At 50.4% G+C, this 65,483-nt stretch overlaps 3 protein-coding genes across 9 annotated transcripts in view; 2 read left to right on the top strand and 1 right to left on the bottom strand.

Moving 5' to 3' along the window:
* Nucleotides 1-11,248: 11,248 nt before the first annotated feature.
* HIC2 (HIC ZBTB transcriptional repressor 2) lies at nt 11,249-43,943 on the top strand. Of its 2 annotated transcripts, none has more exons than XM_060194423.1 (3): nt 11,249-11,423; nt 34,480-34,577; nt 37,480-43,943. In XM_060194423.1, exons 2-3 carry the CDS (start codon nt 34,552-34,554, stop codon nt 39,302-39,304), a joined length of 1,851 nt encoding a protein of 616 aa, XP_060050406.1. In that variant the 5' UTR covers nt 11,249-11,423; nt 34,480-34,551; the 3' UTR covers nt 39,305-43,943. The 2 variants fall into 2 exon arrangements, with proteins under 2 accessions (XP_060050406.1, XP_060050409.1); XM_060194426.1 differs by lacking the exon at nt 11,249-11,423 and adding an exon at nt 19,184-19,440.
* A 4,686-nt stretch (nt 43,944-48,629) lies between these two features.
* TMEM191C (transmembrane protein 191C) lies at nt 48,630-52,495 on the top strand. 6 transcript variants are annotated; one of them, XM_060194473.1, is made up of 10 exons: nt 48,636-48,904; nt 48,990-49,113; nt 49,201-49,251; nt 49,345-49,422; nt 49,550-49,606; nt 49,682-49,741; nt 49,810-49,824; nt 49,955-50,027; nt 50,184-50,224; nt 50,313-52,495. In XM_060194473.1, exons 1-10 carry the CDS (start codon nt 48,750-48,752, stop codon nt 50,658-50,660), a joined length of 1,002 nt encoding a protein of 333 aa, XP_060050456.1. In that variant the 5' UTR covers nt 48,636-48,749; the 3' UTR covers nt 50,661-52,495. The 6 variants fall into 6 exon arrangements, with proteins under 6 accessions (XP_060050447.1, XP_060050463.1, XP_060050473.1 ...); XM_007538393.3 differs by having other exon boundaries at nt 48,640-48,904; nt 49,810-49,874; nt 50,313-50,545; XM_060194464.1 differs by lacking the exon at nt 50,184-50,224 and having other exon boundaries at nt 48,630-48,904; nt 49,810-49,874.
* Nucleotides 52,496-53,730: 1,235 nt separating this feature from the next.
* Nucleotides 53,731-65,483, bottom strand: part of PI4KA (phosphatidylinositol 4-kinase alpha) — a 153,322-nt gene continuing 141,569 nt past the window's right edge. Inside the window, 13 exon segments of the mRNA XM_060194530.1 lie at nt 53,731-54,132; nt 54,554-54,637; nt 54,961-55,050; nt 55,583-55,742; nt 56,166-56,286; nt 56,667-56,792; nt 56,888-56,992; nt 57,365-57,474; nt 58,324-58,394; nt 58,478-58,550; nt 60,972-61,042; nt 62,527-62,656; nt 63,221-63,341. Coding sequence (XP_060050513.1) covers nt 54,081-54,132; nt 54,554-54,637; nt 54,961-55,050; nt 55,583-55,742; nt 56,166-56,286; nt 56,667-56,792; nt 56,888-56,992; nt 57,365-57,474; nt 58,324-58,394; nt 58,478-58,550; nt 60,972-61,042; nt 62,527-62,656; nt 63,221-63,341 — 1,314 coding nt within the window. The 3' untranslated portion in view covers nt 53,731-54,080.

Genomic DNA, 65,483 nt, shown 5'->3' with positions numbered 1-65,483 from the left:
TTGCCACTGGGTCTCCGTGCCTGCACTAGGAATCCACTGCTCCTGGAAGCTATTTTTCCCATTTTTTTTTGCCCTTGTTGTTATTGTTGGATAGGACAGAGAGAAATCAAGAGAGGAGAAGAAGACAGAGAGAGGGAGAGAAAGATAGACACCTGCAGACCTGCTTCACAGCTTGTGAAGTGACCCCACTGTAGGTGGGGAGTCAGGGACTCAAACTGGGATCCTTACAATAGTACTAGAGGTTAGTGCCATGTGCTCTTAACCCAGTGCACTACTGTCTGGCCCCCATAAAATGTTTTATAGAGACAGAGAAATTGGAAGGAAAAAAAGAAAGGACGAAGAGAAAGGAAAAGATGAGAAAAAAAAGAAATTGAGAAGGAAGGGAGAAATAGAGATGGGAGAGAAAGAGAGACAAGTGCAGCACTCAACTGCTTATGAAGCTTCCCCCCTATAGGGACCAGGGGCTTGAACCCAGGTCCTTGAGCATGATAAATGTGCGCTCTTTGTGGCGCACCACTGCCTGATTCCCTTTCCCCAAGTATAAGTACTTAATGGACTATGTGGGAGGGCAGCTCTGTTGATAGTGCACACTTTATTACTGAGGCCCTTGCCACCACCTAAAAGCTCCATGTAAAGAGGATATTGACAAGCAGTGAAGTAGTACTTTGGTCCTCATCCTCAGAGAGAGAGAGAGAGAGAGAGAGAGACACCAGAGCAGAGCTGTGCTCTGGCTTATGGTGGCTAGGGATGGAACCTCAGAGCCTTTTGCATTATGCTGTGTCCCCAGCCCCTCTCCCTTTGTCTCTTTTCTGCCTTTCTTTTTTTTTTTTTTAATTTTTATTTATTTATTTATTTCCCCTTTTGTTGCCCTTGTTTTTTATTGTTGTTATAGTTATTACTGTTGTTGTTGTTATTGATGTCGTCGTTGTTATATAGGACAGAGAGAAATGGAGAGAGGAGGGGAAGACAGAGGGGGAGAGAAAGACAGACACCTGCAGACCTGCTTCACCGCCTGTGAAGTGACTCCCCTGCAGGTGGGGAGCCAGGGGCTAGAACTGGGATCTTTACACCCGTCATTGAGCTTTGTGCCACGTGCACAACCACCTGACTCCCTCTTTTCTGCCTTTCACCCTCTAATTGGGAAGAAGAAAGAGAGAGAAAGGAGGGAAGAAAGGAAGTGGAAAAGAGAGAAAGAGTCTGCTGGGAACAGTGGAACTATGCAGACAAAAAGTTATAGTGAAGCAAGGTGGCAAGGAAGTGGCTAGAAGCCTCAGGCACGAAAATCCTATATTTTACTAGCTGAATCACCTCCTACTCTAGTTGTTTCTAATTTTAAAAGGATTATGTATTATGTATGGAAAACCTGGAATGTTTTTAAGCTAAAGAGGCAGGAAAAATATCTCACCCACAGGATATGAGTTGTTTCACCATCTTGGTAGAGGTATATCTGGCAGGACCTATTAAAACTGAAAATACAATAACTAAATAAAACTGAAAATATATCAGGGGCTGGGAAGATAGTATAATGGTTGTGCAAAGAGACTCTCAAACCTGAGGCTCAAAGTCCCAGGTTCAATCCCCTGCACCACCATATGCCAGAGCTGAGCAGTGCTCTGGCAGAAAAAAAAAAAAAAAAAAAGGAGGGGGGAGGAGGAAGAGGAGGAGGAGGAAGAGAAAGGGAAAGAAACTGGGGCCGGGTAGTGGCTCACCTGGTTGAGTGCACATGTTACAGTGTAAAAGGACCCAGGTTCGAGCCCATGGTCCCTACCTGCATGGGAAGTGCTTCACTAGTGGTGAAGCAGGGCTGCAGGTGTCTCTCTGTCCCTCTATCTCCCCTTCCCTCTCCATTTCTTGCTGTCTCTATCCAATAAATAAATAAAGGTAGTAAAAAGAAACCAAGTCCTATATTCAATCCACCCCCCCACCCCCACCACCATTATAAGCCAGACCTCAGCAGTGCTCTGGTAAATAAAGGAAATTTATTTTTATTTTTAACCCTAGCACTGCTCAGCTCTGGTGTAGGGGATTGAACCTGGGACTTTGGAGCCTCAGGCATGAGAGTCTCTTTGCATAACCATCATGCTATTTACCCCTGCCCAATAAAGGAAAATTTTTATAAAAAAAATAAAAGAAATGGGAGTTAGGCTGTGGGTTAAGCTCATGTGGCACAAAGCGCAAGAACCGGCATAAAGATCCTGGTTCGAGCCCCCGGCTCCCACCTGCAGGGAAGTCGCTTCACAGGCAGTGAAGCCGCTTCACAGGCAGTGAAGCAGCTGGGTTAAGTGCAAGGACCAGACCCGCCATAAGGATCCCGTTTGAGCACCCCCCCTACCCCCGCAGGGGAGTCACTTCACAGGTGGTGAAGCAGGTCTGCAGGTATCTATCTTTCTCTCCCCCTCTCTGTCTTCCCCTCTTCTCTCCATTTCTCTCTGTCCTATCCAACAACAACGACATCAATAATAACTACAACAACAAAACAAGGACAACAAAAGGGAATAAATAAATATAAAATAAAGAAAGAAAGAAAAGAAAAAGAAAAAATATCGGAAGCCTCACAGATCCACTGTAAGCCATAGCTAAGCAGTACTCTGGCCTCTTGATTTCTCTGTCACAAAAATAAGGACTGGGGAGACAGCATAGTGGCTATGCAGCAAGACTTTCATACCTGAGGCACCAAATGTTCCAAGTTTAATCCTCAGTACTACTAGAAGCCAGAGCTGAGCAGTGCTCTGTTCTCTTTTATTAAAAGAAAAAATAAGATGTGGTCCGGGAGGTGGCGCAGTGATAAAGCTTTGGACTCTCAAGCATGAGGTCCCGAGTTCGATCCCTGGCAGCACATGTGCCAGAGTGATGCCTGATTTTTTCTCTCTCCTCCTATCTTTCTCATAAGTAAATAAAATCTTTTTTTTTTTAAAAGAAATACTAGAAATAAGTTAATTGAAATACTTTTTAAAAATATATATTTATTTTTCCCTTTTTGTTGCCCTTGTTGTTTTCTATTGTTGTTGATGTCTTCGTTGTTATATAGGACAGAGAGAAATGGAGAGAGGAGGGCAAGACAGAGGGGGAGAGAAAGAGAGACACCTGCAGACCTGCTTCACCGCCTGTGAAGCGACTCCCCTGCAGGTGGTCCTTGTGCTTTGCTCCACATATGCTTAACCTGCTGCACTACCGCTGACTCCCTAAAATACTTTTTTACTCTTGATTTATATTGTCAAATTCATGCTCAGAAATTTCTAGACAATTTGTATGCTTCCAACACCTTTTGAGTGATTACTATCATGCCCCTGACTATGTTTGAAGGCTATCATTTTTGTAAGATTTATTTTTAGGAGCTGGGGAAACAGCATGATTATGCAAATGACTTTCAAGCCTGAGGCTCTGAGCTCAACCCCCAACAACACCATTAAATATTAGTCAGAGTTGAGCAGTGGAGGGAATGAAAAAGAACCAGAGCATCACTCTGGCACGGGGCAATATCAGATAGAACTTCTGACTCCATGCTTTCAAGTGAAATGTTTTTTTTTTTTTTTTTTTTTTTTTCCCCAGAGCATTGCTCAACTCTGGCTAATGGTGATGCAGGGGATTGAACCTGGGACTTTAGAGAGTCTCTACCCCCATCCCTGTGAAATGCTTTATACATTGCACCACTTCCTGAACCTAGTTATATCCCTTTCTCTTCCCTTCCCTTCCCTTCCCTTCCCTTCCCTTCCCTTCCCTTCCCTTCCCTTCCCTTCCCTTCCCTTCCCTTCCTTTTCCCTTCCTTTTCCCTTCCCCTTCCCTCCCCACTCCTCTCCTCCCCTCCCCTTCCCCTCCCCCCTCCTCTCCCTCCCCTCCCCTCCCCTCCCTTCCCCTTCTTTCTTTACTTTCTCCTTTTCCTTCTCCCTCTCCTTCTCCTTTCTTTTTCTTTTACCTGAGCACTGCTTAGCTCTGGCCTATGGTAGTGCAGGGGATTGAACATGGGGGTTTGGAATCTGAGGCATGAGACTTTTTTTTTTTTTTGCATAACCATTATGTATCTCTCCTGCCCAAAACTAACCTTTTAAAAATGTGGTGCCAGGGGGCCAAGCAATAGCGCAGCAGTTAAGAGCAAATGGCTCAAAGCACAAAGACTGACCTAAGAATTCCAGTTTGAGCCCCTGGCTCCCCACCTGAAGGGGGGTTGCTTCACAAGTGGTGAAGTAGGTCTGCAAGTGTCTTGTCTTTCTCTCCTCCTCTCTGTCTTCCCCTCCTCTCTTGATTTCTCTCTGTCCTATCCAACAACAGCAACAATAACAATAATTACGGTAACAACAAGTGTAACAAAAATTGGGAAAATAGTCTCCAGGAGCAGTGGATTCATAGTGCAGGCACCAAGCAATAACCCTGGAGGCAAAAAAAAAAAAAAATGTGGTGCCAGGGTCAGACTAGGGCTTAATGTATGCAAGGCATGTTTACCAAATTCTGCCTTCCCAAAGGCCAACTCTTGAGGTTTTTTTTTTTTTTTTTTGTAATTCTAGCAAAAACAAAAGTTTTATTTTATATACTTATTTATTTTCTGGAGCTTCACTGCTCCAGGCTTACTTTTTTTTTTTTATTAGTAGTAGTAATTTAATAATGATTTATAAAATTGTAAGATAACAGGGATACAATTCTACACAGTTGCCACCACTAGAGTTCTGTGTCCCATACCCTCCATTGGAAACTTCCTTATTCTTTATCCTTCTGGGAGTATGGACCAAAATTCTTTATGGGGTGCAGAAGGTGGAAGGTCTGGTTTCTATAACTGCTTCTTCTCTGGGCATGAGTGTTGGTAGGTGGATCCATACCCCCAGCCTGTTTCTATCTTTCCCTAGTTCAATATGGCGCTGAGAAGGTGAGACTTCAGGACACATTAGTGAGGTTGTCTGCCCAAAGAAGTCAGATCGGAATTGTAGTAACATCTGCAACTTGGTGGCTTCAAGGCAGTAAGATATAGAGAAGGATACATTGTTTAATAAACAGGGACTCAAAGGTAGGACTAAAGCAGATGAAATTGGGGTCTTTGGGTGATAAACTAGGAGGTCTATTCTAGGTCTGGTCCAAGGGACCCATGACTTACTTTTTCATGAGAGATACGGGGTTGGTGAAATATCTCACCTGGGCAATGCATTGCTTTGCCTTGTGCTCCACCCAGGTTCAAGCCCAATTCCATTGCACTGAGGGACGTTTTAGTATTGTGGGATATCTCTCTCTCTAATTACCTTTTAAAAAAGTTTTTTATTATCTTTATTTATTTATTGGATAGAAACAGCCAGAAATTGAGAGGAAGGAGGAGATAGAGAGGGAGAGAGAGACACACATGCAGCTTTGTTTCACCACTTGTGAAGCTTTCCCCCTGCAGGTGGGGTCCAGAGGCTTGAACCCAAGTCCTTGTGCATTGTAACATGTGTTCTCAACCAGGTGAGCCACCATCTAGTCTGTGTGTGTGTGTGTGTCTTTGTTTCTGTGTGTGTGTGTGTGTGTGTGTGTGTGATTCTTCTTTTAGCGTTTGCCCTTCTTCCGTAGCCAGTCAACAGCGTCAGGTTGAGCCTGATGTAAAGTTTCGAGACTTCCTCTGAATCTGGAGAGGTGGCAGTCGTTGACTATGTGGGTCATAGTCTGTCTGTAGCCGCAGGGGCAGTTCGGGTCGTCTCTGGCTCCCCAGCGATGGAACATAGCGGCGCACCGGCCATGGCCTGTTCGATAGCGATTGAGGAGGGCCTAATCATAACGTGCTAGGTCAAAGCCGGGTTGACGCTTGCAGGGGTGTGTGATGAGGTGTTTGTTCTTTACCTCAGCTGACTGCCAACTCTGTTTCCAAGAGTCTGGAACAGAGAAGTTCAGTGTAGGCGTAAGGGACCAGATTGGGTGACGAGACGTCAAGCGTGTGTGTGTGTGATATGTTACTTTTTCTCTGCCTCTCTAGTAACTCTGTCAAAATTTTTAAGGGTTATTTATTGGATAGAGGCAGAGAGAAATCTAGAGGGGAGGGGAGATAGAGAAGGAGAAAGAATCACTTGTGAAGCTTCCCTGCTGCCGGTGGGGACCAGGAACTTTAACCCTGTTCCTTATGCATGGTAACATATGTGCTCCATCAGGTGCATCACCACTTGGCCCCTCTTCCTCCTTGTATCTAAGAGAAGAGAGAGGTTTATGGAGACAGTGAAGGAGACACCACACCATCCAAAGCTTCCCCAGTACTATGGTGACACCAGAATGGAAGCTGAGTCACTATCTGGGTGATATATCTGTGGACTCCATCTTGTATTTTTAATTTTAATACATTTGGATAGTAAGAACATTGGATTTTTTTTATCCCCAGTAGTTGATTTTATTTTATTGTCTTCATTAGACGGGGCAGAGTTGCACAGGAGACAGAGAAATGAGAGCCAGAGCAGACTCTGGTGCTTGTAGTGCTGAGAATTGAACCGGGAATGTCAGGCATGCAAGTCTAATGTTCTACCAGTTGAGTAATTTCTTATGTTGCTCCCGCAGTTTGTTATTATTATTATTATTTAAAAAATATTTATTCCCTTTTGTTGCCCTTGTTATTTTATTGTTGTTGTTATTGATGTTGTTGTTGTTGGATAGGACAGAGGGAAATGGAGAGAGGAGGGGAAGACAGAGAGGGGGAGAGAAAGATAGACACCTGCAGACCTGCTTCACCACCTGTGAAGCAACTCCCCTGCAGGTGGGGAGCCGGGGGCTCGAACAGGGATCTTTTCTCTGTTCCTGCACTTAGCGCCACCTGCGCTCCACAGGTGGTGAAGCAGGTCTGCAGGTGTCTATCTTTCTCTTCCCCCTCTGTCTTCCCCTCCTTCAGACCTGCTTCACCACCTGTGGAGCGACTCCCCTGCAGGTGGGGAGCCGGGGCTTGAACCAGGATCCTCATGCCAGTTCTTGTGTTTTGTGCCACGTGTGCTTAACCCGCTGGGCTATCGCCCAACTCCCTCCCTATTTCTTTATTTTTAAACATGGAGTTCTCTCCTGAGCTCGGTTCATGGAATGACTTTTTTTTTGGCCAGCCTCACCCATGCACATTTATTGCCCTGGGCCACTTTTCCACTTAGAGAGAAAAAAATATCTTACTGCACTGGAATTTTCTTTTTTCTTTTTTTAATTTATTTCTTTATTGGGGAATTAATGTTTTACATTCAACAGTAAATACAATAGTTTGTACATGCATAACATTCCCCAGTTTCCCATTTAACAATACAACCCCCACTATGTCATTTATCATCCTTCACGGATACACTGGAATTTTCATAGTACATATGCTGCTGTCCGGCACCTCAGAGTCTCAGGCATGAAAGTCTTTTTGTATAACCATCATGCAGGCTCCCCAGCCCCTTCCTATAATTATTTTTAAAAGACTTTATTTATTTATTTATTAATGAGAAGATAGGAAGAGAGAGAATAAAGAACCAGACATCACTGGTACATGTGCTGCTGGGGATTGAACTCAGAACCTCATGCTTGAGAGTCCAATACTTTATCCATTGCGCCACCTCCCAGACCACTAATTTAAAAAAATATTTATATTATTTGTTACATACAAAAAAGAGAATTTTACATCAGGTATAGAGAAGTGCTCTGAGAGAACTCAGAGCACCATTTTGGTACATGCAGTGTCTGGGGTGGTAGAACAGGGAACCTTAGATAATGAAAGTTTGGTGCACTGCTAACTATGCTATTTTCCCAGCAATTCCAATAATAATAAATAATAATAATATTAAAAGACTTATTTTATTATGAGAAAAAGAGATTCACATTGGGGATGAGAGTGGTCAGAGTACCCCAGCTCCCCTGCTATGTATGCAGGGCTGGGAATCAAGCTGTGAGCATCATACATGCGCATCCTGTGTTCTACTAAATGTAACCTTAATTTCTTTTTTTCTTCTTCTCTTTCTTCTTCTTCCTCTTCTCCTTCTCCTTCTTCTTCTTCTTTGCCTCCAGGGTTATTGCTGGGGCTCAGTGCCGCACTAAGAATCCACTGCTCCTGGAGGCTATTTTTCCCTTTTGTTGCCCTTGTTGTTTATCGTTGTTGGTCGTTGTTGTTGTTGTTATTACAGAGAGAGGAGGGGAAGGCAGAGGGGGCAAGAAAGATAGACACCTGCAGACCTGCTTCACCCCTTGGGAAGTGACCCCCCTGCAGGTGGGGGAGTGGGGTCACTGTTTCTTATGTTTTGTGCCATGTGCGCTTAACCCACTGTGCTACAGCTCAACCCTCATAACGTTAATTTCTGTCTTTAATATCTGTTAACGTGAGTCCACCCTCATTCTTTTTTTTTTTTTTAAGATTTTATTTATTTATGAGAAAGATAGGAGGAGAGAGAAAGAACCAGACACCACTCTGGCATATGTGCTGCCAGGGATTGAACTCGGGACCTCATGCTTGAGAGTCCAAAGCTTTATCTATTTGACTAGGTGAACTTAGAATTTCTAAGTCTAAAAAATGTCCTGTGGGGTCAGTCAGTGCCACACCTGGTTAAGTGAACATATTATAATATGTGAGGACCCAGGTTCAAGCCCCTGGTCCCCACCTGCAGGGGGGAAGTTTCATCAATGGTGAAGCAGGGCTGCAGGTGTCTCTCTCTCCCCATCTCTTTGTCTCTATCCAATCAATCAATCAATAATTAAATTAAATGTCCTGTTAAGATTTTAAGATTAGTAGTCCAGGAGGTAGTGCAGTGGATAAAGCATTGGACTCTCAAGCAGGAGGTCACAACTTCAGTCCCCAGCAGCGCATGTACCAGAGTGATGTCTAGTTCTTTATTTCTTTCCTCCCATCTATTTTAGTTAATAACTAAAGTCTTTAAAAATTTTTAAGATTTTAAGATGGGGGGAATAGCCTAGATTAGACCCAGGGAGATAGCACTATGGATATGGATTTGGAGGATACCCCCCAAAAAAAAAATAGCTAAGCAGTGCTCTGGTTAAAAACAAAATACATTAGTGGGCAGGGGGTAGATAGTATGATGGTTATGAAAAAAGATTCTAGTGCCTGAGGCTCCAAAGTCCCAGATTCAATCCCCGGTCACCACCATAAGCTAGAGCTGAAAATTGCTCTGGAAGAAGAAGAAAGAGAAGAAGGAGAAGGGGAAAGAGAAGGAGGAGAAGAAGGAGAAGAAGAGAAAGAAGAAGAAAACAAAAAGATTATATTATTATCCATGTACAAACTATTGTATTTACTGTTGAATGTAAAACATTAATTCCCCAATAAAGAAATACATTTAAAAAAGAGATTATATTAGAGCTCCTGGGAGGTGGCACAGTGATTGGAATTTAGGATTTAAAATCATGAGTCCTTGAGATTGATTTCTGGTATTGAAGTGTCAGAGTGAGAGTGACATTCAGATTCTCTCTCTGTTACCCAGAGGACTGCTCAGCTCTGGTTTATGGTGGTACAGGATGCAAGAGAGATTGAACCCGAGAGAGATTGAACCCGGGGCCTCAGAGCCTCAGGCATGAGAGTCTCTTTGCATAACCATTATGCTATCTACCCCTGACCCCATCTGGATTCTTTCTCTTCTCTCTCATGTAAATAAATTAAAGAGAGAGAGAGATTACATTAACCTTACCATTTCAAATAAACAGCTTATTTATTTATTTATTATAAAGGAGAGGGAGAGAGGAGGAGAGAACCTGAGCATTACTCTTGCACTTGTAATATAGGGATCAAATTGAGGACCTCATCCTTTTTAAAAATATATTTTATATATTTATTTATTATTAGATAGAGGCAGAGAGAAATTGAGAGGGGGCGGGGAGATAGACAGAGAGACAACTGCAGTCATGCTTTACAGTTAGTGAAGCCTTTCCCCTGTAGCTGGGGGACCAGGGGCTTGAACCACATCCTTGAGAGTTCAAATACATGAGTATTTTAACGGAATGGTGACATAATCAGCTTTTGTTAGCAGTTTTGGATTTTTTTTTTGGGGGGGGTAGGCAGCACTGGTGCATACACGTCCCCCCCCCCTTTTGTTGCCCTTGTTTTTTGTTGATGTCGTTGTTGGATAGGACAGAGAGAAATTGAGAGAGGAGAGGAAGACAGAGGGGGAGAGAAAGACAGACACCTGCAGACCTGCTTCACCGCCTGTGAAGCGACTCCCCTGCAGGTGGGGAGCTGGGGGCTTGAACCGGGATCCTTACGCCCGTCCTTGAGCTTTGCGCCACGTGCGCTTAACCCGCTGCGCTCTCACCCTACTGACTCCCTGCATTCCCGTTTTTAACACTCATATTCACACAGAGATAAGGAAGATAAGGAGACACACACAGAGAGAGAAACCACAGCACCGGTGTGTATCCTTTAGCACCAGGGCTCTAACTTGGTTGGGGTATGGCAAGGCACTTGTCCTGCCCAGTGAGCCAGTTCTCCTACCTGGAGTTTTGAATCTTGAGTGAAGGCACAACTTCTCTACACTGCAAATCTGAGTTGTGCTGAGATTTTTCACGGTGGCATGAAAAATCCTTTGCTTGGTGTTCAGAGAAAACACCCCGCCTTCAGTAGCTGCCCAGAGCCGGTGGGAGCCTGGAAGCCCCAGCCTTTCTGTAAGGCCATCTAAAGATGCAGCTGGGTCTCGGGGTCAGCTCTTAAGCTTCACCCCAGGGCTCTGGAGGGGCTGTGGGCTTGCAAGGGTCCACAGAGCAACCCTGACTTTTGGGGTTGCTGGGGACTCCCTTCCTCCTGAAACCCCCCACCCCCAAGTTTCTTGGGTAGCAGTAGCCCCAAGCCCGCAACCTGAAATCGTGGCTGAGTCTTTAGCCTAGGGGACCCCGCGGGGAGTATGCAACAGGTGTGCAAAGGCATCGAGAAGGTGGGGCCCAAGTCCTTAGAGGGTTTGCAAGAGGGACTTGGAGAGGTCAGGCTCAGGCCCAAAGGGGGTCAGCTGAGTGTGGGGAGATGGGCAGTACCCTCCGGGGTACCAGAGTCCAGTCACCCAGGTATTTGGGGAGGGGGAAATGGACGTCACCATTCCGCCCCTAGGCCTTGGGCTGACGTCCAGCCTGGACGCCCAGGGTCGGGGTCCAAGGCACCTCCTGCACGCCCCTCCCCCACGGCGCCGTCCACGGCCACCCGCCCCGCCCTGCCCCGCCCCGCCCCGCCCCTCCCAGGACTCAGACGGCTCCCGGCGCGGCCCGGCCCGGCCCCCTCAGGCCCCGCCCCCGACTAGGCCCCGCCCCTCGCCCATTCAGATGTGGGTCAGGGGTGAGCGGGCGGCGCCGACGTCACAAGCTTCCAAGATGGCGCCGGGCGGGCGGCTGTGAGCAGCGCTCGGGGCGCGCTGGGCGGGGAGCCGAGCCGAGCCGGCGGCGGGCGGACGGGGCGGGCGCGGGCGGCGCGAGCCGTGCGCCGAGGACGAAGGGGCTGCGAGTCGGGCCGGCCGGCCGGCGAGCTGGACGCCGCCGCCGACGCACACGAGGTGAGGGGCGGCCCGGGGCTGGTGGGCGAGCGCGGGCGGGCGGGCGGGCCGGGATCGTGGGCCGGGCGCGCCCCGGGGAGAGGGGCGTGGGTGCGCGCGCCCGGCCGACGTGCGGGCTGCGCACATGAAAGCGGGGCGCGCGGCCGTCGGACCGGGGCGCACGCGGGACCCCCGGCGCCCCCGGGGTCCGGGGCCCGCTTTGTGGCGGGCGGCGAGGCGGCGACCCCCCGGCACAAAGCCCCGGGGGCCTCGCCAGCCCTAGACGCGGGGCGAGGACCGAGGACCGAGTACCGGCGGGCGGCGGAGAGGAAGCCGCTTCTTTGTGCCTTTTCATTAGCAATCTAATCCGGACAGCGTCGGGCGAACGCCGCAGCCTGACAGGCAGGCGGGTCGGGGCGGCGGGCTCCCATTATGCAAACAGCTCTGCGGCCGCGGTCACCCCTCAGCCGGCGGCTTTGCAGCTCCCGCAGCGGGCACCCCGCACCGTCTCGGGCCTCCCTGCCCGCAGCAGGACCTGCGGGGCCGGGCAGCGCTGGGTGGGCCTGGAGCGGTCGCCCCCCGAGGGCCGGGCCTGCAGCTGGTGGGCTCGCTGCCCTGCCCCCAGACCCCTCCCGTCGCGGCCGCTGGGCAGGAAGAGAGATGGGCTTGGGGGAGGGGTCGGCTGGCACAGGGAAGGGGCTCCAGGGCCCCGGCTTGTCACTCTGTTTATCTACCGAGGTGCTTCATACTCGCACAGGCCGAGCTGGTGTGTGTGGAGGGGGAGGGGTGGGGGCCTCTCCCTGGGGGGCAGTGACTTCTGGTGAAAGGAAGGGTGTGGGGAGGGGGCAGGCCTGATAATGCTCCTGGCGGCCCCACCCAGAACTGCGTGGGACTGGCACGGATCTGGAGCTTCTGGAACGCTTTTGGAAGTTTTTTGATTCATGCCCCCTATTCCTTCACACGGCCTCCGTGTCTTTGCTAGTAGGAGTTGCAAACATCTGGAAAGCGAGGTTCATAGCCCCCCCAATACTAGTAGAGGTGTAACCCAGGGAAGCCACCCCTCTGACATATGTGGCGCTGGGGGGAGGGGCCTTGCCCATAGGAATCCTGCGGTGACTGATGTGGGGTGGGCTGAGCCTCCTGCTCTGGAGGGCTGCGTGGGGAGGGGGAGGCCTAGAAGGTATCAGTGTGCTCAGGAGCTCAGAGGCTGAACTTGGAGCTGTTCTCTAGCGACTCCCCTCACGCCAGGATAGATATGGGGACACCCAGACCCAGAACCCTTCTAGGACTATAGCATTGATTGCTTCCTGGCTCCTGGCTTTCCTTCTTACCCTCCATTCCCATCTGCCAGCATCTGTGCTCCCCGGGCCTTTGAGCAGACATTTTCAGGAGCATGGGCCATGTGGTTGGTCTGTAGCCCTGGCTCAAGGAGAGGGTCGGTCTATGCTCAATAGAGCAGGGTTGCTGGAGTGGTCTGGAGGAGAGAAACAAACAAAAAAAAGCAGATGGGCTGGCCTCAGGCTGGCCTCTAGAGACAAAGCTGTTTGGTGAGATTGCTGGTTTAGCGGGCTCCTAGTACCAAAGGAGGGGGTGGGTAGAAGTGAAGGTAGGGAGAGGAGGCTGATTCCTGGGGCCTGAACTCAGTCCTTTTGACTCAGGACTAGGTCATTCTGCCTGCAAGGGAACCTTTGCCCCTGTGCATTTGAACTTAAAATCTCTGGGTCCCAAGCACTGACTGCCACCTTGTTTGAGGGAGCTCCCCACCTGCTTACCTCCAGGCCAGTGCACCCAGGTTGGTTTTTCCTTTAGTTCTTGGCTCCTTGCAGGCCAGTTTTAGGGTGTTGCCCAGCTGCTCTGGTGGTGAAAATCCGGTAAGAATCCACTGATGGTGTGCTCTCAGAATTTCTCCCCGCAGTGTTTTCCAGCCAGTTGTTGGGGCTTGTACATTAGTCATTTAGCTTTTACAAGCAATTCCTGAAAAGAAAAATCTCCCTCTGGTTGCTGGCTCTGGGAAGAGAAGGAAACAGCCCGAGGGAGCCCGGCCTCTAATTAAAGCCAAACCAAAATGATTGCTGCAATTGTTGGAATTGAGGAGGCGCAGGTGGGGCAGAGGTGATGCTCCCTGTCCTGCTGAGCACTACCTGCCGTGGGGACCGGTAGGCTTGATTACACCCCTACCCTCTAGTCTTGGCTAGTAGCCCAGCCTTCTCCACAAGCTGTAGTCCTGGATGAATCCTCATCTAGTGTTTTCTTTCCATAGATCAGATTTCTCATTTTGTTAATAAGAACAGTCTCCAATCCACTTGAAGTCAGCTGTTGTGGACTCAGGGCAACAAGGTTTTGCATTATTGAGCTGACAGGCCTGTTGCCTTCTTGGAGTCCTTATTGTCAGCCAGGGTCAGATGGGGGGGGGTGATGGGGGTAGTGCCTTTTAATCAGCAGCTAGCCACTGAAGAAGGGCTGGTTGGGCAGTTCTGGAGAGTTAGAGGAGTAGGGAAGGAATAAAAGTTCAGTTGACCCATGGAACCTGTGGCTTTGCCCTTTAGCTTGTCTCAAACAGGCAGCCCCACCCCACAACTGTCCTTGCCCACTGGGGCTGAGGGCCACTGCTTCCAGGATCCATCAGGTGAGGGGGGGGCAGTTCCCCCACACCCAACTGCCCCGAGCAACTTTGACCATCAAGATAGAACAAATCTGGTTCTTCCCCTTCTGGCTTCTTGAGGCCTGGCTAAGAGGGGACTGCTGGAGGGCAGTGAGAGGGGCAACTGACTTAATCGGAAGTGCCACAGAGGCGCTGCTGTTCACTCTTCATGAGACCTTGGCCAGCAATTGAGTGTTTGTGTCGTTATTTCTAAAATGGGAAACTAATTTGAATTTACACTCACTTATTGCTGCTTTCCAGAGCTCAGCCTGGAGAAGTCATTTGAGCAAACGTGAACGTGAGATTGGGTGATACGCTTGGCCCTGTAAGAAGTGGCAGAAAGCACCTTGGGTATGGTAGCTGGGAGACCTGGTGGGAGGACTAAGTTCTGGCCTTAGGTCTTAGATGTCCTGCTGAGTTCCAATGGCTGTAGGAGTGGGCTTCTGTTTTTTTTAGGGTCTTTATTATGTGCAGTTCCCTTTGCTAGGGTTTCAGGCACGCAGATTTCACTGTTCCAGGCCACTTTTCATTTATTCAGAGAGAGAGGCAGGCAGGCAGGCGAACAGACATTGCAGCACAGAACAAATCCCCCTCACCCTAACCCCCAGAACCTCCCAAGTGCTGCCAGTACCTCCTGGTGAGCTTTCTGTATGTCTCAGATCTTTCTTCTCTTCCTTTTTCTTTTCTTTCCTCCTTGCTTTTTTTTTCTTTAACTAGTCATCTCTGGTTTGTAGTGGTGCTGGGACTGAACCTGCCTTAGGCAGGAGAGTCTTTTTGCATAACCATTATGCTGTCTCCCCCACCCTATTCTTTTTTTTATTTTTATTTTTAAAAAATATTCCTTTTTGTTGCCCTTGTTTTATTATTGTAGTTGTTATTGTTGTTATTGATGTCATTGTTGTTGGATAGGACAGAAAGAAATGGAGAGAGAAGGGGAAGACAGAGGGAGAGAAAGACACCTGCAGACCTGCATCACTGCCTGTGAAGCAACTCTCCTGCAGGGGGGGGAGTCTGGGGCTGGAACCAAGATCCTTAAGCAGGCCCTTGCACTTTGTGCCACGTGCGCTTGACCCACTTTGCTACCGCCCTACTCCCAATTTATTTTTTATTGTTGTTGTTGTTGATGTCATCATTGTTAGGACAGAGAAATGGAGAGAAAGGTAGACACCTGTAGACCTGCTTCACCACCTGTGAAGCGACTCCCCTGTGGGGGCGGTGTGGGGGGAGGTGCTCGACGGGATCTTTATGCCTTATGCCCCTCTGGTCCTTGCCTTAACCCAGTGCGCTACCGTCCGACCCCCTCCCCCACCCTATTCTTATTTTTTAAATATTTATTTTAATGAAAGAGGTTGCTCAGCTCTGGCTTATGGGTTGCCAGGGGTTGAATCGGGCTGTAGGCATGAATGTCTGGTACACAAATCATTGTCCTATCTATCTCCTTGGCTCAACTTGAGGTTTTTTTTTTTATTCCATTAATTTTAGACTGGCAGAGAGAGAGAGAGTAACACTGAAGCTTCATTTAATGAGTGGGGCACCAACTGGAACCTGAGTCAAGCACATGACAAAGCAGCACACTATCCAACTGAGCTATTGCACCAATTTTATTTTATTTTATTTTTTTATATATCAGAGAGGGAGAGACCTCAGCTCTGTTCCATTATTTGTAGAGCTTCCCTGGGCATGGTGTTCCCATGTGTTACTGGAGCTTGAGTCTGGGCCTTTTGTGTACTAATCCATGTGTTTACTGGGAGTGGCTACATCCAGTTTTGGAAAGGCAGTGGCAGTGTGGAGCACAACCCTGCAAATGCTGCCAGGCACAGGGGCTGCCAGTGCATGCTTGCACCTCTGAGGCTCTTTCGCAAGTTAGTTTTTATTCATTCAACGATTTTCTCAGGACCAGTGGATGGGATGCCTGACCCCTGTGACTGGACTGAATTAGTTGGTTTTTACCCTCTGACTGCTCACACTTTTGCCAATAAGTGGCCGACCTTAACACTGGGAGATGGAGGGAGACATTCTAGCGTTTTATCAGTCCTTCCAGTTAGGCACAGCATAATCCCCCCACCCCCAGGGTTATCGCTGGGGCTCAGTGCCTGCACTACAAATCCACTGTTTTGAAGGCCATTTCCCCTGTTTTTGTTGCTCTTGTTGTTGGATAAATAGAATAGAGAGAAATTTAGAAGAGGGGAAGACAGAAGTGACCCCCCTGAAGTTGGGGAGCTGAGGTCTCAAACTGATATCCTTACACCTGTCCTTGCACTTTGCCCCATGTATGCTTAACCCATTGCGCTATACTACCCGGTCCTTTTTTTTTTTCTCAAAGATTTTATTTATTAATGAGAAAGAGCCAGACATCATTCTGGTACATGTGCTGCCCAGGATTGAACTCAGGATCTCTTGCTTTATCCACTACGCCACCTCCTGGACCACCTGCATAGTCTTCTATGCATAGTGGTAAACAAAGTTAAATAACTTAGTGGAACTGAAAGCAAGCTGATCTGCTCTGGGGCTGGAGGGTAGAGATCTTTGACTCCAGAGCCTGTGAATGTGGTGTCTGGAGACACCAGCAGGGAGGGGCAAGACAGCGCCCCTCCCCAGGACAGTTCTGGCTTTTGGTTAGGGGCTTCCAAACAAGCCAGGCCAGTTTGACTCTGCCTGGCACCACCATGCTGTGCTTCCTGCTGGGAGGGGCCTTCCCCTAAGGGTTAGGGACCTGGACTGGGGGAGGGTTCCCTCCAAGCGGCTCTTGGAGCCCAGTTTTAGCCTGGAGTGGCAAAGCAGGAAAAGCCAGTGGGGGTGGGGGTTGCATCTGGGCCCCCAGTGAGCTTGATAAGGAAGGGAAAGCCAAGAACTGACTCTCAGCCCTGCCACAGTTCAAAAGGGCTGGTGTGGTGGGTGCCTCATACAAGGGAGTGTCACTTGGGAGAGTGATCCCAAGAACTGGTTTGGATCTTTGTTGAAACCCAGTTGTCTTATATGGGTAGAGTAAGTGTGGTTTGGGGTGGGGGGGTTAGAGCAGCTCTTACTGGTGACAGAAGCCAGCCTCCCACCTAGGCCAAATACTGCTGGTGTCTGCTTCTGACTGAAGGGTGCCCCACCCTGCTCTCCATGGCGTGTGTATGGGTAAGGGGAAGAGTGGGGCATAAAAAGGCAGATGAGACGAATCTCTAGAGATTGCTGGTCAACTCTCATCAGTCCACAAGCCAAGTGCATGGACCTCTGAGGACAGGTGGGGAGCTGGTCTGCTGGGATATAAGTGCTTTGGTTTGGGCACAGATGTGACTGCTATGCAGACTTGTCCCATGTGTTCCTGGCTGCCTTGAGGCCCTAGAACCCCCACCCCCAACCCCACCCCCACCCCCAGCAGCTCTTCTGGGTGGGTGGGTGGTTTCTCAGTTTGGGGAGGGCCTGCCCTACTGCCTCAAGCACAACTGGCCTCCCCCAACAGACATGGGTGGAGCTGCAGCTGTGAGCCCCCCCCCCCCAGCCTCTTTGGCTTTTCAGTGTGTGGCCTTTGCAGTTCTCTCACTGTGTTACTTTGGAAGTTGGTATATTCCTGGTGAAACTTGTTTACAAATGAAAGCCAAGCAAAGAGGGGAGAATGGGGCCTGGGACCTCAGTGGACTGTCACTGTGTGTACACAGTGGAGCTTTTCTTGGTTGTGAACATGGGCTACATATGGACCCCCTGAGTGTGTTGCCATCCACAATGCCTGGTGGTGACTGTCTGCTGGTGCTCTGGCTCTCAACTCTATCAGCTCTGGGTCTCCTGGGAGCTTGTAGAATCCCACTGCCATCCCATCTGGGGTGAGACTGGGTACCCACATTCTTAAAACTTTTATAGTGGTGTGGGATGGCCTGGTGGGGCTCTGGTTAGGAGATGCTGTTATGTAAGAGAAAAGTAACCTGCAAGTGGGGGTGGGTGGGAAATAGCCTTGAGTGGTACTGGCCGGGTGGCTTAGGAGGGAAACCTCACTTGGTGTAGGGTATCCTCCCTTAGCTCTCTCCATTGCTGCCCATCTTGGTAGATGGACCCCAGAGTAAGTGGTGTTGATGCCTCCTAACCCTTTTCCCTTTGCACTCATTTTCTTCCCAGAAGCTCATTGGTTTTGGTAGGACATTATTCAGCTTTGAAAACTAAGAAGGTTCCCAGAGAGTTCCTGCCAGCAAGTAGTGGTAGAAAAGGGCCAGACACTCATTTTTGGGCCCTTGTTGGAGGCTTTTACACTATTTTTGTGTGTGTTATCTTAGCACTGCTCAGCTCTGGATTATGGTGGTGTAGAGGATTGAACCTGGAACTTTGAGCCTCAGGCATGAACTTTTTTTTTTCTTTTTGCGCATAACCTCTATGCTATCTCTCCTCATCACATTCTGATAATTTTTAATCCATCCTCTACTGACTGTAACCAATGCCTTAAGAGGTTAAGTCACACAGCTTAGGTCCTGGGTAGAGGAAGCCCTAGGAGTAATAATATAAACACATAAATGGGTCAAGTTCTTCAGAGCAGTGTTTGGGCCAGTGATTTCATTTGAGTGGGGATGGCTGCCTTGTAGAAAGAAAGTTTCTTTCTACAAGGGAATTATGTTTCTGAAACTGGAGGGTCACCCCTTATCAGCTGAGCAGGTTGAGGGAAAATTCAGGACACAGAGGCTCTTGGAGAGTACATTTTGTTTCCCTAGGTTTGCACACAGGGAACTGGGATGCACACCAGCGTATATATATTTTTTAAAGATTTTATTTATTTATGAGAAAGACAGGAGGAGAGAGAAAGAACCAGATATAACTCTGGCACATGTGCTGCCGGAGATCGAACTCGGGACCTCATGTTTGAGAGTGCAAAGCTTTACCACTGCACCACCTCCCGGACCACAGCGTATTTTGTTTTCACTGAGTTTGCACACATGGAACAGAGACTCACTTGGTGAAGGGTTTTCCTTTTTTCTTTTTGCACTATATGAAGGGGGAGGAGTTGACTCCAACGGGCCAATGAAATGTGGGCCCCAGTGTGATGTAAGAAGGTATATAAAGGAAGAGATCTTGACAAAGGGGGTCTTGGGCCCTGGTCACTGGCCTTGGATTTTAGGGCCCAAAGACCCTCGGGAAATCTATCCCCCCAAGTCTTTTCCTTAGCTTTACTTTGCACGTGTAATAAAGAACTAATTTAGAAACTATACACCTGAACACATGTCCTTTGACATTCTTTACAGCAGTGAACCAAAAAGGGCATCCTCCTGATCCCGCAAATTCCCTCAACACCACCACCACCACCCTGATCGATCGGGTGGAGGCAGAGAGGACTCTGGGCTGGCATGTCCTTCTAGGTCTGATTCCCTTTCTGGTGTGTTGAAACCTCTGCCACTGGACAATTGAGCCTCAGGTACACAACTAGAAAGCCAGGTAGGTAGGCAATGGTCTACGGGATTCCTTGGAACTAAACGCTAAGCTCTTTTCCTCTCTGTTGTATTTTCTCAGTGTGGAAAAGTGAGAGCTGCTTGGGCCCTGCCCCAGATGGTGTGGGACAGACAGGGCAGCCTCTCTGACAATGAGAGGCTGTCTCTCATGCAGTGTCAGGGAATTCATCAGGATCTTGCATATGCAAGATGCCACTGAGCTCTGTCCGAATTCTCTTTTTGCCGCCAGGTTTATTTAGTACTTGTACAGTGTTACCATTCCTAGTGGTCATCATTTATTTATTTATTTATTTATTTATTTATTTACCAGAGCACTGCTCTTGTAAATATTGGTGCTGGGGATGGAAACTGGGACTCTGGTGCCTCAGTCTTTGTATAACCATTATGCTATCTTAACTCCCCTCCATATCCTAGTGGCCATTTTCTCTGTCTTTTTCTTTCCCTTCCTTTCTCTCCCCCCTCCCTCTCTCCCCCCTCCCTTTCTCCCTCCCCCTCCCTTTCTCCCTCCCCCTCCTTCCCTCCCTCCCTCCCTCCTCCAGGGTTATTGCTGAGGCTCGATGCCTGCACTTCGAATCCACTGCTCTTGGAGACCATTTTTCCCATTTTGTTGCCCTTGTTGTTGTTGTTATTGTTATTGTTATTGTTTCCCTGCTGCTGCTGTTGTTGGATAGGACAGAAAAATCGAGAGGGGAAGACAGAGGGAGAGAAAGATAGATACCTGCAGACCTGGTTAACCGTTTATGAGGCGACCCCCCCCCCCCACACACACACAGGTGGGGACCAGGACTCGAACCCAGGTCCTTGTGTATTGTAACATGTGCGCTCAACCTGGTGTGCCACCGCCTGCCCCCTATCTCTATCCTTTTTTTGACAAGAGTATGAGAGACTGGAGGAGAAAGATAGAAGACAGATACCTGTAGTACTGTTCCACCTCTCATGTAACTTCCTCCCCTGCAGGTAGGGGCTGGAGGCCTAAACCTGCATCCTAGGTCAAGTTAAGGTGTGAGCTCTACTGATGTGCCATGGCTCAATGCCAGCACTCGCCCTTTTCACTGCCAGGAGGCTTGAGGCACAGGTGGATTGAGCAATGGGCTTGGGTGACCCAAGTCACTGGTCTGTAAACCAGAGCCCCAGAGGAGGTACAGGCTTAGAGGAGAGAACTGTTGCCAAAGTCCCACATTCCTTGCCTGTACCCTTGCTGATAAGGGCTTGGCTGCTGTGGGCAGGAGGGGACTTTGACTTCATGCCCCCAGCAGGTAGCATGTTCATCTTACTTCCTCTCCCTCCTCCACTCACCTCCCATGCCAGAGGCAACACCCAAATCAGCCCTGCTCTCAAGTTAGCAGGCCTTTTGCCATCCTTCATCAGCTTCTACCCGCCTTGTCCCAGGGTAGTGTTGGACACCCCTGGATTGGGACCAACTTTTATTTGTTCCACATTGGTTGCTTTCATGCTTGGTGGGAGGACTGTTGCTCAGGGTTGAATCAGCATTAGGTGGATAACTGGTTTTCTGGCTAGAGGATTTTCTGGCTAGGTGGCTGACCCTGTTGCTCCAGATGGCAGGCTTTAATCTCTCTTGGCCTCACTTTCCTTCTCTATGGTGGATGGGTAGAAACACTGAAGGCAGTGTATGCCAATAGTTCTCAAAAGTAGCTTGAGACTGTTGGTGTCCTCAGTCCTTGTCGTGATACTTAGAAGTTGTTGGGCAGGAGGGAGTCGGTCGGTAGCACAGCGGGTTAAGCGCACGTGGCGCAAAGCTCAAGGACTGGTCAGGATCCCAGTTCAGGATCCCAGCTCCCTACCTGCAAGGGAGTCGCTTCACAGGTGGTGAAGCAGGTCTGCAGGTGTCTCTCCCCCTTATCTCTGTCTCTATCCAATAATAAATAAAGTTAAAAAATTAAAAAAAAAAGTTGTTGGGCCCTGTCCCCATACTGAGTGTCAGGTCCGTGTTGCATGGCTGAGGTGCTCTATCCATGCTCCAGACCCAGACGACTTTTTTTTTTTAATTAATATTTTAACAAGTAAGTTATATAAGGAAAGATACAGAGAGAGACCAGAGTACTGCTAAGCTTCTGGTTTACAGTGGTGCTGGGATTGAATCAGGGACCCTAGAGCCTCAAGCATTAAAGTCTTTTGCATAACTATTATACTGTCTCCCCAGCCCCTCCTTCAGAGAAGGACTCCAGATAAGGGTGAGCAAATCTAGACCCTGGGTGTATTTATCTTTCTAGTGTCTGTGCCATGAAAAGGAAGAATGTGGACTTTGGAAAATGTGGATCTATCACTGAGAGTCTGATTTAAAGATTCCCTATGATTCAGAGCTCCCAGGTTCAATCCCCAGCACTACCAACAAACTAGAGCTAGCTGAGCAGTGTTTGGTAAAATAAATATACAGAGAAACCCTACAAGCTCACTGGTGATAATGTAATACTGACATGTGAAGTTTAAAGACACTTTATTGTGGTTCAGTGAAGTAGCTCACTTGTATAATGCGCTGCTCTGCTGTCTGCATGACCCTGGCTTGAGCCCAGTCCCTGCCTGATTGAAGGAAGCTTTGGTGCTGTGATAGGATTCTCTCTGCCATTCTGTCTCAATTTAGAAGAGAGCAAGTCAGAGCAACATTTTGGCACGTGTGGTGCAGGGGGTTGAACCTCCTGTGTTCCAGCCCAACCACCACTCTACTAGGGGAGCCACCACCCTGGCCATGCAACATATGGCTTTTTTTTTTCTGTTTCTTTCGGGAGATCTGTTTAACTCAGTGAGCTGGTTTTCCAAGTAATTTTTTTTTTAAAGACTTTATTTATTTATGAGAAAGATAGGAGAGAGAAAGAATCAGACATCACTCTGCCACATGTGCTGCCAGGGATCAAACTCAGGACCTCATGCTTGAGAGTCCAAAGCTTTATCACTGTGCCACTTCCCAGACCACGTAATTTTTTTTTTTTTAAACCAGAGCACTGCTCAGCTGTCTTATATTGGGAATTGAGCCTGGGGTCTCCAGCCTCACTCATGAAAATGTTTTGCATAACCATTATGCAACCCCCAACTTGTTTTTTAATTATTTCTAAAAGATTTGTTTATTTATGGGGGTGGGGATCAGAGTATCACTCTAGCACATGTGATTCTAGCAATCGAACTTAAGATCTTATACTTGAGAGTCCAAGGTTTTATCACTGCAACCTGGTGTTTTTTGTTTGTTTTCTGTTTTGAGACACACCACAGCACTGCAGCTTCCTTCAGTGTGGTGGAGGCTGGACCTGAACCTAGATAGGTTATATACAGGGTAAAGCAGTGTACTCTTCAAGTGAGCTGTTACTATTCCAAGTGGCCCATTGGCCCATCATATATACATTCTTTTCTTTATTTAACTATTTGATTTCACTGCTCTGTTTTGTTTTCTTCATTAGGAGAGACCTGAAAGCTTCAGAGCTTCCTCCAGTGCTATAGCACCTCCCAGGTAGTGCTGGGGTTTAAACCTGGGATACATGCATGGTAAGATAGTCACTTTACCAGAGACTGTCTTCCTTTATTTTTATTTATTTTCCCAGCAGGATTATTGCTGAGGCTTGATGCCTGCACAGTAAATCCACCCCCCCCCCCAGTGGCCATTTTCTTTTGTTTTATTTGATAGGACAGATATTAAGAGGGTAGTAGGGGAACAGAAGGAGAGAGAAAGACAGCTGTAACATTGCTTCACCACTGAAAGAAGCTTCCCCTGCAGGTGGGGACCGGGGGCTTGAACCCAGGTCCTTGCCCATGGCAGAGTGCTTACTATGTGAGGCATCTCCCAGTACCCTCACCTGTCCCCCACATGACTTTTCAGGGGTGTAAACAACAGTTTGGAACTGTCTACAGACATGGGGGTATGTGGCTAGGGTGCCGGGTCCCATTCTGTTATTTTCTTGCTTCCCCACTGCCACTTTTTAATAATTTCTTCTGTCATTTCTGCTGTTTTCTGAACCCTATAATCTGATGGCATACTAAGTAGAGCAGCTTAGGGGTGTCTGGGATGCTTGGTCCATAAACTTGGGATCCACCTTGTAGGAGTTGGTGGCAGCAGCCGAGGAAAGTGCTTGGGCAGCTTGAGTAGAAGTTGGGTAGGTAGTGGGTCGGGTGAGAAGCAGGAGCACAGAGCTGACTTCACACAGGAGAGACACTGGGGGGGGTGGTCCTCCGTGGCCTGGGTCCCGTCTGGAGGTGCCGTGTACTCTCTGTTTAGCCAGAGTTTGGACTTTATTTGGGTATCAGGAATCCATTGAAAGCTCTAAAGCAGGGGAGTTAGTTGACAGGAGAGATCTAGTATTTGCAATAGATAACCCAGGATATGTTAGGCTGCAGAGTGGAAAAGTATTCTAGGTGTTGATAATTGCTTTTAGGTTACTTTGGGCTCTTGTTTCTTCCCCCTCTTGTCCTGTCCTGGGGAGGGTTCCTGGGATCTGCCTTGTTTTGGCTTGGGCATGCTCTCCTTTCTAGGTACAGAGACCCTGACCTCTGGTACCTTTTCTAGAACAGAGTGACAGTGACACTTCCTTACTTAGTCGTGTGGAACTGAACCTTTGAAGATCTCCCTCTGTCTTTAGTGCCATATTCATGTAACTGTGCCCCTGTTCTCATGGTTTTGGCGGGTTGGTGGAAAATGACATTGTCACTCAGCTTTCTGACCCTTCCTGGGTCTAGGCCTCTTTTCTCTTGGGGTCTTGTATGTAGCGCTCACTAGCTAACTCAGGAACCTTGGAGATTTCTATAAGTGTTCACTTAGAGGTTGTGAATCACACATGCAGATGTGTGTGCATATACAAACATGAATCATAGGAGAGAACTTCTCCCCCACCCCCGCCCTCGCCCTTTGTGCCACTCCTTGGCTTACCCCCTTCAGTCCAGAAGCCCAAATTCCTGCATTGGGTTAACCATTCCCTAGATTTTCTTTGTCATCTTCTTGCTGTCTGTCTAGATCCTAGAGCAGCAGGTGGCTGGGTTTACTCTTTGTGTACACAGAGCCTAATCTCTTGGACAATCATCACTCAGGAAGCACTGATCTCCATTCTTGTCCCCTCATATGGAGTGTTCCAAGGTGGCTTCATATACCCCTACTAGTGTTCCCCCTCCCCCCCTTCCCCCCCCCCCTTTAAATAAGATCACTGTTTAGCTTTGGCTACTGGTGGTGGTAGTGGAGGAGGAGGATTGAACCTAGGACCTGAGAGCCTTAGGCTTGTTTTTTGTACATAATCACTATGCTATCTCACGGATTTTTTTTTTTTTTTTTGCTGTCTTCTAAGTAATCTAATGTTGACCATCCTTCCACTAGTCACTGCCTACTTCTCTCTCTTTATCTCTTTCTCTTTTTTTTTTAAAGATTTTATTTATTTATTTTTGCCTCCAGGCTTATCTCTAGGGCTCGGTATCTGCACTATGAATCCACTGCTCCTGGAGGCTATTTTATTTTTTTCCCTTTTGTTGCCCTTGTTATTATTATTGTTGGATAGGCCAGAGAGAAATTGAGAGAGGAGGGGGGAGAGAAAGACAAACACCTGCAGATCTGCTTCACCGCTTATGAAGCGGAACCCCCATGCAGGTTGGGAACTGGGGCATCGAAATGGAATCCTTAAGCAGGTCCTTGCGCTTCGTACTATATGTTTTGTACTATATAATCTGTTGTGCCACTGCCTAGCCTAAGGGAGTTGGTTCTCTGTTGCAGTAGCAAGTGGGCCTTTTCCAGCCCAGAAGCTCCCATTCATTCACCTCAAATCCCAGAGGGTCCTTATCATTTCCTTCTTGGCTCTATGTTTGCATCCTCCTAACTGTCCTCTATGTATCCAATTCTATGTTGGACTTGAATGACCTTTCTTTTGGAAGGATCAGCTGGACACTAGAACAATTTAAAAAAAGTCCCCAACAAGGACAAAAGGGAATGAATGAATAAGTAAATGTGTTAAAAGTCCCTATATTATTGTTATCTTTGGTTGGTAGACATTGATCTGCCTCTAACAGTTTTTTTTAATTTATTAATATTTATTTATTCCCTTTTGTTGCATTATTGCTGTAGTTATTATTGTGCTTGTTACTGTCGTTGTTGGACAGGACAGAGAGAAATGGAGAGAGGAGGGGAAGACAGAGGGGAAGAGAAAGACACCTGCAGACCTGCTTTACCACCTGTGAAGCGACTCTCTTGTAGGTGGGGAGTCGGGGGCTCGAACCAGGATCCTTACGCTGGTCCTTGCACTTTGTACCATGTGCAGTTATCCTAACAGGTTTTTTAAAAAGAAAAGTGCATTATTCTTATGTCAGTGCTGTGGCCTCACCCATGCTTGTGGGCTGACTTTTTTCATTCTTTCCTCTTTTAAGACTGAGAAAGAGTGATGGACCATAGCACTGGAGCTCCCCTCATGGTGCCACCACACTGTCCCCTGTGGTGCTGGGGTTATAGCCAAGTCACACACCTGGGAAGGCATGTTTCCTCCTGTGTGAGCTACCTTCTGGCTCTATTAAATTTTTTCTGACTACTTTATCTCTTACCCCCTCTTAATTTTTTGTTCTCAAAACGGGTTTTTTTTTTTTTTCAAGAACCAGACATCACTCTGGTACATGTGCTGCCAGGGGTTGAACTCAGTACCACATGGTTGAGAATCCAATGCTTTATCCACTGTGCCACCTCCCAGACCACTCAAAACATATTTCAATTAACAGGTTGTTTATTTAAATTTTTAAAATTATTTATTTTCCCTTTTGTTGCCTTTGTTGTTTTATTGTTGTTGTAGTTGTTGATGTCTTCATTGTTGGATAGGACAGAGAAATGGAGAGAGGAGGGGAAGACGGGGAGAGAGAGACACTTGAAAACCGCTTTACGGCCTGTGAAGCGACTTCCCTGCAGGTGAGGAGCTGGGGGCTCGAACCGGGATCCTTACACCGGTTGTTTGGCTTCACACTATGTGTGCTTAACCCACTGCACTACTGCCTGACCCCCTACAGATTAATTTTAATTTTTTAAAATATTTTTTATTTATTCCCTCTTGTTACCTTTGTTTTTTTATTGTTGTAGTTATTGTTGTTATTGATGTCGTTGTTGTTGGATAGGACAGAGAGAAATGGAGAGAGGGGGAGAGAAAGATAGACACCTGCAGACCTGCTTCACCACCTGTGAAACGACTCGAACTGCGGTCCTTACTGCAGTCCTTGCACTTTGCGTCATGTGCGCTTAACCTGCTGTGCTACCACCCAACTCCCTGTTTATTTTTTTATATTACTACTAGGATTATCGCTGGTGCCTCCACTGTTCCTGGTGGCCAATTTTTCCTTCCTCCTTACCCACCCTTTGATAGAACAGAAATTGGGGCATGGGGAATAGAGATGAAGAGAGATACTCAGCAATACTTGAACCACTGCCTGAGAAGTGGGGGTGGTGGTGGCTTGAACCCAGATCCTTGCACATAGTAATGTATGCCACTGCCCCACCCTGTGGGTGTTTTTTTTTTTGGTCTTTAATGAGATCTTAAGGTCATCCCTCAGATTCCTGTGGGTTCCATCATCTGTGAGGGTCAGCCTTTCCTGTCCTGTCAATATCCCACTTTGTGTCTCGTTGAAGGCTCAGGAAGCTAGCACCTAGTTCTGCTACTCTGAAGTGAAATTAGGCTGTTTTCCCCTCTAAATGTGCCCTGTGTCCAGTCTAGATGAGTTGCCTGTTAAAATTAGTGTGTCGATCCCAAGGAGTCTACATATGTGGACCTGCTGTGCCCGGAATGATAAACATAATAGTGTTTGGAAACCTCTCCCCACCTCCAGCTTCATTCAGACTCAAACTTAAGAACAGAATTGTACTGCAGTGTCTGTCTTTCTCCCTGCCTGCCTGCCTGCCTGCTTGCCTTCCTTCCTCTCTCATTTTCATTTGGGCAGAGACAGAAATCTTAGAAGGCAATGGGGAGATAGACAGGGAGAGAGAGAGATACCTGCAGCCCTGTTTTACCACTCATAAAGCTTTCCCCCTCGGGTGGGGACCGGGGCTCGAACCTGGCCCTTGTGCATGGTAATATGCACGTTCAACGAGGCGCACCACTACCTGGCCCCTTGGCTTCTTTGATAGGCATATGTTTGAGATGGTTGGTAAGGCAGAGTATATAATATGAGCTGTCAGCTGTTGATAATTTTTTACTTTTTAAAAATATTTATTTCCCTTTTGTTGCCCTTGTAGTTATTATTACTGATAGGTCAGAAATGGAGAGAGGAGGGGAAGACAGAGAGGGGTAAGAAAGATAGACACCTGCAGACCTGCTTCACTGCTTGTGAAGTGACTCCCCTGCTGGTAGGGAGCCGGGGGCTCGAACCCGGATCCTTATGCCGGTCCTTGCACTTTGTGCCACCTGCACTTAACCCGCTGGGCTACCGCCCGACTCCCCTATTTTTTTTTTTAACTTTTAAGGCAGACTCATAGGTTCAACTGAAAAGTTCATCCTTGCTCGATGCACAGAGTGAATAGTTTCTAGTCCTGGCCTCTCCTGTAGGTGTTGGGTTTGTGTGCAGCTTTATGAGTTTGGTGAGCTCATGGGCGGGTTACACTGGTTCATATCTTGGAGCATGCCTTCTGGCCTTTGGGGACACACACTAGCTCTCTCTCGGTCCTAGTTTAAATCCTCTCTTTTAGTTCCTGTTCAGCTAATTAAACTGCAGACTTACTGCCTGGCACCAGCTTTTCTGCTTTGTTTCTGATTAGCAGTCTTTTCTCAGCCAGGAGGGTCATGTTTTGTCATCAGGCTGGGCAAAGGTTTCTAAGTGCCAGCTGCCTCAGTTTTTGCCAGCTAGTGACACTGCAGAAAGGATAGTCAACCTCTCATTCTTGAGGACAGTCTTTCTGCTTTCCCATAATTAAAACATTGTCTTGTGTGAAGTGATTATAATAGAAGATGATTGGATTCGTTGTTTTCATTCTGTTAGAGTCTTTGGTAGTTACTAGGATAGGTTTTGAAATGTGAAGATGAGAATCTCCTGGAGCCTGGGGCTGGGTAACTGCTACTCCTATGACTCAGGCATGACTCCTGCCTCCCTCTGGGCTCAGTTATCTGCCTCTGAAGGGTGTGGGGAGGGGGTGGTGAGATGATCCGATAGCCCACACCTCCCAGTGCCCTCCTAGTTCCTTGCCCATGGAATGTGGAATTCTTCCCTGTTTACCTCAGTGCTGTGCTGCTCGTCTTCCTCCAGGCCTCAGCCCTACTACCCATGCCCACAACCCCTCCCTTACCTGTAGCCACTGCCCTGGCTCCAAGACGCCTAAGGACTGGGCTCCCTGTCTCAAGTTCAGGCTTGGCTGTTTTTATTATTCCTTGGGCTTGTTAAGAAATTTTTAAAAATTTAAAAAAAAATTTATTCTCTTTTGTTGCCCTTGTTTTTGTAGTTATTATTACTGATGTCGTTATTGTTGGATAGGACAGAAATGGAGAGAAGAGGGGAAGACGGGGGCGGGGGAGAAAGATAGACACCTGCAAACCTCCTTCACCGCCTGTGAAGTGACTCCCCTGCAGGTGGGGAGCCAGGCGCTCGAACTGGGATCCTTATGCCGGTCCTTGCGCTTCACGCCACGTGCGCTTAACCCGCTGCGCTACCGCCCAACTCCCGGGCTTGTTAAGAAATTATGATAGAGCGTGAGCCAGAGTATCTCTGCTTTATGTGCTGTGGAACCTGGAGTCTTTTATTCAAGTCCTGTATTCTTACTACTGTGCTCCCTCAGTGACCTCACTCCCCCAATACATCAGAACACTGATCAGCCCTGGTTTATGGTGGTGCTGTTGATTTAACCTAGAACCATTGGTGCAAAAGGCAGAATATCCTTGCTTAACCATTATGTCATCTTCCTTGCCCCCTGCTAGCTCTTTTGCTTTGTTGGGTGTGCCAGCACACAGCCACAGGGCTTGTTTACCTTGTTGGGTCAGGGCTCCTTCCTCTTGAGCCCATTAGTCAGACACCCCCCACTCCCCCTCCTCCACCCCCTCCAGGGTTATTGCTGGGGCTCCGTGGTGCCTGCACTATGAATCCACTGCTCCTGGAGGCTATTTTATTTTTTCCCCTTTTGTTGCTCTTGTTGTTATTATTGCTATTGTTTTGGACAGGACAGAGAGAAATCGAGAAAGGGAAAATGGGGAGAGATCTTTAGGCTGGTCCTTGGGCTTCACACTATGTGCGCTTAACCTGCTGTACTACCGCCCAATCCCCTAATATTTTTTTAAAAATACATTAGGGCTGGGGAGATAGCATAATAGTTATACAAAAAGACTTATCCCTGAGGCTTCAAGATCCCAGGTTCAATCCCCTACACCACGATAAAGATAGCAGTTTTCTGGTAAAGAAAAAGAATAAATAAATAAATTAAATATGTGGGGAGGGAGTTGAACCTGGGACCAGGTGCCACAGGCATGAGTTCTGCAAACCATTATGCTATTCCACTCACCTTTTGTTGCTTGCTTAGGTTTTTCTGGTAGTAGAGACTTATAACCCACCCCAGCAGGTTCCAGACCCAGGTATATAAGGCCCTGGTTCTGATGCTGAGGTCTGAGCATCTGTGTGTCCTGTGAAACTGGCTGGGGCACCTTCTAGATTGCGCCATTTCTTCACTCACTAGGGATGATAGATTGGCCATTCTTTGCTGTCCTGACGCCTGTCTACCAACCTCTGCAGGCTCCCCCGCCTGCTGTTCCACTGCTGCCAGTGGCTTTTTTTTTTTTTTTTTTTTTTTGTAGGACAGAAATTGACAAGGGGGAGTTGGGCGGTGGTGCAGCAGGTTAAGCACACAAAGCACAAGGACCCGCGTGAGGATCCCAGTTCGAGCCCCCGGCTCTCCACCTGCAGGGGAGTCGCTTCACAAGCAGGTCTGCAGGTGTCTTGTCTTTCTCTTACCCTCTCTGTCTTCCCCTCTTCTCTCCATTTCTCTCTCCTATCCAACAACGACATCAATAACCACGTTAAACAACAAGGGCAACAAAAGGGAAAATAAATAAATATAAAAAAACAACAACAAAAGAGAAATTGACAGGGGACAGGAAATAGGCAGAGAAAAAGAGACACTTGCTTCACTGCTCATAAAGCTTCCATTCTCAGCTTGGGACCAGGGGCTTGAACTCCGTCCTTGTATGTTGTAGCATGTGCCCCCAGTGGGCTGCACCACCACTCAGACTCCTGCCAGTGGCCTTTCACCAACAGCCCCTCCACCCCCTCAGTGTAATGTTAGGGGTGGATTTTGGAGGTGAGTCATGGGCCACCTGCCATTCCTGTGCTCTTGGCCACCCTGTGCCAGGCCTGCAGCCCTCCCTAGAGGACCCACCCATTGCCTTTCCTGGTGCCAGGTAGACAGTGCCAGTTAGTGTCAGTAGGGGCAGTCCATCCTGCTACAGGTCTCTGAGGTCATGCTGGCTTCCCTTCTTGGCTCCATGACAGAAAGGCTATGGCTTTGGGAGAGGAGGACCCGAAGCTGCTCAAGATGTGAGGTTGGGCCACGTGGCATGGAGTGAAGCTGCCTACTGGGCCTCCTCTGGCACCAACACCTTTCAGGCTTTCTTCCATGGAGTCACCCTCCTCATCTTGGAAAGATTTCTGCCTACAGAAAGAAGGCCCTCTCATGCTTGGAAAGTAAGGGTAGGTGGCTAGAGCTCAGGACTGCCCGTTATGTGCAGTTCAGATTTGAGGACAGTCAGGGAGGTCACCTCCCTCCTTGTTCAGGGTGACCCTGGTGAGCCCACAGCAGGCTTGGCCCCAGGTCCCTGAACTGCATCACCGGTGTGGGGAGTGGAGCGTGAGTGTTGATTTCACAGAAGCCTCTCCTTGGAGGGAAGAAGGGAGGGCAGGTCGGGCTCCTGACATTTGCCAAGCCTGTTGCTTTCCAGGAGGATGGTCTGGGAGGAGAGCCAGGAGCACTGGCTGCCATCCAGGTCTCAGCTGGGTTACAGAGCTGGGCTTGCCTGGAGCACTGAGTTGCACCCACCACATGTGCGTGCCTGGAAGGCCAGGCCAGAGAGGTCAGAGAGGTCAGGGGTGTTTCTAGAGGAGTTGTGGATATGCCTGGGTCTTCAGAGCACTCCTGATGGAACCCCCACCTGTGTCTCCAGTCAGAAGCTCTTAGCACTCTGGATCTAGGTATTATTTAGTGTCCATCAATGCTAGGGGAAGTCTGGTCACAGTTCTAGATTGGGCTAGATTGAGTCCTTGTTCTTGTGACCTTGGGCAAATTGCTTGGCCTTCAGAATCTACCACTGGAGGTAGAGATAACACCTGAATCTTACCCTCAGGCAGATCACCCTCTTAGATGGGGATTTATAGGGCTGGGATGCTTGGAGGACTGGTCTCAAGCAGATAAGAGCAGAGAGAAGGGCCCCAGGATTCTGGGACAGGATGAAGGGAGTCCTGCTGGTGGCAGACTGCTTGTACTGTCTAGGCAGCCTGTTCCCCTGTTCCCTTCTTCTTAGGGAGTGGTCAGACCCTTCAGGGCATCTTCTGAGATGCTGGCTGACAGGGTTGCATGAGGTCAAGACTTGTAGGTCCTGACATAGATGCTTGCACACTGGCAATGTGGCTCTTCCTGGTAAACCGCAAATATCCCATGTGGCACTACAGCTCTCAGTGGTTTATGGGCTACTTACTTATCCTCAGCTGGAAGGTTCCTGTGTGACTGTCGCTTCTGGTAGGTGTTCCTTGCTAGATATAGATAGTAAAGTGGGAGAACATACATGGGGACTTTGGGGAGGGCTGAGCAGAATCAAGACAGGAGGTCTTCCAGGTTCTGGTGCCTGGTGTTGGTTCTGGGGAGGCCCATTTCTGCCTACAGAAGGCCAGATTGTTCACAGAAGGGACAGGCAGCCTTCTTCCAGGAGAAACACTATTCACAAGGGTTTGGAGTGCCTGCTGTGAACACACACCCCAAGTTCGGCTCCATCTATGAACTTAGAGGTGGGTGAGAAGTGTTCCCTGGATCTGGGAGGTACCGCACACCCACCACAAGGCCCCAAGGGCCAGTCCTGCTGTGCACACCCACACCCCCTTAGCTTTGGCTTTGGAGAAACTCTGACCAGCTGGATGGCTCAGGGCTGTCTTCTGTTGCCCCAGGAGCTGGTCTTCCTAAGGTTGCACTTCCAGTCAGTGGCAGGCCTGAACTAGGTGTGGGATCCTTGGAGTTGTTTGGCACACTGTCTGGGCCTGCTGCCAGGGGGCTGGGTGCCAGGAGCCTGTGCCAGGTAGTGTCTGATTTCAGCCTAGGGTAGGCTCCTGCTAAGTCCAGGCATCAGCCCCCAGGCCCTGGAGGACACTGAGCTCTCAGCTTGCTTTGAGTGGGGGCTTCCACAACCATTTTTTTCTACTTCCTCTTCTTCTTTTAATAGTATTCATTTGTTTATTATTGGAGACAGAGAAATTGAGAGGAGAAGGAGAGAGACAAGAGACACCTGCATCCCTGCTTCACCACTTGTGAAGCTTTTCTCCTGCAGCTGGGGACCAGGGTCTTGAACCTCCATCCTTGTGCATTTAACCAGGTGTGCCACCCCCTGACCCCTCCACAACCATTTTCTACTTACTGGTACCCCCCAGGTTGTGGCTTTTGCAGCGGATGTGCTTCCTGGTCACCCCCACCCCCGCCCCAACGGTTTTGTAGAGGTTTTCACCTGTCATTTAAACTAGGAACAAAGCAGCAGTGCACAGAAGGGGTCTGGTCTCTGCATGGGGTGGGATGGGGGCGTATGACTCCTTCACATGGAATGAAGATGCACTGTCACATGCAGCCACAGTGCTGTGGTACAAGCCAGGTCCATTGTGGCTGGGACTTGCAGGCTGCCCCATCTGTGGAAGATGCTGGAGGTCTGCTGAGCCTCCCGGTGGAAGTTGGGCTGGCTGGTGGTGGAGACCTTGGCCTGACTTGAAGTGCCAGACTGGACTAGGGCAGTGTGGTCTTGGAAAACCCTGAGTCCTGTTCAGCCACCCTGCACTGTCTCCAGTGGTGGGCCTGTTGTTAGGGTGAGTGACCCTTGGGTGTAGTGTCTGGGACATGCCAGCGCAGAGCTTGCCTGGTGCACCCTCAGCTCGAGGAGGAAGCTGGTGGGGTGACACAGGCATTTGGTTGTTGTGACTTTGTCTCTTCTTCCCAGGCTGGGTTCTGCCCTGTCTCTGGCCTCTGAACAGAGGTGGGAGGGGGTGTGGGAGGCAGCCCCCCTTACTTGTATGCTTTCAGGATGAGGCCTTCTAATTAGTGTTGTCCATGGGATCCTAGACCACTGTGCCCCTACCCCTGAATTCTGGGCACCCCTTTGGGAGGGGGGGACTGTGTTCAGCTGGAGAGACAGCCAGCAGGCTGAAGTAGAGGCTCCCCAGCCACCCTGCATCCCAGGTCTGGTCACATTCCTGAAGGACTTGCTGAGCTTCCCTGGCCCCAGGGTGGGGGAAGGGCAGGCAAGGATGGGCTCCAGGCTGTTGGGGCCTCCATCCCCACCCCTGGCTTCATTCCAAGGTATCAGAGCTTGAGTGGGGTGCAAGGATCCAGAATTCCCTTTCTTGTGGGACCCTAAACTCTAGTGGCTAGAGGGGTCTCTACCTGTCTCTGGCATCAGCTATCCAGGACCAGCTGGTACCGAGAGACTGAGCCCCTGGAACTCTTGCTGTAGGGACAATGTAGGTTAGGGGGGCTGGGCCCAGAGGGCAGGGAGCAAGGTGGGGTCCCTAGCTGGAAGGGAAGGAGGCCAGGGAGCCACAGGCGGTTGAGACTGGTTCTTAGAAACAGCTCTGCACCACTGCCTCCAGTCTTGACCATTTCTTATGAAAAGTGGCCAGCTTGGAAAGGGTCCTGCCACCATACCAGCTGGTGTTTCTGCCATCCACTGTCCACTTAGGTGGTCCTTTGAGTACCCTGAATCCTCATGGCTTGAGGGTGCAGTACTTTGCCAAATGTCCCAAATCTCTGACCTCTGGCACTGTCAGCAGTCACCCCCACTTTCTGTGGGGGAGAGGGTGTCATCCTTTCAATGTCCTCCCATGCTGATGTCTGTGGGTGATGGTGTCTGTTTCCCCCTAGGTGACCAGGCATTGATGCACCCGCAGGGAGACCACGCACTCCAGGAGGCCACCCCCGCTTGCTGCTGCTCACATGGTTTCTGGGCCCCTAGCACTCCGGTAGGTGGGCCAGGAATGGGAAGCCTGTGGGGGAGGGAGCATGCCTGCTCAGGGCTACCTGGGTGGCCCCAACAGTGTCAAAGAGCTCTGGGCATGGGTCTTGGGCTGGGTCTTTTGCATGCGTGCAGTCTGGGCAGCGTGGAGTGGAGGCTAAGCCCACTGTCCTGCATGGAGAAGGGGCTGCTGTGGACTGGGTCCTGGTGTCTTGGCCAGGGTGGAAGCCACACTTTGTGTTCTTCATCCTTTCCTGTTAGCTGGAGAGTGAAGATTAGAAGAGGGTTGGTTCCCTTAGGACCTGAGCCTGGAGCCCCAACTGAACAGTCTTATGGGGCCAGGCTGACTCAACAGCAGATCCTGAGTGCTAACCCACCTTCATGCCCAACAAGAACTGGGAAATCTTTGGGGGCACATCTGATAGGGGATGTTTCCTTCTGTTTTGCCAACAAGGGCAGGCATAGTGGGGTAGTCATCTCTCCAGGTTCCACCCCAAGGGAAGCAGGACTGGGATTCTTGCAGGAGCAGAGCCAGGAGGCCAAGGTTCAGAGCAGTCAGTTCTTTCAGAGATTTGGACCATGAGAGGAAGGACATCAGAGCTGTCAGTATCCCAAGGGGCAGAAGGAGATGGTCATGTTCTTGCACTTCAGTGCTGCTCAGCTGGGCGCATACTGGTTGGCAGCACCCTCCTGTGCCAGGAGTTCAGTCTGGCCCCTTTTGCCCAGCACTGGAGTCACAACTGTAGCAGTGCCCAGTGCTTTTGCAGGGTGGGCACTGGCAACAAAGTATGGCAGGTGGGCACAGTGTCTGAGGTGCAGTGATTGTGATGTTGGGAGGCTCCCAGGCGCGTGCAGCAGCCACAGGTTGAAGGCTGCATGTTTGATCTGACCCATGTGACAGTTAAAGAATCTTCATTATGAAATTTCATATAAAGATCCAAAAATTTTTTAAATTTATTTTATTTTATTTATTCCCTTTTGTTGCCCTTGCTTTTTTATTGTTGTAGTTATTGTTGTTGTTGTTGTTGTTGGATAGGACAGAGAGAAATGGAGAGAGGAGGGGAAGACAGAGAGGAGGAGAGAAAGATAGACACCTGCAGACCTGCTTCACCGCCTGTGAATCAACTCCCCTGCAGGTGGGGAGCCGGAGCTTGAACCGGGATCCTTATGCCAGTCCTTGTGCTTTGCGTCACCTGCTCTTAACCCGCTGTGCTACAGCCTGACTCCCAAGATCCAAATTCTTTTTTACTTTATAAAAAAATATTACACTTGGAGAATGTGCTGCTTTGCCAATGTGGAAGGACCCAGCTATGAGCCTAGCCCCAACTGCACTAAAGGAAGCTTTGGTGCTGTGGTCTCCCCACTTCTCTCCCCTACACCCCTTGTCTTTAATGAGAGGCAGCTGAATCTCCTTTTTTGCCTCCTACACAAACAACACCACCACTCGGCCAGTGTTTCACTCTTGAGAAAGATACAGGAAAGGGGGCATGGGTAGATAGCATAATGGCATAATGGTTATCAAAGAGACTCTCCTGCCTGAGACTCCAAAGTCCCAGGTTCAGTCCCTTGCACCATCATAAACCAGAGCTGAGCAGAGCTCTGGTTTAAAAAAAAAAAAAAAAAAAAAAAAAATATATATATATATATATATATATATATATATATATATATATGGGGTTGGGTGGTAGTGCAGCAGGTTAAGTGCACATGGCGCAAAGCACAAAGACGGCGTAAGGATCCCGGTTCGAGCCCCCGGCTCCCCACTTGCAGGAGAGTCACTTCACAAGTGGTGAAGCAGGTCTGCAGGTGTCTGTCTTTCTCTCTTCCTCTCTGTCTCCCCCTCTTCTTTCCATTTCTCTCTGTCCTATCCAACAACAATAACTACAACAACGATAAAACAATAAGGACAATGGGGGGGAGCAATATATATGTGTGTATGTATGTATGTATGTATGTATGTATGTATGTATGTATGTATGTATAGGACAGTTACCAGCTCTGCTCCACCACACATGGAGCTCACTCAGTGTCCATGTGGTGCCAGGGCTCAAACTCAAGGCCTTGCACATGGTAATTCCTTTCTCTTTCTCCTTGTGTCCATCTTTTTGTTGTTGTTTATTTATTTTTCCCTTTTGTTGCTCTTGTTTTGTTGTAGTTTTATTGTTATTGTTGTTGGATAGGACAGAGAAAAATGGAAAGAGGAGGGGAGACAGAGAGACAGACACCTGCAGACCTGCTTTACCGCTTGTGAAGTGACTCCCCTGCAGGTGGGGAGCCGGGGCTCAAACTGGGATCCTATGCTGGTCCTTGCGCTTTGCGCCATGTTTACTTAACCTGCTGAGCTACCGCCCGACCCCCGTCCATCTATTTTTTATTAAAAAATACTTTATGAAACACAGGGAGATCAGAGTCTTGCTCAGCTCTGCTTATGGCAGTATTAGGGATGGAACCTGGGACCTCAGCCTCTGGCATGCAAATGTTCTATATAGCCATTATGCTGTTTCCTCAACTCTAGCCCATTGAATTTCTAGTTTGTCTTGAGAGTCTGGCAACTGCATGTCCATATAGGAAACCAGACTGCTCAGGGATCCTGCTCCCTCAGCCGTGGTGACTGCCCACTTCTGGGTCCCCTGGGAGTTGTATGGTCTGCACCTTTTATCAGGAAGACAGGCTCCTGGCATTGTGTGGCCTCTAGTATCCTTTGTCCCAATTTTTTAAATTGGTGCAAATGGTTGGGGCAGTTGGAGTCCCTGTTTGGCAACTGAGTTCCCGCCCTTGTGTGCATGTTGGAGGGAGTGACCAGCAGCCTGGTCAGTGGAAGTGGTGAGCTCCAAAGGCTATGGCCACCTCCCACCTGGGCAAGGGCAGGTCCAGGGCAGCTAACAGCTCCATCCCTGTTTTGCCTGCAGGTGGTGTGCGTGGGCAGGGCGTGGGGACATGGGGCCCGACATGGAGCTGCCCAGCCACTCAAAGCAGCTTCTGCTGCAGCTGAACCAGCAGAGAACAAAGGGCTTCCTGTGTGACGTCATTATCATGGTTGAGAACTCCATCTTCCGGGCCCACAAGAACGTCCTGGCTGCCAGCAGCATCTACTTCAAGTCTCTAGTCCTCCACGACAACCTCATCAACCTGGACACGGACATGGTCAGCTCCACTGTGTTCCAGCAGATCCTGGACTTCATCTACACAGGCAAGCTGCTGCCCAGCGACCAGCCAGCCGAGCCCAACTTCAGCACGCTCCTCACCGCAGCCAGTTACCTCCAGCTGCCTGAGTTGGCAGCTCTCTGCCGCCGCAAGCTCAAGAGAGCTGGCAAGTCCTTAGGCTCTGGGCGAATGGGGGCTGCCAGCATAGGGCGGCCTCCCCGTAGCCAGCGACTGTCCACAGCCTCCGTTATCCAGCCTCGGTTTCCAGGGCTTGTAGATGCATGCAAAGGGGCTCAGACCCCCCAGGAGCTTTCCCAATCCAAAGGCTCAGATGATGAACTCTTCCCCTGTGGTTCCAACCAAGACAGTGCACACGGCCTGGGCCGGGCCATCTGTCCAGCCAGCGTAGAGACCGGCCTTGGTGGCTGCAGCACCAACGGGAACAGTGGGGGTTTTGAGCAAGAGTTGGGCCTGGACCTGTCCAAGAAAAGCCCCCCACTTCCCCCTGCTACTCCAGGCCCTTCCCTCACCCCTGATGACCCAGCCCAGCTGAGTGACAGTCAGCATGGCTCTCCACTCTCAGCCTCCGCCCCTCCGATTGCCAACAGTGCCTCTTATGCTGAGCTGGGCGGCACCCCCAACGAGCCCATGGACGTGGAGGAGGCTGAGGACAGCCACCTGAGCCTGCTGGAGGGGCCTGGGGGGCAGCCTCGGAAGAGCCTGCGACACTCGACCCGCAAGAAGGAGTGGGGCAAGAAGGAGCCCGTGGCAGGGTCTCCCTTTGAGCGGCGAGAAGGGGGAGCCAAGGGCCCCTGCCCAGAAGAAGAGGGCGAGGGGTCCGGAGACAGGGTTCCCAACGGTGTCTTGACTAGCGGTGTTGGAGAGCCTGGCCCCAGAGGGCCCTACGGGGAGCCCCGGTACCCCTGCAAGGAGGAGGAGGAGAATGGCAAGGATGCCAGTGAGGACAGTGGGCAGAGTGGGAGTGAGGGCGGCAGTGGCCACACCAGTGCCCACTACATGTACCGGCAGGAAGGCTACGAAACCATGTCCTATGGGGACAACCTGTACGTCTGCATCCCCTGCGCCAAGGGCTTTCCCAGCTCCGAGCAGCTCAACGCCCACGTGGAGACACACACAGAGGAAGAGCTGTTCATCAAGGAGGAAGGGGCCTACGAGACGGGCAGCGGGGGCGCAGAGGAGGAGGCAGAGGACCTGTCGGCGCCCAGCGTGGCCTATGCAGCCGAGCCCCGGCCCTTCAAGTGCTCGGTGTGTGAGAAGACGTACAAGGACCCAGCCACGCTGCGGCAGCACGAGAAGACGCACTGGCTGACGAGGCCCTTCCCCTGCAACATCTGCGGCAAGATGTTCACCCAGCGCGGCACCATGACACGCCACATGCGCAGCCACCTCGGCCTGAAGCCCTTCGCCTGCGACGAATGCGGCATGCGCTTCACCCGCCAGTACCGCCTCACTGAGCACATGCGGGTGCACTCGGGAGAGAAGCCCTACGAGTGCCAGCTGTGCGGGGGCAAGTTCACCCAGCAGCGCAACCTCATCAGCCACCTGCGCATGCACACCTCCCCCTCCTAGAAGCCAAAGACCCATCTCCCCACCCCCTCCCCCACCCCGGGGGCCTCTGCAGATGCGCCCTCAGGGATGAGGAGGAAAGAAGAGAGGAGGCAGGAGCCGGCAGTTCAGCAGGGGCGGCTCCTGGCAGCACCTCTGCCAGCCCCACACCCAGAGCTTTAATCCAGTCTGTACCAAGGGAAACGATGAGGGAAGCCAGGGCACAAGCCCCAGTGAGCTGCGGGTGTCCTGTCTACCTCCCCACCCCACGCTGGCCCTGGCTTTCTGTGAGGGCAGCCATAGGCCTGTGGGAGGGGGCAGCAGGGTCTACCAGCACCCAGCTTGGTGCCCACAGGGGAGGGGCCTTCTCCCTCTGAGCTAGTGGTCAGGGGCCATGTCCGTATGAGTGCTTGAGTGCTTGTCTGTGTTTTGGAGGCCCAGGCTTTCTGGGAGCCATGCCGGGGGGGGGGGGGGGGGGAGTAGCCCACCCCCCTCCTCCAGCCGGGGTCCCAGCTCCTACCTCCACAACCAGAGACCTCTGGGCCTCTGTTGCTGTTATTCCTACTGATCTGTACCTTTTTTTTTTTTTTTTTTTCATTTTTGAATTTTTTTTTTTAAAGCAAAACCTATAAGAGCTGATTCACCCCCACCCCATGGCTGAGCCTGGGTCTGCAGACTGAATGTATGAGGCACCTGCCCTCCCTGTCCCCACCCTGCCTGCCTGTCTGTAGCGGGGTGCCCGCCCCTCCAGGCCCCAGAAGCCCTTCTTGCCCAAAGGCTTCCCTGGGCCCCTGAGCTCTGCCTCAGTTGCCTCGGGAGAGTGCTTTTCCTATAGTTTCCAAGGAATACCCTTTGTTTAGAGGTACTTTTTTGTTGTTTTAAGAGAAAAACCAATGTAACGTTTATGTGAATGTTTGAACGGGAAAGTCTGGGCTTGTGGGGGGAGGTGGGGAGGCTGAATTTGATGCCAGGGCTGTTGGTACTCCTGTTTTTTCACTGTGTGTGTGTGTGTGTGTGTGTGCGCGCGCGCGCGCGCATGTGCGTGTGTGTTGCCTGTGGACAGATATTGTGCTTTCCTTCCTTCCTTACTGATCGGGTGGAGAGACATCTGACCTTTTTGCTACCTCTTGAACTCACGAGAATAGTACGTTGGTGATTGGCAGTTGAGGCTGAGACACTTTTGTCTTCTCCCCGTTAGTATGCACAGGAAGACATGATCTTGCGCTCGCCGCAGCTGGGTCCTCACTCTTGGAGGCTCCTGCTTCCTTGCATACATTTCCTCCATGCGCACCCTGAGGGTGTTCTGTATGTGCTGCTGAGCTCCCGGGAGCCTGTTCAAACCTCTGTCCCATGCCCGGGTTTGGGGGAGTGAGTGCCCCAACCTCGATAAGAGCTGCCCACATGGGACCAGATGCCTGAGAGCCGAGCTGAGCTCCTTGCGGTCCCGGCCAGGGCCAGGATGAGGCGGAAGTGAGCCCCGCTTTTCCTGTCCCTTGGGCCCTTAAGGACTTGAGCTTGGTGGGGGTGTGTGTGTGCAGAGACCTACAGGAGGGACTGACCAAAGTAATGTACACCCCCTGGGGTACAGGCCCTATCTCTATACCACTCAGGTTGGTCCTGGCCCACAGCCATGGTGGTGACCCATTGTGCAGCCCTGTCTAGGGTCTCACCCCTTCACTGTCACCTGGGCTTTTCTCCTCACACACTGCTGTGAGCCTAAGCCAGACTCACAGGGACAGAGCAAGGCAGCTGGTCACAGTTAATGCCACTGTCCTTAACCCTTTACCTGTTGGAGCCACAGAGCTAAGCTAGCAGCTTTATCTTTTTCCTTTAACTTTGTGCTTTTTTTTCTTGCTATTTTAATTTCAGACCAAAAAAATTCCAGAATCATCCCATCCTTAGCTCCAATCAACCTCCCCCCCCCCCCAGCTGAAAACAGCCCCAAGTTCAGGGACCCAAGTGGTGCATGGCTTGTTCTGGGAATAAGTGAGTTTGGACTGAGCCCTCTGAGGTGGCTTCAAGCTTCAAGCTTGCTCCTCTGCCTCTTGGGTGGGAGATTCAGAGCTAGAGCAGGGGTTAGGTATTCAGGCTGAGTATGTGGGTGGGTATTATTCCCTCCACCTGCTTCAGGCCCCTCTGCTCTCCCATGCCCACCTGCTCCGTCAGCACTTAAGCATCATGACACAAAGTCTGTACTACATGGGAATTGTACATGCGCCTGGGCTGTGTTGAGCCTCCTGGGCAGCCAGCCACGTCCAGGAGGTGACTGGTGAAAGTAGGTGACTTGTTTGCAGATCTTCAGGGACTTGGGCACAAGGGCCCTCACTCAACATGTGTACGACTTAGTATTGTACCCACCTGAGTATTGTATCGAGCCTTTTCTGTATTTTAACCAGAAAGCAAAACACTAGTTTCCTATTTAAGATTTTAAGGGATTTTTGGGGTGGGGTGGGATGAACACAACACTTGGTTTTGTTTCCTTTTTTCCTTTGATTTCATATTGAGTGTGTGCTTGCAAGTATGTGTGTGGAGATGTGTTAAGAGCCTCACAAAGAAATCGGGCCCTTGGAGGCCAAGGGCGGCTTACAGTTCTCTGCTTTAGTCACTTAATTCCTGAATGTTTCGGAGAAACAGGAAACAGAAAATAGCAGATGTCATGTAGGAAAGAGGATTTAAAGAACAAGAAAGCTCATACCCAAATCCACAAAACTATTTTTAAACCAAAGCACATTTTGAATGCGTATGGAACCTCAGTGGGCTCAGAAAAGATACTAATATATTTATCTCATTGTTTACATAAACTTTTACAGTTTCAGACCTCAACAGTGGTAAGGCTAGTCCCAGTGACTCCCCACCTCCTACCAGAGCCTGTTCTGAGTCAGTCCTGAATTGGCTCATGGGTAGAGCATCCACCACGGGGCTGGGACAGGTGTGGAGGCCCTGGGTTCAGTTCGCCTGGGTCTCTCCAAGCCTAGCTGGCACCAAAGAGTGTGGGCCTGTGCTGACTGCCCCCCCAGGCTGCCTGGCGGGATCGTGGTGGTTCTGGCCAGTGGGCACAGCAGGGAGAGGCTGGCAGCTCTGGCCATGGGACCTGAGTCAACTTGGGCCCCTGGTGTAGGCAAGCCCCTTCCACTGGCTGCCCACCATCCTCGGGGTGCATTGATGTAATGGTCCCTTCTCAAGCCAAAAAGCCGGGACTTTTGCACAGCTGTCGACTCACAGGGAGCCCCTCATCCCACTCCTGACAGTGGGAGGGGATGGCTGGACTGGTCCTTACCAACACAGATGGTGCAAACACTCTGAACAGTGTTGTTTTTGTATCAATATGTTTGTGCAGTGATGAATGTATTTATTTCCAGACTTGGGGGTGACTGAGCGGCAGGCCAGGCTCTGCCACAGGCCACCGCATGTTCTCACCAGACTGAGCCACAGCAAAGGCTCCTCCAGGATTAAAAAAAAAAAAAATTAAAAATGTAAAAAAAAAAAATTAAAAAGAAAAGATGAACCTTTAAGCAACTAAAGAATCTCAGAGACTCACAGTATAGCCATACACCTCAGCCTGTGAAACCCAACACTGAACTGTCCGATCCAGACTGACCTTCAGAACCTCATACAGTCTATTTCCCACTTTCACCACTTGGGGGCGCTGGGGCTGTCCCTCACCCCACCCTGTCAGTATTCACTGGACTAGGCTGTGTGCAGGAGTGCGATCCGGGCTGGACCAGACCGGGCAGGCAGACCCACAGCTGTGCTGAGCTGGGCTGAGGCCTGGGCAGCCAGGAGAGCAGGCTCAGGGACAAGCGGCTGCATCCACTCACCTATCCCCTCAGCTAGGGGGAAAAAAAGGCCAGGCCTCACACCAGAGATCTCAGCCCTGCTGTGTCCCCTGAAGGGACCATGGTCCTGGAGTCACTAGGGGGCAGGCAGTATTGAATCTGTGAATCCAGTGCTGGGGGGAGGTGGGAAGAGGGACCTGGCCAGAGCCTCAGCCTGACATTCCAAGTTGGGGTGGGTGTGAGCTGTGGGAACTGGCTTCACTGCCCAGGCCCTCCAGCTTCAGTCTCCCCACTTTGTTCCTACTAGGAACCCCTCCCCTACCTCACCTCACTATTTATTGCTGTAATTTATTGACCTCAAAAATGCTGCATAACAGACCTCACTTGGGGCAGGGAGGATCCTAGGCCCCCCCCCCCCTTGGTGGGGCCCTATGGGGCCAGGTGCTGAGGAGAGCCTCTCTGTACCCCACCCATCACTTGCTTCCCCCCTCCCTGCTTTGAGGGGACCCCAGGTTGGGCATGAGCCCATTGACAAATACCTCCACAGGGAAGGGGGGGGATGGGGTTATAACTTTTTTGTTTCATTGGAACTGGAAGAGGGATCACGTCCTATTTGTGCCCTTCCCAGAGGAGGGGTGGGAGAGGGATGCCATGATCGCACTCCTGGACTGGCCACCACCGCAGTCCATCATCATGTCTGAAGAGTTCACTTCCCTCAAGCGTTAGGATAAATTCAGGTCAGAGCTGCAGGTTCCGCAGCCTCAAGTGTCATAGAAAAGCAACTTACCTACGAGTGATCTCTCCATTCAGAAGTGTGCAGTCTTAATGTACAGTGATGAGAAACTGTTATTTTATGATCTTTTCATTAAAAGCTTGATTGAAAACTATCTTGCCTTTGGGCCTGTGTGTTCTGTGGGTGTTCTCTCTTGCCAAGTAGCAAACTAGTTTATCCTAAAAAATGGTTTGAAGGTCTGAGGAGATAGCATAATGGTCACGCCTGAGGCACCAGGATTCCCAGGTTCATTTATTCCCCAACACCATAAACCAGAACTGAGCAGTGCTTTTGTTAAAAAGAACAGGTGCCTGGACCTTGCTTGAGAGCTCATTGCATGAGCAGGGAGCTTGTACTCGGCTCAGCATTGTGTGCAGTGAGTATCTGAATTGGCCGAGGCAGACTAGGAAGCAACAGCAAGGTTGACAGGGACTTTGGCCTGGTGGCCTGAATGAGGGGAGATTCAGCTGGTCCTCAGAACCCTCCACCCTTCGGGCTAAGGATTGATCCTGTTGCTTGGAAGGGGAAGGGCCAATAGACCTGCTTCTCAGGAGAACTGTTCTCAGGTTGGGACTGTCCAGGATTGATGAATGGGGCTTTGAGAGGTCATCTGACTTTTTGGACTGCAGATGTCCAAGTGGTGCTAGGGCAGCTGCAGGTGAAGTAGTAGGCCCATACCTCCAAAAGGACATGAATACTGCTTTCTAAGTCCTGGTGAATTCTCTTCAATTATTTTTAAGATTTATTTTGCTAATTTATTGGATAGAGGAAAAAATCAAGAAGGTAGGGGGAGATACAGAGGAGAGACACCTGTAGTGTAGCACTGCTTAACTACTTGTAAAGCTCCCCCCCCCCTGCAGGCAGGGATGGGGGGAGGGGGCTCGAACCCAGATCCTTAAGCAGTATAACTCAACCACATGCACCACCAACTAGGCCCCCCCTTTTTTGAAATCGTTTTTACTCCCTTTTGTTGCCCTTGTTTTTTATTGTTGTAATTATTGTTGTGTTATTGATGTCGTTGTTGGATAAGACAGAGAAATGAGAGGAGGGAAAAGAGACACCTGCAGATCTGCCTCACCTCCTGTGAAGTGACTCCCCTGCAAGTGGGGAGCTGGGGGCTTGAACCGGGATCTTGACGCCGGTCCTTGTGCTTTGCTCACGTGCTCTTAATTTGCTGCACTACCACCCGACTCCCAACTAGGCCCCTTGTTAAGATGTATTTGTTGGGCTGGGGAGAGAGAACAATGGTTAGGGTTAAAATTCAGTCTCCAGGATCACCATAAAACAGGTGAGCAGTACTCTGACAAAAACTTAAATTTAAGTAAAATATCACTATTTTACCAAAACACTGCTCAGCTTTGGAGCCTCAGACAGGAGAGTCTCTTTGCATAACCATTATGTTACCTACCCCCGCCCAACTAGACATTACAGAACCACATTGTTAGCCTTGCACATATGATGCCGGGGATGGAGCTCAGGACCTCGTGCTTGAGTTTGAGAGTCCAACACTTTTGTGCTACCTCCTGGGCTGCTCCATTATTTGTAAGTTCTATTTTTGTTTTATTAAAGCAATGGCTGAACATAGTTTAAATCAAATGTTCTCTAGAAAACTCAAAGTTAGTGGTCTGGGAGATGGTGCAGTGGATACAGCATTGGACTCTCAAGCAGAAAACTCAATTAATAGCTTGTCATGGCCTGGGAGATGGTGCAGTGGACTCTCACACATGAGTTTGATCCCCATTCATGTTCCAGCCAGAGTGATGTTCTGGTTCTCTCATTAGTCAGTTGTTTAAAAATAAAGAGGAGGGGTGAGTTGTTAGGTGTAGGATAGCTCACCTGGTGGAGCATACATGCTATAATGTACAAAGACCCAGGTTCAAGTCTTCTGTCTCCACTGCAGGGAGGAAGCTTCACGAGTAAAACAGCATTGCAGCCATACACATGTGCTGCTGGGAGCTGAGGAGCCATGTAGTCCCAAGTGCAGACCCAGTTGGTGTCACACTTGATTGAACACATGTCACATGCTCAAGGACCTGGGTCCAAGTGTCAACTCCCCATATGCAGGGGAAGGTTCATGAATGGTGAAGCAGGGCTGCAGGTGGCACTCCTATACATGCTTCCCATCTTAGTCTGGTCTCTAGCCAATGAAAAAAAAATGATTTTGTGGTCCAGCAGATGGTGCAGTGGATAAAGCATTGGATTCTCAACCATGAGGTTCCAAGATCAATCCCCAGCAGCACATGTATCAGAGTGATGTCTGGTTCTTTCCTATCTCTCATGAGTAAAAATATATTAAAAACTAAAAGCAAGGGGTGGGGGTAGATAGCATAGTTGTTATGCAAAGAGACTATTTTATTTGATAGGACGGCAAAATTTAGAAGGTAAGGAAGAGATAGGGAGAAAGACACCTGCAGACCTGCTTCACTGCTTGCTTGTGAAGCATCTTCCTTATAGGTAGGCGGGAGAGCTTGAACCCTGGTCATTACGCATGGTAATACGTGCAATTGGCTGCTTCTCTAATCAATCTCAACCTCTACTTCTCTCTACCTCCTCCCTCCCCTTCAGAACCTGGGGAAGCAGCCTGCAGGGACAGAGTGGCAGATTTGGGCTGAGGGGCTGCCAGCAAAGGCTTTCCTGTGGTCCAGGAAGTGGCACAGTGAATAAGGTGCTAGACTTTCGGGCATGAGGTCCTGAGTTTGAGCCTCCTGGCAGCACATATACCAGATTGATGTCTGGTTCTTTCTTTCTCATCCTCATCCTTCTCATAAATAAATAAAATACTTGATTTTAAAAAAGACTTTCCTGTAAGTTAAGTTTGGATTGAGGCCTGAAGGAAGTGAGAGGGACAGGCCAGAGAGAAAAGCAGGTGCAAAGGTCCTTGAACAGGCAGGCGAGCTCTTGAAATAGCAGCAGGCAGATTCCTGGGCTCTTGCTTCAGGCCTCAGGAGAACAGTAGGGCCTGGTGATTTGTCTCTGGCCTCTAGTCCAGTTTATTTAGCAAGTGCTTCTGCCATTCAGAAGTTTGTGTGTTATTGAGGTCCTGGTGTCTCCTCCCACCTGCTTGTTACCACCACTCTTGTGGGCTTGTGGGTAGAGGCGTGTTGGCACATAATGAATGACACAAGAATTTGCTGAATGAATTGGAACAGCTCCAAGTGCTTTGCAAATGTCGATGCTTTTATTCCTCTGAATAGTCCTGACAAGGCAAGTGGCAGCTCCATTCACAGGTAGGGAAGTGGAGGAGCAAAGAGGGCAGTGATTTGCCATGGCAGAGCCCTCAGGACCTGGGGACAAACTTTAGGGAGGGCAAGAGATGGGGTGGGCAAGGGTGCAGCCAGTAGAGGATTCTAGGGCACAATGAATTCAGAATCAGCACCATGACCTGATTGGGGGCACTGCTGAAACAGAGTTAACTGGAGGTCTGGGAGGTAGTGCAATGCATAAAGCCTTGGACTCTTAAGCATGATGTCCAGAATTCAATCCCCAGCAGCACATGTACCAAAGTGATGTCTGGCTCTTTCTCTTTTCCTTTCTCATTAGTAAAATGTATAAAATATTAAAAGAGAGAGAGGCCAGCTGGTGTCACACCTGGTTGAGTGAATGTTACAATGTGCACCGAACAGAGTTTGAAGCTCTGGTCCCCCACTTGTAGGGGAAAGCTTTGCAAGTGATTAGTAGTGTTGCAGGTCTCTCTCTCTTCTAAATATATATATAATCAGAGCAGCAATCAGCTCTGGCTTATGGTGGTGTGCAGGATTGAATCTGGGACTTTGGAGCTATCTACCCCTATTCAGTCCCAGTCTCTCTTCCCCTTCTCATCAATATGTAATCTTAAAAAGTATATGGGAGGTGGGCGGTAGTGCAGCGGGTTAAGCGCAGGTGGAGCAAAGCGCAAGGACTGGTGTAAGGATCCTGGTTAGAGCGTCTGGCTCTCAACCTGCAGGGGAGTCACTTCACAAGTGGTGAAGCAGGTCTGCAGGTGTCTATCTTTCTCTCCCCCTCTCTGTCTTCTCCTCCTCTTTCCATTTCTCTCTGTCCAAACCAACAACAACGACATCAGTAACAACAACAATAGTAACTACAATAAAACAAGGGCAACAAAATGGAATAAATATTAAAAATGTTTTTTTTAAAAAGATACTTATGGGTCCTCAGGTATGCTTTCTTTGTTTCTTTTTGTTCTACAGGAAACAATAAAGTGACAAGATATCTTTGCCAGAGGCCCAGAGCTAGATTTTTTTTTAAATTTTGTTTTCCCTTTTGCTACCCTTGTTGTCTTTTGCTGTTGTTGTAGTTATTGTTATTTATGTCGTCGCTGTTAGGACAGAGAGAAATGGAGAGGAGGGGAAGACCGAGGGGGAAAAGAAAGATAGACACCTGCAGACCTACTTCACCGCCTGTGAAGCGACTACCCTGCAGGTGGGGAGCAAGGGGCTCCAACCGGGATCCTTACGCCGGTACTTGCACTTTGCGCCACGTGCACTTAACCCGCTACGCTACCGCCCGACGCCCTGTTTTCTTTTTCTTTTAAATATTTATTCCCTTTTTGTTGCCCTTGTTGTCGTTGTTGGATAGGACTTCCCTGCAGGTGGAGAGCCGGGGGCTCAAACCGGGATCCTTAAGCCAGTCCTTGTGGTTTGCACCACCAGCTGTGCTACCGACCGGACTCCCAGGTATGTTTTCTTGAAAAAAGAAGTTTGCAATCGCCATGATTTTTCTTAATTAGGTCTTAGTATTTTCTTATTCTTAATGATTTTATTCTGATTTTTAGCTAACTTTTTAAACGGGCAAAAGGCATCCCTGCCCCTCCACCCCCGTAGCCGGGGTGGTGACCCAAGCGGGCCCCGCCGCCCCCTTGCCATTGTGACGCAGCGCGGGCCGGCCCTCGGGGGGCGCGGACGGGGGCAGAGCCCCTGGAGCCATGGCCGAGACTCAGGAGCTGCTGCTGCAGCTGCAGAAGGACAACCGCGACGGGCGCCTGCGGAAGCAGGAGCTGGAGGAGCTTGTGCGCGGGCTGGAGGCGGAGAGCGAACTCCTGCACGGGCGCCTGCAGAACCTGCGCGAGCGCGAGCGGAGGTGCGGGTCGGCAGTGCGGGGGGGGCAGGGCAGGTGAGCACCCGCCACCTCTCCCCGCGACTTTGCCTCGGTTTCCCCTCTGCAGCTTGCGGCGCAGACGCGGCCAAACGGCGCGCACCCTGAGAGCCGAGGCGCGCGAGGCAGCGCGGGAGCGAGCGGAGCGAGCGCGCGCGCTGCTGGAGGCGGTGGAGCAGCGCCAGCGGAACCTGGTGGGCGTGGCCTCGGGTGACCGTGGTCTGGGCGGGGCCTGGGGGGATGGCTTGGGACTAGCCGGACGCCCCCGACCCTGCCCCCAGGAGCAGCACAACCGGCGGCTGCAGGAGCAGTGGGAGGAGCTGTCGAGTCAGGTAGGAGCAACCCCGCGTCCCCCGAGCCGCGCGATCCCGTGCCGCCCGCCCCTCCTCCGTGCCCTGCCCTGCTCTCACGAGGCCCCCCTTTAGCTCTTCTACTATGGAAGGGAGCTGCAGAGTCCGCCACGCGAGGAGCAGCAGCTCGGGACGCAGCTGCTGGCGCTGCAGGTGCGGCGCTGGGCGGGGCACTCCGGGGCCGGGAGTGGGGTGGAGGTGGGGCTAGGGGCGGGCTGGGGGTCCCTCCAGGGGCGCGGCGGGGCTGCTGGAAGCCTGACAGCCCCGGATCCTCGCGAAGAAGCAGCTGGAAGCGGCGGAAAGCCGGCAGGCGGCGCAGGCCGAGAGCCTGCTGCAGGTGCGCGCGGGGGCGGCGGGCCGGGGAGGGAGCTGTGCGACTTCCCGCACCTGACCGGGGCTGCCCGCACCCCAGGGCACGCGGCGGATTGAGGAGGCCTGGGCCAACTTCCAGGAGCAGAGCGAAGTCCTGCAGGTGGGGCTCTCCCCTCCGGGCCGCGGAGCCGGCGCCCCCCGTGTCTGAGGCCCCTTTTCGCCCGGCAGGAGCTGCAGGAGAAGGTGACGAAGGCGGCGGCCGCGCTGGACGCCGCGCGGGGCAGCCAGGACCTGTGAGCCCGCTGCCCGCCGCCGCGGGGTGTGGAGGGGCCAGGGCGCTTCAGGCCGCCCACCGCCACGCCTGTCCCCGCAGGTGCGACCCCCGGCTCCGCCGCGGGCAGGACTGCGCCGGCTCGCTCATGGAGGAGGTGGCCAAGGCGGACCGCGTGAGTGCGGGCGGGGCGGGCGGGGCGGGTGGGACACGCACCCTAGGGCACCCCAGCAGGTACCGACCACCAGCCCCCTTCTCCCGTGGGGTCCCGGGCGGCGCGGCGCCCCCTTGCGGGTCAGAGCTGGACCCGCGCGGCGCCCTCTCCCCGCAGGAGAGGCGGCTGTTCGGTGGAGCGTGCGCGTCGGGCCTCAGGTGAGCGTGGCGCGGGCGGCGGGCACCCCGCGCTGGGTCCGCACTCTGCGCGTGACCCTCGCCCCCGCGCTTGTCTGTCTGTCCGCAGGTTCTGGGCGCTGGGCGCGCTGCAGATGCTGCTGCTGCTCCCGCTCGGCCTGCTGGTCCTGCCGCTGCTCTACCTGCTGCTGGTGAACCCCGCCACGCTGCCCCCCGGGCTCCCGCGCCTGGGCTCGGCCGCCTTCTTCCGTCGCCTGCGCTACACGCTGTCCCCACTGCTCGAGCTGCGCGCACACCGGCTGCTGCCCGCATAGCGTCATCACGCGGCCGCGGCCTCCCGCACCTCTGTCTCCGAGTGGTTTTTGGGTGCAGGGAGGGCGGTGGAGACGCGACGCAGGTCTGGAGAGGCAGGTGGGGAGGGGGACGGGAGGTGGAGCGCCTGGTTAAGCGCACATAGTACTAAGTACAAGCACTCGTGCAAGTACCCGGGTTTGAGACCCTGGCTTCCCCCCTGCAGGGGGGGCGCTTCACCAGCAGGTCTGCAGGTGTCTATTTTTTTTTTTTTTACCAGAGCACTGGTTCAGCTCTGGCTTATGGTGGTGCGGGGGATTGAACCTGGGACTGTGGAGTCTCAGGCGTGAGAGTCTGTTTGCATAACCATTATGCTATCAACCCCCCCCCCACGTGCTCTCTAGCTTTTTAAAATTTTTTATATTTTTATTTATTTTGTCTCCAGGGTTATTGCTGGGGCTTGGAGCCTGCACTACGAATCCACTGCTCCTGGAGGCCATTTCCCCCCCATCTTTTTGCCCGTTATTGTTATTGCTGTTGTTGCATAGGACAGAGAAAAGTTAGAGAGCCAGGGCTCCAACCAGGATCCTTACTCCAGTCCTTGTGCTTCGTGCCATTGTGCTTAGCCCGCTGCGCTACTGCCCAGCCCCCATATTTTAATTTTTATTTATTATTGGATAAAGACGGAGAAATTGAGAGAGGAGAGGGAAAGATAGAGACAGACACCTGCAGTTCTGTTTTACCATTCATCAAGCTTTCCCTCTGCAGGTGAGGACCAGGGCCTTGAACCCAGGTCCTTGTGCACTGTAATGTGAACACTTAACCAGGTGCGTCACTGCCTGGCTCCTCTATATCTCCTCATCTCTCTTAATTTCTCTTTGTCCTATCCAATAACAAAACAAAAGCAGAAAAAATGGCCACCAGGAGCAGTGGGTTCATAGTGCCAGCCCTAGCGATAACCCTGAAGCAAACAAGGGAGGGTTGGCCTTGGGTGACCACAGGACAGCAACATTGATCATGGCTCCCAACTGGAGCAAGACTGGGCTTCTCAAACCTGCACTCTATGCCCATGTCCTGGGAGACTGCTTTTCTCCGCTCCGTGCTGCCCACAGCTTCTGCTACTCTGGACCTGGTTAGTAGCTTCTTGCTAAAGCTGTGTCCTCGCTGCTGAGCCTGCACCTGCAGGCGGGTGAGAATAGCTGGTGGCCCTTTTGCCTGACTTCAGTGCCCTGGGACCCCTGAAGAGCCCTCCTGACCTCTGGTAGGTGCATAGCGCAGGCCTCAGGCATTCCTACCTGACCTTTGCACAGACACTGTGCATCTGAGCTTTAAGTTTTCTTTTTTAAATATTTTAATTATTTATTAGTGAGAAAGATACGAGAGAAGAGAAGGAACCAGACATCACTCTGGCACATGTGTTGCCAGGGATCAAACTCAGGACCTCATGCTTGAGAGTCCAATACTTTATCTACTACGCCATCTCCCAGACTAATTTTTCTTTTAAATAACTACTTATGAGAGAGGGAGAGAGAACCAGAGCATTACTATGTCACATGTGATGCTAGGGACTGAACTCAGGACCTTGTGTTTGGGAGTCCAATGCTTGATCCACTACCACCTCCTGGACTGCTTGTTTTTGTGGCACTGGGGAGTCTTAACGCATGCAAGACACCACTGAATGACTTCTGTGGCCCAATTTTCTTTCTGAGAAAAAAAAGATGAGATGGACACTGCTCTGCTCTACCATTCATGGAGCTACCCTGGTGCTGTTTATAGTGCTGCTATGTGATTCTGGAGCCTGGAACCCAGGCTATCACACATATGAAAACATTAGCTCTGCTGGGTGAGCTGTTTACTGACCCCTCCGTATACATTTTAGATTTGATCTATGAATTTCCAGAAACTTTTGAGATTTTATTTATGATCCTAATCTTTTTAAAAAAATTTTATTTATTCCCTTTTGTTGCCCTTATTGTTTTATTGTTGTAGTCATTATTGTTGTTATTGGTGTCATTGTTGGATAGGACAGAGAGAAATGGAGAGAGGAGGGGAAGACAGAGGGGGCAAGAAAGACAGACACCTGCAGACCTGCTTCACCGCCTGTGAAGTGACTCCCCTGCAGGTGGGGAGCCGGGGGCTTGAACGGGGATCCTTACACTGGTCCTTGTGCTTTGTGCCACCTGCACTTAACCCGATGTACTACCACCCGACTCCCAATCCTAATCTTTTTGAGGTCCATCTTCAGAGAACTGATTCTCCTGGTTCTCCTACATAATGTCTCCATTTTCTGTTCCTGTAACTTCAGCAATGTTTAACATTATCAGTGTACATCTTTCACATATATATTATGTATATTATTGGATTTATGTATATTATTGGCTTTACTAGAGACAGCCAGAAATTGAGAGGCTAGGGGAAGATAGAGAGGGAGAGATAAAGAGACACCTGCAGCACTGCTTCACCACTCGTAAAGCTTTCTCCCTGCAAGTGGGGGCCAGGGGCTTGAACCTGGGTCCTTGCTCATTGTGGCATGTGTACTCAACTAGCTGTACAGTTTGAGAATCAGACCCAGCTGATTGGAGTCAACAAGGAGAAACTTTATTAACAGTAACAGGCCACAGATAGAGCTCTGTTCTTAAAACTGGCCCCTGAACAAAGAAGGTGCAGCTTCTGTAGGGACTACAGGCTGAAGAGCAGAAAGAAAGCTCATCAAGCATGAGGTCCTAAATTCAATCCACGGCAGCACATGTACCAGAGTGATATCTGGTTCTCTCTCTCCTCCTTTCTCATTAATAAAAATCTTAAAAAAAAAGAGAGTGAGAGAGATGGATGGGGTAGTTAAGCAGAAGCAACTTTAGAAACAGAGTAAACAGTGCTACTTCTGGGACATCTGTGCTGCAGTCAGTTTGTCTCAGTGTACCTGGGCTCTGACATCTGCTGACAGTGAATGTCCCCAGATGGCCCTGTAAATGTAGGGGTCTCTGGAGGGGTGACACTGCTCCCAGCTCAGTCTCCCAGGAATCGCTCCTCAGCCAGATGTGTGCTCAGGTCTCCAACAACAGACCCAGACAGCACACTGGATAGTGTGTCCTCTTTGTCATGCTCACACTGGTTCCGATCCCAGCCTCCACCACACTGGGGGAGCTACTGGCCTGTCTGTCTGGCCCTGTCTGAAAACGTTAGCCCAGAGTGATGAAGCCCAGGAGATGAGTAAATAAAGACCTCCTACAAAAAAAGTATGTACTTTTTGTTTTATTTTGTTCATGTTGTTTAAATCAGGTTGAATATAATTTTCCTTTTCACAAGAAAATATTTCATGTACCTATAAGACAATGTTCAGTGCAAAGTATTCACACCTGTGCAGACAGTGCCACTGGATGATTGTCGGTTCAGTCTCAAGTCACACATGGACCACACTTAAGGATGGAGCAATTGCCAGGCTCTGCGGGGACACAGTTCTTTGTTTTGTAAAAACTCCACAGGATGAAATGACTGGGCCATTTGCAGGTCTGACCACATACACAGAGGGGTGGTGGAGTGATGGGGCTCCAGGACTGTGGGGGTAGCTGGGGCACTGCTTCCAGCCTCAGTAGGGAATGTCGTTCTGATAGTACTGGATCATGTCGTAGGTTCGGCTCCTGGGATGCAAAGCATGAGGGAGGCTGTAAGGAGCTGTGTCCCCTCAGCCCCTCTGGGGGTCTCTCTGCATGGTAGAGCGGAACAATAATATGTGTCCTTTTCCTCTCCCTTCAGAGTGAAAAGGTCTGGCTGGACGGATGCTCAGTGGTGATGTGGCACATGTGCAACCCCGCCACTCTCGCTATTTCATTGACCTGCCCTTCCTTTGGCCTCACAGGGCTATCAGTTTAGCCCCAGGTGGGCAGAGTTCATGATCTTTGGGCCTCTTACAGGTGTCCCCTCAGCATGCCCCAAGGCTCTGAGGGTCCCCCCAGGCAGCAGCATCCTGTCACTTGGCCCAGGCTCAGCCCCATACAAGTGTCCAGACAATACTGGGGAGTGGGGGATGGGTAACAGCTGACATGGGTTGGAGTGACTTGCCTGTTGCTGAGGAAGCAGCTCTGAATGACCTTCAGGATGAAGTTGGCAGCCTCTCGCTCAGTCATGTTGGGGCTGAACCTGTGTCTGGGGGAGAGGGTGGGTCAGGCCAGGAGAGCTGCTCCCTGGCTTAGCGGATCTAGTATACTTGGTGTTTGTGCCTGGGCAGAGGCTGTAGGAGCACTAAGCACAAGGCCTAAGTCGCTGCAGCCTTGGAGCTCAGAGCCCAGAGGCTGGAGGAGGCACTGTATCCCTGAGAACCGCAGGGGCTTCTGATTTGTTCCAGAAGAACATAAGCTCTAGGCAGAGAGCAAGCACTCAGGCCTCTAAGGCAACTAGGATTTTAGGACACTCACATCTCAGGGGCATAATATCCTGCTAGGTGGCCCCCGAGTCTGTCCAGCACCTACCTCAAGAGCTTGATTGTCTGGCCGCGGAAGCAGGGCAGGCCTGTGTCCAGCATGAGGGTGACCAGAGAGACGACTGCATCCATGTAGGGCCTGCGGAGAGGTGGTGGGTGGAGAGGCTGGGCTGAGTGGAGGCCCTGTCTAGTCCTGCTGCCCAGCAGTGCCACATGCGGCGTCCTCAAGCCTGGCTCCTACCACACGGTCTGTGGTATCCAGGTGGGGCTGGCTGCTTAGCCCCAGGTGGGCTGTAGCACAGAACCCCCCACCCCAGCCCTCCATTCCTTGTGAAACAGTGGGCATGATGCAGGCACTCAGACGTCACCCACACTGCTCCACAGCCCTGTCATGCGCTGATATGTGCAACCTGCAGGGCAGCAGGAGCTCTGTCTTGGATCAGAGAGTACGCAGGGCACTCAGAGAGGGCCCGAGGCACTGCAGGACAAGGACAAGTCCAGGCACTGATGCCCAGAGCAAGAAGTTGCTGGCACCTCCCTCATTCCCAGGGAACTGTAGCCCTTCTGAGCAGAGGGTCCTGAGCAGGTCACACAGGACTCTGGGGGTTGGCTTTGCTAGACAGGCAGTCCACTTCCTCCCCACCCCCACCAAATCATCCCCCCACACTCACCTCACAGCCAGGTAACCCCGTACGCACATCTCCATGAACCACTTAAAGGGTGTGGCCTCCATCTTGCCCCCCATGATCATCACCATCTCATCTGTCAGCTTGATGTCCGGCTCCCAGCCCAGGTTGCCACCTGGTGAGCTTTCAAACATGAAGCCAAAGTCTGCAAAAACCCCGAAGCCATGTGTGATGTGATCAGATGTCAGAGCAGAGAAGACAAGTTCTGGCCAGGGGTCAGAATCCCAGCTCCCCAGCCCCGGGGGCAAGCCATATTTACTTAGGGACAGCAAGGTAGCAACAGGTAGGAGGAGGGAGAACGTAGAGGCCAGAGATAAAGCCTTGTGAGGTGCAGCTGGAGGAGCCCAAGTCTGCACTGCCCACTGGCTGCAGCCTCTGACCCCCGAGTCCCTGTGTGCCACCCTTCCTGCTCTCATGCCCAACAGCTTCCTGGCGGTCAGCACTCGCAACCCTGATGCTGATCCTCCAGGCTGGGCAGTCCCTACACGTCTGCTCCCTTGAGGTGGGGACTGCTATCCTGGCCTAGGTTTCTGGGAGGGAAGAGGGGGGGCTCCAGGGCCCGGCTGACCGATGTGGATGATGTGGCCCTTCTTGTCCAGCATGATGTTGCCGTTGTGCCTGTCCTTGATCTGCAGCAGGAACAGCAGCAGGCTGTAGGCAGCCATGCTCCGGATAAAGTTGTAGCGCGCCTGTGTGGAGAGCCAGGATGCTCATGGAGGACCCTGGGCCTGCGGGCGGGTGCTCCCTGCTTTGCACTTTGACCCCGGCCTAAATGAGCAGGTCAGACCTCTGCTGCAGGCATGACAAGTTTTGGTGTCGGGGAGTGGGGGGTGTAGTCCCTCCCACACCAGCAATGTGTTTTTCCTGAGGAGTCTACCTTGAGGAGGAACTTGGGATTCCCCTGCATCTTAATGGAGGTTCTGGGGTGCCCTAGTTATACCCCAAAATATATGACAACTCAAGAGAAGCAAGGGAAGGGGGGAAGCAGGGTGCTGGCCACTGGTGGCCCGAGGGGTGGTAGCAGATGGAGAGCACGGAGAACCCCAGCCCAGGACCTCATGTTGGTCACCTGCTGGAAAGCCAGCGTGGACTCGTCTCCGTACTGGCGTGTGAAGTAGTCATACATGCCAAAGTCTGTCTGGCGGCCAAGCTGGTCCCTGGAGGTGCAGTCAGGGATGCACTCGATCACCCCACACTAGGGAAGAAGGCCAGGTGCTGAGGGTGGAGCGGGGCCACTCTTCACCCAAGGCAGCGAGGGCTAGTGCCTGGGTTCCCACTCAGGGGACTTACCCCAGGGGCAGTGGCTACCACCCGGTAGGGGAAGACAAAGAGGTCCAAGCCGACCAGCTGGAAAATATTTTTGAAGAGGTCGATGATCTGCAGGGCCAGCATGTCCTGAGGGCCAGAGAGACACCCAGTTGTTGACCAGACCAGTGGTCTCTCATGACTCCCCCATTCCCTCACTGTTTGTGGCCCTTACCCACTGAGGGAAGGTGTAGAGCTCAGGACTCTAGAGGGGCTTGTCTTACTGCCCACTGGGCTGTAGTGGGGGGACAGGGACTAACAGGAGCTTGAGGTGCCTAGTAGGGGTGTGTAAGAGGCACCCCCTTTGCAGACCAGTTTCCTGTGCTGGACAGTAGATGAACAGCCAGAGGCTGCTGAGTTTAGCAGGAAGTCCTGCCTCATAAGGCTACAAATGCACCAAATGGGGAAGCTGGTTCCTGTTTCTGTGTGAGGACTGGCCCCGACCCAGCCTGGCGCTGCTACCTGTCGGCAGTCGTCTCCCACTTTGAAAATGGCTGCCTGCCAGGAGATCTTCTGGCTATCGGCCTCCTGGACACCACTCTCGTCCTTAGTGTCTGAGCGGCAGCGTAGGCCTGTGTATGGCAAGGAGAGGCTATCCATCAAATAAAGGAGAATGAGTCACACATTCTGACGGTGGTCAGACATGCTGAAATGCCTGGAAGTAACCCTGGGAACTTTGGGGTGAGTCTTGGCAAATGCCCAAGGAGGCTGGGGTCAGTAGGTGAAGTCATAGGAGCAGAGGCTCTCCTAAGGCCTCTGAGGCTGACTTGGAAACGCCTCCCACTAGTGTTAGTGAGATGCACTGTGAACTGAGGGTAGGAGTTCGGGGTAGGTAGGCAGGTAGGAAAGTGTGTGCGTCTGTATCCTGGGTGGCTAAGAGGATTAGAAGCCAGAAGGCTGGTAAAACCATGGAAGCCCATGTTCTCAGACTGGCCCTCCTCCAAAGTCATACCCACTCTAAGCTGTAGAATTTGACATTATTATAAAATAGGGTCTGTAGATGTTATGTCATCAAGCATGAGGTCATACTGCTGCTCTTACAGAGGAGGAAAGCATGGACATACCTATAGGAGAAGGCCATGTGGGGACAGAGGCAGAGGCCAGATGGTACAGCTTATTGACAAGCCAAGAACTGCCAAGGAATTGCCAGCAACCAGGAAGAAGCTGGGAAGGAGCTCCCCCTCAAGCCCTGAGGACACCCTGAAGGAGCACTTTGTCCTCTGCAGCTGCAGGAGTACATTCCTGCTACTGAGGCCACCTGTATGGCAGCCTGAGGAGCACACAAATGCACTGCAGAAGACCCTCTCCCTCCAATACACCATCCTTGAGGGGAACCAGAGAACGTTCACGTGCTACGAGAAGCTGGCGCTAGTAAGGAAGAAGGCTCTGTTCATGAACTAAACCAGAAATTCCTCACTGACCTTCTTTTTCAAGTTCACTGACACCACATCGTTTCACTTTAAACTTAGCCAGATAGGGGGCTTTTGCAGCACTGCAAAACATCAAAAAGGAATAGGGCACAGTGATACAGCAGATATAAGCCAGGAAGGAGGGAGGGAGGAGGGCAGCTCTCACCTTTGCATGGGCGTCCCAGACTTGTAGTCAATGTCCAGCACGATGGCCTCCGGGTTGCTGGGTAGGTAGCAGCCTGTGTGTAGGGACAGAGGGCAAGTCACAGAAAGCCCCAGGGGTAAATAGTGAGGAGCAGGGGCTCAACACAGTGGCCCTGTACATTCTCAATTTTTCCACATCTAGGCCAACATTTTCATTCTTTTTATTCCACATATATTTTCTCCCCCCCACCCCTATACACAGATGGTAAGGCTACCAGGTAAACTATCTCTAGCCCCATTGATGATGTCTTATCCTGTGGCTGTCAGGGTTTGTCCTCCATGCCTCTGATATTTCCCTGGGTCCTTATATCTAACATGGAGGAGACACCACCTGCTCGGTGTTCTTTCTCTAGGAGGACTCACTGAACCCTCAGTTTTACATATTTTCATGTTTATTTGTTTGCTATGTTTGCCTGACCTCTTCTAAGCTCTGGTTTATGGTGATGCTGAGGACTGAACCCCGGACCTTTCGTGCTTCAGACATGAAAAGCATTTTACATAACCATGACACTCTCTCTCCCCCACGACCCTCAGCTTCACAAGCCTGACCTGGAGCCACTACTCTCACAGGACACACCCAGGAGCTTCCTCTTCTGCTTCTTTCTCCTGCAACACACACTGGTGCTGGAAAGCATCCCACTGACTAAATCAGTCTCTCTCTCTGCACATGTGGCAGGCAGGAGGACAAACAAAAGCCTGGGCAAGGGACTAGCAGTTCCTCCCAGGCCCCTGGAAGGCAGAAGGTCTCAAATGAGGTCTCTAAAACAAATAGGACTGAGTTCTGGGCAGTGGAGTGAAGCTTTGTGGAGGGTGCAGACTAGCTTCCCCACAGTGACAATGAGTGACAATGCGGAAACACCAGGCCAGGACCAGCCTCCCTCTTAATATACTCTCTCCTCTCCTGCCCTTGAGCCTAGTTGGCTCCCCAGTGAGACCTACCCATCACAGGGGTTTGCTGGTGAGGGAAAAGGAGGCTCTCTGTGGACATCGAGGCTTCTCTGAGAAAATGAGCCATATATGCTGGGGGAGGGCAGGAAGGCCAATACTTAAGCTCAACCAAGGAAAGTTAACTGAGGTCCCATGCTGACAACTCAGGGTGAGGCCAGCCTGTGTCAATGTTGGCACAGGACGCCTGGGAACTAGAATACATAAAGGCTTTGCCAATGGTCAAAAACGGATTTGTGGGGCGGAAAGTAGATAGCATAAAGGTTATGCAAAGTGACTCTCATGCCTGAGGCTCCAAAGCCCCAGGTTCAATCCCCTGCACCACCACAAGCCAGAGCTGAACAGTGCTCTGGTGAAAAAAAACAAAAATGGACTTGTGGGCATGGGTAGATAGCCTAATGGTTATGCAAAGAGACTCTCAAGGCTAAGGCTCCAAAGTCCCAAAGTCCCAGGTTCAATCTCCTGCCCTACCATAAACCAGAGCTAAGCAGTGCTCTGGTAGAAGGAAAAAAATAAAAAGGAAAAGAAAAAGAAAGAGATGGCCTTCAGAGTAGTGGATACAAATCCACTGAGCCCCAATGATAATCCTGGAGGCAAAAAACAAAAAAGATTTGTGTTGAAAAAAAAAGCATCATCTGTGGTTGGGCTAGGAGATAGCAAATAGCTTGTTGTGTGTGAGGCCCTGGGTTTATGCCCCTGCACCACATGAAGGCACCATGGATGGCACTGGGGGTATTCTATGCATGGTAGAGAAGTGCTGTGCCCTCTCCTTTCTCTGTATCTCTCTGCTCCTGCTCCACTCTCTCCTCAAAATGAATAATGGCAACATTGGCCCAAGAAAACTGGTTGCTCAGCAATGACATCACACATGCACAAAGCCTTGGGTTCATTCCCTCATGCCATATACATATACATATATATATATATATATTTTTTTTTTTTTTTTTTTTTTTTTTTGCAAAGGCACAGATCTGACCACCCCGGCCTTGGATTCCTGCATGTCGAGTCACTAGGCAGCAGGCATCTGACCACCTGACAGGTTCCAGAGTACCTCCATTGTCCTGGCCCAATCCCACCCCAAAGATTGACAAATTCCTTTCACTCTGCCTCATTAAGCAAGCCCAGTCTAGGCCGGCCATCTGGGAGCAGGTAAGGTTCAGTCAGATTCTTCCCCACTTAACCACAACAGGGTAATTTCAAAGAAGCCCAACCTTGCAGTTATCAGCAACCACTCTGGGAGGTCTGGGCTGCCTAGGGAACACAGGATCTGTTCTAAACGGATTCGGATTCGTCAGGAACTCTACACCCAGGTCCATGTAGATCATAGCAGGACACCTCTGGGGAGTCCACACCCATACCCAGAGGCTCCTGTTAGCTGGTCTTCAGAAAATCAGCAGGAGCTAGGCAGCAGAAGAGTGCTTGCTAAGAGGCAGCTCCTAGCTCACCAGAGGAGGGTCCTGCAGCCCCCACCTCCTTTTTTCCCTAATTTTCTTCCTGGCACCACTGCTCACCAGGCTGCACTTTCACTTCAGACAGAGCTGACAGACATGCCTTCTTCCTTTCATCGCCTTTAGGGTAGGGCCTGGGAAACAACAGAGAAATGCTTTGGTTTGTCTCTTGTAAGAACTGGCTTATGGGGTTTCTATGGGGGAATAGTCCAGGGTCCTCTCCTCTCTGATTAGTTTCTCCTTTCCAGTTCTTGTTATTTCTGAAGGACATTCCAGGCCCAATTCCTCCAGGAGGTCACTCAGCCTCCTTGCCTCATACTCCTCATCGCAATGCCCAGGTGACTCCTGGGGGAGCAAGGCAGAGCTTTCCCTGACTTTCTTTGCCCCTTACCTGTGTGCATTGTATACACACAAAATGTAGTGTCAGACAGTTTTTTTTTTTTTCAAAATTTGTTTTATTTACTTATTTTCCCTTTTGTTGCCCTTGTATTTTTATTGTTGTTGTAGTTATTATTGATGTCATCATTGTTAGATAGGACAGAGAGAAATGGAGAGAGGAGGGGAAGACAGAGAGGGGGAGAGAAAGATAGACACCTGCAGACCTGCTTCACCGCCTGTGAAGGGACTCCCCTGCAGGTGGGGAGCCTGGGGCTCGAACCGGGATCCTTGTGCTTTGTGCCACATGCGCTTAACCCACTGTGCTACTGCCCCACTCCCAGTCAGACAGTTTTGTGCTCATGCGCTGGCAGACTTCTTAGCACTCCTGTCCCTTGAGGATGAGGAGGGAGGAAGTGGAATTGTGTGTCTGTCACATGATGGATGCCCAGGAAATGCCACTTTCCCTCCTCTCCATCTTTGCGAGCTAGAAACTACCATATCTTCACTTTCCTTAGTACCTGACCCAGGAGAGGGCCTCAGGAGACATGACCAAGCTAAGAGACGTCTAAACACTGGAAAGGCCGGAAATGAGGCATCTGAGCAGAGCAGGCGCCTAGTGCACTCCAGTTCTTTTTTTTTAAACATTTATTTATTTATTTATTCCTTTTTGTTGTCACTGTTGGATAGGACAGAGAGAAATGGAGAGAGGAGGGGAAGACAGAGAGGGGGAGAGAAAGACAGACACCTGCAGACCTGCTTCACTGCCTATGAAGTGACTCCCCTGCAGGTGGGGACAGCCGGGGGGCTTGAACCGGGATCCTTCCACGGTCCTAGCGCTTTGCGCCACCTGCACTTAACCCGCTGCACTACCGCCCAACTCCCGTGCACTCCAGTTCTGTCCCATTAAGAAGCATGCCCCAGAGGATGGTGTCAGCTCCACATGAGTGAAGGCCCAGAAAATGATGGGAGTTGAGAGGATTCTACTAGATTTCTTCAAAACTGGGAGAGAGAGTGCAGAGGGGGTTTTATGCTACAGGACAATACCCAAAATGAAACCAAGATATATTTTCTGGAACTCCTATGGCCATGCCATGTATTTTGCAATATGTGAAGAAACATGAATGGACACAACCTGGTTGTTCACTGGAATCAGTGGAGGTGGGGCAGTAGGCTCACATTTTTAAATGTCCCCAGGTAATGCCAATCAACTATAACTGAACTGAAATGTGATACTACTTACTTGATGATGGCTGACACATTGGTTATCTTGTTAAAGAAATCAAATTCCCGCTGGTAGAAGTCCTTGGCTGGACCTGACAAAGAGCCTGTGATTTCTTCAACTAATTGTTCCAGGAGGTCACCAATGTCAGCTGGTGAGGAAACAGAGGGAAAGTCCTGAGCTGTGTACTGATGGGCTTTCAGGAAACTTCTCTGTGCTAGATAGGCACACCAGGCTTCTCAGCACCTCCACCACCAGTTTTCAGAGTGGTCTTCAGGAGCCCAAAGGTTTCTGAGACATGTCCAGTGATCCTATGGTTAAAACTACATCAAGAGGTGGCCGGGAAGTGGTGCACCTGGTTAAGTGCACATAATATTAAGTACAAGGAGTTGCACAAAGATCTGGGTTTGAGCCCCGATCCCCACCTGTAGGGGGTCTGCTTCACGAACAGTGAAGCAGGTCTTCAAGTATCTTCTCTTTCCCTTTCTTTCTCCCCCTCCTCCTCTCTCAACTTCTCTCTGTCCTATGCAATAAAACAGAAAAAAATGGCCGCCAGGAGCAGTGGATTCCTAGTGCAGGCACTTAGCCCCAGCGATAATCCTGGAGGAAAAAAAACAAACTACACCAAGACTCTGTTTTCCTCTTCACTGCCTATTCAGCTGGGGAAAGTAGCAGAGGTGAGGGTAAGGCCTAGAGAAGAGGATGAAATACTCACGGTCCTTCTGGTGCCCCTCTTCATCTAGATAGATGTTAGTTTTCATGTTCCAGATAAACTGGTGTGCCAGAAGCTGCGATTTGGATGCTGCCCACAGAATGTACTCCCGCACATAGCCCATCTGTGGGAAAGCACAGTTACTGCTGGCCTCGACTGGCTTCTCTCTTCACTAAGAGAAACTTTATAATTAACAGCACAGAAGGGCAGAGCAAGCAGGAAATAAAGCTCCCTGGCTTCCAGCTATGTGAACAAGCACTTTTGGGTCTGGGGTGAGTCCAGTTCAGGGGTCAGGCCAGGAATCAACTTGCTGGCTGGCCAGCAGACAGGACACAGGCAGAGGGGTCTGCAATGCAGATGTGAGTTTTATTTATATTTATTTATTTATTAGGTGTAGAGAGACAGAGGAAGGAAGAATAAGACAAAGGGAGACCACAGCACCAAAGCTTCCTTTAATGTGGTAACATATAAGGCAAAGCAGTGCACTGCCCAAGTGAGTTATTTTGCTGGCTTGATGTAAGTCAGTTTCTGTCTCTTGTAACTTCTCCTGGATTCTAATAACCAAGACTCTCTAGTCAATATGGTGTGGTCAAAAAGAGGAATGAGGGGGGTCGGGCAGTAGCACAGTAGGTTAAGCGCAAATGGTACAAAGCGTAAGGACCAGTATAAAGATCCCAGTTTGAGCCCGATTCCCCACCCGCAGGGAAGTCTGCAGGTGTCTATCTTTCTCTCCCCCTCTGTCTCCCCTTCTCTCCTGATTTTTCTCTGTCCTATCCAACAATAACAACAACAACAATAACCACAACAATATGGAGATTGGGCGGTGGGAATTGTGTGGAGTTGTACCCCTCCTACCCTATGGTTTTGTTAATTAATCCTTTCTTAAATTAAAAAAAAAATAACCACAACAACGGCAACAACAACAAAAAATAGCCTCCAGGAGCAGTGCATTAGTGGAGTAGGCACTGAGCCCCAGCAATAACCCTGGAGGGAAAAAAAAAAAAGAGGAATGAAAAGGCTATATATTAAAGGTCATCTGGGGGCCAGGCAGTTGTACATCCGGTTGAAGACACATTACCATATGCAAGCAGCCAGGTTCAAGACCCTCGTCCTCCCATGTAGTGGAGAAGCTTCAACAGTAGTGAAGCAGGGCTGCAGGTGTCTTTCTCACCCCTCTCCCTCTACACCCTCCCCTCTCAATTTCTGTCTTATTAAGTAAAAAAAAAAAAAAAAAGCCACCAGGAGCAGTGGATCATTGTGTTATTGTGTGGGCACAGAGCTCCAGTGATAATACTGGTGGTAATACAGTGATAATACAGTGATAATAAAGCTCATCTGTACTTTGGTGATGGATATTATGTGGAAGTAGATCTGATAACCTAATAATGTAAATCACAAATAAATAAAGCTCAACTGTAAGCTGGCTGTCTAGAACACTGCTCTAAAATGATAGGCAGGTTCCAGAACACAGCAGCTGGGGAGGTAGTGCAACACTGAGAGTGGAACTTGTAAGCACGAGGTCCTGGGTTCAATGCCCAGCACTGCATGTGTCAGAGCGATGCTCTGCTTTTCTTTTGTGTTAAAATACTTTTTAGAGAGTGGGGGTAGATAGCATAATGGTTATGCAAAGAGACTCTCATGCCTGAGGCTCCAATGTACCATGTTCAATCCTGCTCACCACCATAAGCCAGAGCTAAACAGTGCTCTGGTAAAGATTAAGAAATAAAGAATGGGGGTGGGGGAGATAGTATAATGTTTGTGCAAAAGACTTTCAGGCCTGAGGCTCATGGTCCCAGGCTCAATCCCCAGCACCACCATAAATCAGAGATGAACAGTGCTCTGGTAAAAAAAAAAAAAAATCGTACAGACATTTTTTAAAAAAATGTTTTATTTATTAATAAGAGGGATAGGAGGAGAGAAAGAAAGCAGCAGACATCACCTTGGTACCTGTGCTGCCGGGGACCCAAACCCGAGACCTTATGCTTGAGAGTCCAGTGCACCACCCTGCAGACCACCAGACACTTCTTTCATCAGCTTATACTCCAGTTACTGTCTTAAGGATCCCACACATTGCACTTAATCAATCATTGTCTGCTACTCATAACTCTAGTTTGTTTCCTCCCATGTCCCAAGTTTAAAAAGCAGCTAAACTTTGTGGGAAACTTCAAAAGGGGAGGCCAGTTCTCCCTGTGGTGGGTGCAGTTTCCCATCATGTAAAGCATTCCTCAGACGGAGGCCCTCAACTATTTGCTTGGGCAGACTTACC

The sequence above is a fragment of the Erinaceus europaeus genome, chromosome 1 (assembly GCF_950295315.1).
Source record: "Erinaceus europaeus chromosome 1, mEriEur2.1, whole genome shotgun sequence".
NCBI classification, from domain to species: Eukaryota; Metazoa; Chordata; class Mammalia; order Eulipotyphla; family Erinaceidae; genus Erinaceus; species Erinaceus europaeus.
Note: the sequence above shows the minus strand (reverse complement) of the source record. Positions and strands in the feature narration are given on the sequence as shown.

Coding starts and splice junctions, on each gene's coding strand:
- HIC2 (XM_060194423.1), top strand. CDS start 34,552: ATGGTTTCTGGGCCCCTAGCACTCCG. Junction 34,578..37,479: donor TCTGGGCCCCTAGCACTCCG/GTAGGTGGGCCA, acceptor TTTTGCCTGCAG/GTGGTGTGCGTGGGCAGGGC.
- TMEM191C (XM_060194464.1), top strand. CDS start 48,750: ATGGCCGAGACTCAGGAGCTGCTGCTGCAGCTGCAGAAGGACAACCGC. Junction 49,607..49,681: donor AGGCCGAGAGCCTGCTGCAG/GTGCGCGCGGGG, acceptor CCCGCACCCCAG/GGCACGCGGCGGATTGAGGA. Junction 50,028..50,312: donor AGGTGGCCAAGGCGGACCGC/GTGAGTGCGGGC, acceptor GTCTGTCCGCAG/GTTCTGGGCGCTGGGCGCGC.